At 48.9% G+C, this 64,772-nt stretch overlaps 3 protein-coding genes across 6 annotated transcripts in view; all 3 read left to right on the forward strand.

The window, feature by feature from the left end:
* SLC35C1 (solute carrier family 35 member C1) overlaps positions 1-2,566 on the forward strand; it is a 7,568-nt gene extending 5,002 nt beyond the window's left edge. For all 4 annotated transcript variants that reach the window (XM_019656306.1, XM_019656307.1, XM_019656308.1 and 1 more), the window contains one exon: positions 1,827-2,566. In XM_019656306.1, the coding sequence (XP_019511851.1) occupies positions 1,827-2,386 (560 nt within the window). In that variant the 3' untranslated portion in view covers positions 2,387-2,566. The remainder of the gene's footprint in view (positions 1-1,826) is intronic.
* A 22,748-nt stretch (positions 2,567-25,314) lies between these two features.
* CRY2 (cryptochrome circadian regulator 2) lies at positions 25,315-59,418 on the forward strand. The gene is made up of 12 exons (XM_019656480.1): positions 25,315-25,614; positions 33,528-33,636; positions 35,909-36,051; positions 37,662-37,846; positions 39,478-39,566; positions 45,460-45,600; positions 46,693-47,004; positions 47,268-47,419; positions 47,542-47,744; positions 48,081-48,173; positions 49,307-49,448; positions 57,155-59,418. The coding sequence occupies exons 1-11, from the start codon at positions 25,400-25,402 to the stop codon at positions 49,444-49,446; spliced, it is 1,782 nt and encodes a 593-aa protein (XP_019512025.1). The 5' UTR covers positions 25,315-25,399; the 3' UTR covers positions 49,447-49,448; positions 57,155-59,418.
* A 2,447-nt stretch (positions 59,419-61,865) lies between these two features.
* MAPK8IP1 (mitogen-activated protein kinase 8 interacting protein 1) overlaps positions 61,866-64,772 on the forward strand; it is a 35,663-nt gene continuing 32,756 nt past the window's right edge. The window contains exon 1 of the mRNA XM_019656319.1: positions 61,866-62,204. Coding sequence (XP_019511864.1) covers positions 62,104-62,204 — 101 coding nt within the window. The 5' untranslated portion in view covers positions 61,866-62,103. The remainder of the gene's footprint in view (positions 62,205-64,772) is intronic.

Below are 64,772 nucleotides of genomic sequence, written 5' to 3' on the forward strand. Positions count from 1 at the left end.
CCTTCCTTCCTTCCTTCCTTCCTTCCTCCCTCCCTCCCTCCCTCCCTTCCTTCCTCTCTCTCTCTCTTTCTTTCTTTCTTCTCTTTCTTTTCTTTCCTTCTTTCTTTCCTTCCTTCCTTCCTTCCTTTCCTTCCTTTCCTTCCTTTCCTTTCTTTCTTTCTTTCTTTCTTTCTTTCTTCAAACATTAATTGGGCCAAGCGCATGTCAGGGGCTGTGCCAAGCTTTAGGGATACAAATTTGGAAAAGGCAGACTCAGCTTCTTTGCTCCTGGAGGTCACGGTGATGACGCATGGCAGTAAATGAGCTATGATCAAGCAGTGAGAGCTGTGATGGGGACATAGAAGGTGCTGTGGCAATCCTGGCTGGTGGTTGGGGCAGGGGTCATCTAAGCAGGCCTCCTGGAGGCAGTACTAGATGGTGTAAGGAAAGAGTGAGAAGAGGATGTTCCAGGCAGAAGAAAGAGCATGTGCACTTCCTGGCTGGGCCTGAGTGGGACTCGCCAGCCAGACACAAGGCTGCCCAAGTTAAGTGAGTCTGGACTATTTCCTGAGGGCAGTGGGGCGGCACATGTGTACTTTAGGAAGAACTTTCTGGTTGCAAGATAGACAGTAGATTGGTAAGAGATGGACTCAAGAGATGACCCAGGTCCCTGCAGCTGAAGGAAATGGCAGCTCAGGAAGTTAGGTCAACTTTCCCAGGCCACCCAGCCTCTAAATGGCAGAGCCCAATTGAAGCCCAAATCTCTCTGACACTAAAACGTTTCCTACCGCCTCAGGTTTCAGATGCTGTAGCTGGCAATACAACATGTGATGACTCAGCCCTGCCTTCTGGGAAGGTGGGGTCTAGATACAGAGACTGTACTATCACCATGGGCAGGTGCCTCGCAGCCCAGGGCAGGCAGCAAGAGCTCTGGGAGTCCGGGAGGTATCAGGAAAGACTTTCCCCCTGGAGGGGTTGGCTTTGACCTTGAAGAATGAGTAGAAACTCTCTGAGAAGGATTACGGTGTTTTGGGTGCCAAGAAACAAACAAGGGCACTGAGCCCCCCAGCCTGAGAAGCAGGGAGATGAGACAGATGACGCAGGGTAATCGTGGGACAGACTGCTGACAAAGGTGCCAGGCTGAGGGGTATGGATTTGATGGTGGGCAGTGGGAAGCTGTAATCAGGAGGGGACGGACATAAGTTGAGAGTCTCAGAAAGTGTGACTGTTCCAAATGACCTCCGGCCACAAGTGATTCTAACTCGTTGCGGGCTTCCACTTTATGGACATGGAAGCCCAGCCTTTGGGACCATAAATCACTTGCCCAAGGTCACCGTAACAACTAAGCACTCATCCGTCAGAACCCAGACCAAATATTACTTTCCAGATGCCCTAGGCCATCACAGTCACCCAGTTATGGGTTCTCACAGCAGCCTGTACTGTTTTATGGACCTCTTCACAATTGTAATTAAAGAAGTAATGGGGAAATGAATCGTTTTAATGTCTTTCTCCTCTGCTAGAATGCAAGCTCCGTGAGAAGGGTTCATGTCCTAAGCCGCTCCCCCAGCCCTTGTACAGTGCTTTGCATGTCATAGACTTTGGACATATTTTTTTAATTAAATTTATTGAGGTGACAATGGTTAGTAAAATTACATAGGTTTCAAGCGTACATTTCTATACTACATCGTCTTTATATCACAGTGTGCAGACTCTGGACGTATTTATTGTAGAGAGGGTTGGGAGGGACAGGAACGGTGAGGGCAGCATTAGTCTCTGAACTTTGATGGCAAAATTCTCTGTCTTTCTCCCTCCTGTCCTCATCCCCTCGCCTTCTCTCCCCACTACAGGTGGCTTCTGGCTTGGTGTGGACCAGGAGGAGGCAGAAGGTACCCTGTCCTGGACAGGCACCCTCTTTGGCGTACTAGCCAGCCTCTGCGTCTCGCTCAACGCCATCTACACCAAGAAGGTGCTCCCAGCGGTGGACGGCAGCATCTGGCGCCTGACCTTCTACAACAACGTCAATGCCTGCGTCCTCTTCCTGCCGCTTCTCCTGCTGCTGGGGGAGCTGCAGGCCCTTCGCCACTTTGCCCACCTGGGCAGTGGCCACTTCTGGGGCATGATGACGCTGGGGGGCCTGTTTGGCTTTGCCATCGGCTACGTGACAGGACTGCAGATCAAGTTCACCAGTCCCCTGACCCACAACGTGTCCGGCACGGCCAAGTCCTGTGCCCAGACGGTGCTGGCCATCCTCTACTATGAGGAGACCAAGAGCTTTCTCTGGTGGACAAGCAACATGATGGTGCTGGGAGGCTCTTCCGCCTACACCTGGGTCAGGGGCTGGGAGATGAAGAAGGTTCAGGAGGAGCCCAGCCCCAAAGAGGATGAGAAGAGCAGCTTGAGCGTGTGAGCTCCTGCGGGGACCCTGGGAGGGCCCCGCCTGGCCCGGCGAAAATGCCCATGAACGCAGTGAAGGCGTCTCTCTGGACCCGGAGAGGGTGGCCTGGAGGGGGTATTGTTTACAGACCTGATGGGAATCTGGTGGCTGAAATGGAACCAGTGTTTTTAAGCAATGTTGGAAAGTTGCCAATCCTGTCTCTGCCCCCTTTTCCTATTTCTGGGGTTTTGTCCTCCCCTAGGGAACAGCCAGTTAGGTTCTCTGGAAGAGCACTAGCTCTCAGGGAGTAAGAGAGGGGCAGCACCCCTTCCTGCCCCCCTCCCAGGGCCTTCTACCTCCACATTACCTTTGGGGCTGGGGATAGGCCACAACCTTTAAGGGACAGTATGGCAAAGACATTAAGTCTTCACTTATACTCAGGGAGATGGGGATATGACACCACCACAGACCAACCGAAGGGATTTGGGATACCTCACATTCTGGGTCTCAGAGCAGGCAGCACAGCTTTGGCCCCACAAACCAGGCTTCCTTTGGAGGGAAGTGGGGGGCAGGGCAGAGGGAGGAAAGGGACCAGCAGGCCCTATGGAAGCGGGCAAAGGATCAGTTGTACCCATGCCTGGCCCTGGCACCCCCAGGGGCCACTGGGAAGTGGCCTGGGAATAGAGTACATCATGGGAAAGTGCCCTTTCCCCACCATCTGCACCCCATGTTTGCAGCTCTTGAACATGGGCAACCACACATCTTACAGGTTAAACAGAGCCATTCACACCCTCCCTAATTCCTAATACTGATTTTATCTGCCTCACTCCTCTGTCTCCCAGCACCTGGCACAACTGCATGGCTCAAGTAATGGCCTCCTGGAAGTGGAACCAGGAGCCACGTCTCACAACTCTGCCTCCCCCAGAGCTTCTGGTGTGGGGGGGCTGGTGGAGCAGTGTCCCTGTTCAAAGCCTTCTACCTGAGCTGTGCTGGGCCCCCCAGTTCTCTGAGGGACAGGTGTTGTAAACTGGCCTCTTAGCCTCTGCCCTGATCAGTGAATAATTGCATTCTTCCTTGAGGTCAGGGCTGAAAGAACCTGATTGTCCCCTCACCACACCCTCCTGGCCTCAGGGTAGTTTTCACCCCTGTCCCTTTTTGTTGGGCATTTTGTTTCACCTGTTATCTCCTTGGGTTAATTCTTTATGTTTTCAGTCCCCACAGGGATAATCTAGGGAGAACGGGTCTTCGCACCATCCCCTTTCAGTCCCCCCACAATCCCAGGTGGTCCCCAATGAAGTGGGTGGGGCCTGGTGCCCTGAATTGTGTGTGATTTAATTAAAATCGAGTAATACATCCTGTGTGTGGAGTGCAGGAAAGGGCTAGCCGAGCCTGAATGGGATTTATGATCAAGGCCCTGGGGAGAAACGGTGGGTCTGCCAAGGGCAGGAAGGCGTGCCCCGCCCCCACCAAGCCCAGGGCAGCCCTTCTAAGAGCCTGTTCTCTCTTGGAACAAGGCACTGACGCAAACCCAGGGCTCCTTCCTGGGAGGTGGTTGATCAGACCTCAGGTTTCATGTTAGTAATAGCTGCCGTTTACTGGGCACTTTTGGAGGCTAGACACTGTGCTGAGTGCTCTACATCCATCACTCATCTTCCCACCCCCTGCAACACACCCTGTGAGGTGGGTGCCATCACTGAGTCCCCATTTTACAGATGAAGATACTGAGGCTCAGAGAGGAGCACAGGAAGGAAGAGGCAGCTGTAGGATTCAGTCGGAGGCCTCTGCCTTCAGAACGTAGGTGCTTAACCACAGTGCCCTAACTACACCCAACATTTTTTGAGCACCTCCAGTGTGCCAGGTACTGTGGTAGGTCATATTAATATAAAGACCCCCAACCTGCTTCAAGGGGCTCACATGTAAACACATGTCCAAGACCATAACAGGTTCAATAATGGAAATAGTACCCTATTGCCCTGAGGTCTCAGAAGGTGACATAGAGACCAAGTCTCGGGGATCATCCCAGTCTTCATAAGGGCCAGAATGTTCCAACTGAGTCTTACTGGGCGATTAGGGGACTCCAGGAGGAAGGTCAGACCAGCCAAGGGAAGAAGGTTAGCCAGGCAAGGAGCACATTGGGGAGTGGTGAGAGGTTTGAGGGTGGGAGCTCGAACAGGACCATGGTGTGAAGGGCCTTGAATGCAGTGGTCAGCCTGGACTTGATGTCACCAGGTCCCTTAAACAAGAGATGTGATCATTTCTGCATCCTTTGTGTGATCAGAAAATTGAAACAACATTGTTTTTGGTTTTTTTTTAAGATTTTTACTGGGGAATTGGGGGGATGGGAACAGTGCTGGGGAATTGGGGGAAGGGGAACAGACAAGCTGCTGTCGTTTTGTTCTTCAGTCTAGTTGTGGAGGACGTTGCTTCACTGGCCCAAGTTGGCACCATCATTGCGCTCTTCCCGGGCGAGGCAGATCAGTCACCAGCTTCTGGACGGCCGCTCACTGCGGCTGCTGGCCTCTCACGCTGGCTGCTGGCTACACACGGTAGCCCATGGCAACCCACTGCAGCAGGGGCTGCAGCCTACGCCGTCGCCGGCGACTCACGGCAGCCCAGCTCCAGGTTGAGCTGTTATTCAGCATCTTAGCTGTGGAGGGCAGTGTCACTGGCCCTCATATGTGGGATCCGAACCGGGGCCCTCTGGCGTCCCAAGCCAGTTCTTAACCATCGCACCACTCAGCCAGCCCTGAAACAACATTAATGTCAGTTGCACTTTCTTGGACAAGATTCAAGAAAAAAACTATAAATCTTTACCAAAAGTTTTTTTGGTTTTTTTTTAGCTGAGCCAACCTGCCACCTGTTGGCAGCTCAGCTCAGGCCAGGACTCCAACCGCTGTTGCTTAGAGCTCGCACTCTTGAGTGAGCTCTTAACCAACTGAGCCACTTGGCTGGCCCTCCAGAAGTTTTTAAATGCAGACAAAGATGTGTGCTTCTGGCTTCATCTCAAATATCAAAGTAATTCATAAGTTAAAAAAATTCAGGGATGGGGGCAACTCTCAGAACACAATTGAACAACCCACCCGACAGAAACACACACACACACACACACACACACACACACACACACACGGTGCACACAATGACATGCAGTGTGTGTAGATGGTTTTGGATCCACACACTGCTGCTGGCCTCAATTCTGATGCAGATGAAGCCCAGGGAGCCTTCCAGGATCCCAACCTGCTCCTACAGTCAGCACCACTACTCCCAGCTCATCTCTATGGTATTTAAAGGGGCCAAGCCCACCTCCAGGAGTGTTTGCTCTGCAAAAGGCAGAAGTGGTGCTCCTTCGCCTGAGAGCCCAGACCTACCCTGTTCCCTCTCATCCCTTTCTGGAGGCAGGGATGTGGAAGTCAGGCTTCCCAGTAAAAAACTGGTGGGTAAAGTCGGAGAATTTAGGAACAGCAACCTGGCCTGACACTGCCATATGCCTCTCCTTCAGAATACATCACTCTTTACTTCTGCCGCGGAAGAGCACTTGACCAGGAGTCAGGAGACTTGGGTTCCACTTAGAAGGCTGATGGCCTCAGGCAGGTCCCCTAACATTTCCGGGCCACTTTTTCTACCTGAGGTGTGGGGGTAATCCTTGTCCCTTCTGGCACAACATGGTTGGGAATTAATGCTCAGCTTTGTTCCAGGTATTCCATGAACTATTACTATTATCAACATCAACAAACAACGTTCTCATTACTGAGCGTTAACTATGCACCAAGCACTAGGAAGACAAACGGTGGACTAGACACAAAAAGCAAGTAAACAATCAAATAAATGCAGTGTGGCAAAGACAATGACAAAAACAAACAAAAAGCCAAAATGGAGACTCTCAGAGGGGAACCTTCTCTAGTTAGGATAGTCAGAGCACAACAGTTAATCTCAGACTCAAATGATGAGAAGGAGCCAGCCATAGAAGAGCTAGAGTAAGGGCGTTCCAGGCAGAGGGTACAGGCCATGTAAAGGCTCTGAGGTGGGAAAAGAGCTGGTGTGGTCAGGGACCAGAGAGAAGGCCAGGGTGGCCGGGGTGGCAGGAACGGAGTTGGGGAACTTCTTCCCAGGGGAGGACAACATCCCAGCTGTAGGAAAGAGGGTAGAGACAGATCTGGCAGCTTTCTGACATTACTTGGAAATGCTAGTTCCTTTTGGTTTCACTCACCATGAGGAAGAGAGGAGTGAGAAGCCAAGTTCCAGCCAGGGAGCATTACACAGTCGTCCCCACTGTATTCCCGAGGGATACGTTCCAAGTCCCCCAGTGGATGCCTGAAACAGGCTGGTACTGGATTCTATATATACTATAATATGTTTCTTCCTACGCATACATACCTATGATAGTTTAATGCCTTTACCATCTTAAATATTAATTTAGAACAACACACTGTGGCTGTAACTTATGCAGTTTGAGATGTGACAGCAAAATTAGCACAAATTTCTTCTCCTTCACAATTTCATGGATGGAGGGTTTATTCTCACCATAGATCGTAGCAACTTGAGCATAGGATTTTTTTTCTTTCCTTATTAAGTTAAGAACTTTCACCTTTTCACTTAAAGGCAGCGCTTTATAACTTCTCTTTGGCATATCTGAATTGACAGTATCATTACTCTTGCACTTTGGGTCATTATCAAGTAAAATAAGCGTTACTTGAACACAAGCTCTGCAATACCGCTATAGCAGATCTGATAACAGGAATGACTACAAAGTGACTTAATGGGCAGGTAGCATATGTATCGCGTGGATATGTACTGAGTAAGGGATGATTCACAGCCCTTGGGTCAGAACGGGATGGCAGGAGATTTCATCACACTACTCAGAATGGTGCGCGATTTACAACTTATGAATTGTTTATTTCTGGAACTTTCCATTGAATATTTTTGGGCCATGGGTAACTGAAATGGCGGAAAGCGCAACCACGGGTAAGGGGAGACTGTATTGACCACAGCAAGGAAGTTAGATTTACTCTCAGTGCCATGGGCAGCCACTGGGGATGACATTTACATCTTAAGAAAATCCCTCTGGCTATATCTTAGGAAAACCCCTCTGAGGAGAATGAATTGACATGATAAGTAAGACAGGTAGGTGGCTGCAGTGCTGACCAGGCAAGAAATGATGGTGGCTTAGACCCAGGGCGGTGGAAGTACAGATTTGAGATGCATTTAGCAGGTAAAGACAACACACCTTTCAGAGGGATAAGACGTGGGGTTGAGCGAACAGAAGAATTCAAGGACAATGCCCAGAATTCTGGCTTACAAAACTGGGGAAGGAGGTGCCATTTATTGGACAGGGAAGACTAAGGGGCGAAAGGCGGGTTTGGTACCAAGAGTTTACTTCTGGACGTGTTAAGTTTGAGATGTTGGTGGGTGGGTCAGGACGAGACAGCATCCAGTGGGAATGCCAAGTAGACTGGGATTTGAGGACTCGGGAAGCCTTTGTGCAGGAGAAAGCACTGAAGAAACAGCCTATTCCACTTGCTATTGATGCCTAACATATGACCCTGAAACTTGGCAGCTGGAAGCAACCATTTGATTTTGCTCGTGATTTTGTGGGTTAGGAAGGGTGCAGCTGAGCAGTTCTTGCTTGGAGTCTCTCAAGTGGTTTCAGTCAGATGCTGGCTGGGGCTGCAGTTGTCTGAAGGTTCACCTGGGCTGAGTGTCCAAGACTGTTCACTCATGTGGCTGGCAGCTAGCTGGTGCTGGCTGTGGGCTGGAAGCTTCACAGGCCTGTCCCCTGGAACATCTGCATATGGCCTCTTCCACACGGTGGTCTCAGGGTAGTCAGACCTCTCATCTGCCGTTGGCTTCACCCAGCGTGCGTGTCCCAAGAGGAGTAGCTGGAAGCTCCTGAGCTTTTTCTGACTCCGTCTTGGCCGTCACATAATGTCGCTTCTGCCTTTCTCTATTGGTTAAAGCAATTACAAGCCCACCCAGAATCAATGGTAGGAGACGGAGTCCCCACCTCCCGTGGGCGGGGAGACAGAGAACATTAGGGACCTATATGAGAACCACCACACAGCCCTTCAATATTGTCATGGACAACAGCCCTGGGTAACCCATGACACACCGGAAATACAAATGGCACATATCTGGGTTTATTCCTGGCAACTCAGTGAGGAACCCCGTTCAATCACGCCCAAGCCCCATCCTTCTCCGAACTCCGGTGTGCTCTCTCAGCAGTAATAGCTAGTGCTGCTATTGTGCCTTTAGATTTTCAAAGCACTCTGAGCGGTGCTTATAGTCATGAACTAGCAGAACGATCGTACTTATTGAGACTATCCAGCCTAGATAGAGCTCCCTGCTTCACTTCATGGAATCATCTGTAATGTCATTTAAGCTGTCTCTAATCACGACTTTTTTAATATTAATATTATAATACCTAAAAAGCATGAAATTCATTCTTTCTTTTAGTAAATATTTACTAAGTACCTACTATGTGCCAGGCATACATCCAGACAGACCACAGTCCCTGCGTTCTCGGAGCTTAGTGAGAAAAGAACAACAGTAAACAACATATGATTCTAAATTTTTTTTTTCTTTTTTGGACCTGATACAGATTAAAAAAGAAAGGGAGAGGTCCTAAGAAAGGGGGGGAAACAAGAACAACAATAAACAAAAAGACAAAAAAATAATACATAGTATGTGCAACAAAGAAGACAAGGCCTAATTAAGGAACTGGGAGTGTTGAGGGTGTGACTTTAGTTCAAGGGATCAGAGAAGACCTCTCTGAGTAAGGAGGTGAGTCAAGATCTAAATGCGACAAAGGAACAGTCAGGAGAAGATCTGGGGTCAGAATGTGTCAGGCATAGGGATCAGCGAGTGCAAAGGCCCTGGGTTAGGAATGTGGTTGGTGTGAATGAGGAAAGGCAAGGCCTAGGTGGCTGAGAGGCGGTGAGAGGTGAGATCAGATTGTGGTAGGTGGGAGTTTGTAAATCATAAGATATGTTAGTTAAGTTTCCTTGGCTGCAACTAAGAAATCAACTGAAAGTAGCTATTGTATTTGCCTGCACATCCAGCCACCGTCCATTCCTCCCATCCCTGTATGTACAGCCTGCATCTCCCAACAAGAGGTAGAGTCTATTGCATCCTTGAATCAGGGCTGACCTTGTGACTTCCTCTGACCAATAGAATACAAAAAAAGCAACACTGGGGTTTCTGAGGCCAGATCTTAAAGGGACTTCGTTTCTCCCCCTGGCTATCCCGACCACGCTCAGGAAGCCTAAGCCAGCCATATGGAATGGCCACATGGCGGAGAACCAAGGCACCCCAGCCACCAGCCCCTGCCCACCCACCAGGTGAGTGTGACCACATGAGTGACACTACAGAAGACCAGCACAAGAACCACCCAGTCAGCCCACAGAATCTAGAAAAACAGGAAATTGGTGTTAATCCTCTAAATTATGGGGGGATTATTATGCAGCGATAGATAACCGGGACATTAGCCTAAGTAAATGGTGAGGGTATTTGAAGAAAACGGGGGTTTCTGATGGACTTTCAGGAAGACTAGAGAAGCTAAGCCTCAGAAAGGGCAGGAACAAAATCCTATGGCTATCCTAGCAGGAGTTCATGACCTTGCCACCAGAATGTCACCTTTCGTGCACCCCAGCTCTACTGCGGCTCAGTCTCACTTTCAGGTCAGCTTCCCCAATTCCTAGGAGAAGGGTGTGATTGGGTCAGGTACCTTGATCCCCATAGCAAAGTCACATCTGTCACCCAGACCACTGCTATGGGGGCCCATGAGTAGACGCCACAGAGTGCTGGGACAGCAGCCCAGACAGCACCCACTACACTGGAATATTCTCCTTAGTAGACTCAAATAGATACGAAAATGTGACCCCAAAAGTTTTGTCTTTTTCCTGACTTGATCGCTGTTCAAAAAATGCTGCTCACCAAAAAATAAACATATCTAAGCCCTTTATAATGCATTTGTGGAAAGTAAGACACAGAAAAGTCAAAGGAATTTTCTGAGGTCACAAAACAGATTAGTGGCTGAGTCCAAAGTGGAACATGAGTCTCCTGGTCCTAATCCAAAGTGTTTTCTGCATGCTTGAGATCCCATACTGATTGACAGAGGAACTATTTTATTAATTTAGCAAACATTTACATAAATTTTACTAGGTGTCAGGCACTGTTGAAAGTGCTTTACAAATATTAATTCATTTAATCCACATAACAACCTTATGTAGGTAAAATTATCATTTTTCATCTCAAAGGTGAGAAAAACTGAGGCACAGAGAGGTTAAGTAATTTGTCTGAGGTCACAGAGCTAATAAGTGGCAGAACTAGGAATTGAACCCAGGCAGCCTGGCTCTCAATCATAAACCCATGGCTTTCAGGGGTCGCCGGGTGGCTCAGTTGGTTAGAGCACATGCTCTGAACAACAAAGTTGCTGGTTTGATTCCCACATGGGATGGTGGGCTGCCCCCCCCCCCCGCAACTAGGTTGAGGATGGCCCCTAGACTTAGAGCTGATGGGTCCTGGAAAAACACCCTCCACAACTAGATTGAAACAACTACTTGACTTGGAGCTGATTGGTCCTAGAAAAACCCACTGTTCCCCAATAAAGTTTTTTAAAAACAACAAGAACAAAAAGCCATGGTTTTTACCTTTTGTCTACCATTGAAAGGAGACTAAGTTTTAAGGTAAAAGATGACTCAAATCACTCGCTAGCTGTGTGGGCTTAGCTAAATCACTTAACCTCTCTGATCCTTTTCCTCATATGAAAGAAAAGAACGTTGCTATAATTTAAGAAATAACATGACAATTTAAGAAGTCGAGACGTGTGAAAGTTAATTGCTAGATGAGAAAACTGAGGCCCCAAAGGGCCAAATGACTTGCCCAGTACACTAATGACAAAATATAGTATGGTGCTCAGCTCTCCTGGCCCTCCTGTCTGATTTCCTTTCCACAGTACCACTTGGGTGGGGAAGCTGCCTCATCAGATGCAGCCCTCACCCAGCCCCTGCCCCCACCACAAACACTGGTTCCTGTGAAAGGGCTAAATTTAGGACCTGAAACCAGCTGAAATGGGGACAGCAGAACCTGCTGCACTGGAACACTTGGTGCAGGTGTGCTAGGAGCCTAGATGGAGGAAGGCTGTGTGTGGGTGTGGGTGTGGGGGAGGACAGGATGGGGGTACTGGTGTTGGGGCAACAGCAGGCTATCACTGAGCACCCAGTGGGGCAGTTTCTAACGTGAGAGCTGGGAATGAGTTTGGAGATCAGAGTCCAGCCCATATTCCACAGACAAGCCTGAGGCTCAGCGAGAGCATGATTGACATGCCCAAGGTTACAGTGTGATGGGGCAGAACCCAGAACTCTCCTCCCAGGCAATGCCCTTTCCACTGAGCATCATCATCATTTTAAAAATAATAATTACTGTTATTATTAAATATTTTATTATAATAGATTATATGTAATTATAAATATATTTATATTATTAAATGTTAAATAATACTATTATCGCTAACGTTTTTTGGATACTCACTACAGAACAGGTGCTATTCTAAATGCATGACATGTATTAACATCTGAGACAGGTACTTTTTTTTTTTTTTTTTATTGGGAAACAGTGTGTTTTTCCAGGATCCATCAGCTCCAAGTCAAGTAGTTGTTTCAATCTAGCTGTGGAGGGCGCAACTCAGTGATTCATGTGGGGGTCGAACTGGCAACCTTGGTGTTATGAGCACTGCACCCTAACCACCTGAGCTAACCCGCTGCCCCTGAGACAGGTACTATTAACATCCTCATTTCATGGATGAGGAGACCAAGGCCTAGAGAAGTTAGCAATGTACCCAAATTGCATAGCTGGGTTTCTTCTCTGCACACTGAGAGACTGAATATACAAATGGACATTGGCCAAACCATATGTGACAACAGAACTCTGACCCACAACCTCTGCAGCAATCAGCCCTAAAAGCCAAACAACAACCTCCTCAGCAACGAACCCAGAACAGTCAGGGTTTGTTCAATGACTGCCAGTTACCCTATTTTTTGCTCCCATCCCCCACTTCTAACTAAGGACCAACCAATCACATGACTGCATCCTTGCAGCCAAAACATCTTAGCTGGCTTAGCGCTCCATTTCTCTTCTGTGGTTAACCTGGTCCTATTCTAAGCCTTAAGAACCCATGACGAGAACAATGAGATAGAGTAGCCCAGCTGGGGCTTGAATTGAAGCTGTCATCCAATAGTGTCTGTCAGAGCAAGCTCCTGCCGGTTTCCAAACTCCAACCAATATCCTTTTTTTTCTATCCCGCACTCTGCTTCCTGACTGCTCCCAGCCTTTCACCTCGCCTGCGGCTTCCCTCCTTCTCCTTGTATTAACCCAGGCTTCTCTCCTGGACTTCCATCCACCCCTGCCTCCCAGACTTCCTGGTTACCCTGGGTAACAACCTAGCCCCATTCAGCCTGATCCCAAACCCCAGCCCTAATGCCCACTCATGTAGCCCCAGAAAAGGAGACACTGAGAACCCATACCTGACATAAACGACCTTTATTTAATAAATCCTGATTTCAAGCATGATCACTTTGGATTGAATCTCAAATGGAAAGAAATGATTTAAAACAGTAAAATCGATTCAACCACTACCCCAGTGAACCAGTGGATCCTGGAACCAATCCAATCTATCCTCTAACAACACTTGGGCCCTGGACTAGCATCATGGTCATGAAGCTGAACCTGAGCCTGAACCATATGTCATTGATCTCTGCTCTCAGTTCCTATAAAACCTGGTAGGGTGGGATCAACAGAGACAAACGCAGACCTCCAGCTCTCCTGGAACCAAGAGCTCAGACTTATTAGAGTTGGGCTCTGTGAGAAGGCAAGAGGACATGAAAAGGACATGACAATTGTCACCTTCTCCAGAGTCCAGGAAGTAACATTCATGAGGGAATAGGCCGGGGTGCAAGTAAACAGGTTATCAGTGGAGCCCATAGCAAACTGGAGACCAGTGAGCCCAGCAAAAGGCCCAAATTACTGGTGGCCAAACTAGTAATTGCCACTCTGGCCACCGGCTTCCAACTTCTAGTCTTGGAGTCAGTGGGACCTGAGTTGGAATCCTAGCTCTGCCATCTGTTGGGTGGGGTCTTTGTGTGAGTGAGATAACATCTCAGCAACCTGTTTCCTGCTCGTTTCATAGATGCATGGCCATAGGCAAATGACTTGATGCCTAATATATAGAGTGAGGGTGATAATAGTTCCTACTCCAGAGGGCAGTGTAATGATTGGATGAGATAACACATTGTATGCTTATCACACTGTCCAGGTACATAAACAGCAGGTGTGATTATTAGATGGAAGCTCACAGCAGAAAAAATGATGGGACTTTGTCCCCTCTGCCACATGAGCCTATGGATTCAGCTCTGAGGCCTGCCCAGAGCAGACTTCCAGCCAGCTGGGTGCAGAGAGCTGCCCTGACAGGAGCTGGCGATGGCAGAGCCCTGCTGCCACCTCCGTTCATGCTGCACGTATCCGCTAGATGGATCTCTGCTCCTTCCCTCCTGCTACAATCATGGGGAAGATGGAAATTTATTTATCACAGGAGTGAACTCCTCATGAAAACATCAAAGGGGACAACCAGTAACATGAGAAAGGGGACTTTGGTAAACTGGATAGTTCTAAACAGAGGAGCCATGACTCAGATCCCTCCCATCACTTTTTGCCATTTGAGAGTGTGGGCCTATATTGCTATAATAGAACTTCTAATTTTGTAACAGAAGCTGGAAATCCAAACCTTTATGTGCAGTCTCCTGATTTTTAAACAACGGCTCAAATTTATAAAATCCTATATGGGCTGTGTGGCACCTATCCCAGTCAGAGTCAGCCTCCTCAGGCCACCGTTTCACAACCTCTTCCTTAGCACATTTTGGCAGCTCGAGCACATCTGTGAGAGGTTGAGTAGGACACAGGACCCCTGGGACAAAGATGGCGGCATCTCTAAGAACCAGAGCTAATGGGGTTGCCCTTGTTGCCTGTCCGAGTTAAAGCGCCCTTCTTTTCCCACCTCGCCAAAAGAGAAGCTTCTGGTAGGGGATCACCCTGGCTGTTTCCACCATTTTTCAGCAGCAATGTTCTTTTATGTTTTTTTTAAGCTGAGCCATCCTGCCACCTGTTGGCAGCTCAGCGGCAGCTCAGCTCGGGCCGGGACTCGAACTGCTGTTGCTCAGAGCTCACACTATTGAGCGAGCTCTTAACCAACTGAGTCACTCAGCCGGCCCTCAGCAGCAATGTTTACAGTGCACTTACAGGCCCTGAGAGTGAAAGGCTGTGCTACCCTTCTTTGCCGTGTGCTTGCCGATGGGCAGGGCAACAGGTCAGGACAGGCTCCTGTGGTGGTTGTCGCTACTGTGGATTATAAGAATAGTTAACAGAACAGTAACAATAATAACAGAGCCCTGGATGCAAAGGCCCTCGCCATGGAGGGGAGCATGTAAGCTCTGAATAATGACTAATGTCCTTGTCCTTGGCATTTTTTAAAGTTAGTTTGTTAAACTAATATCTTTTGAAAAAATGTATTAATTTGAACAATTAATAAATTAATTTGCATGTTTTCAACATATTGTTTATTTTCAACAATTGAACAATACGTATTTTAAAAATTCAAAGGGTACAGAAACATATATATCCATTTTTCCTCTACCCCATCCTTCCCACTCGCCAGCAACCCGTCCCTGAAAATACAATTATATTACCCTCTTATTACTTTGGATGTGTTTCTGAATCATTATTTTTTTTGTTGTTTTTATAAATTTAGAGACACATGTAAACTTTTTCATATATATATATATATATTTATATTTATGATGGAATTATCCTATACATATTTTATTTTATGGCTGGCTTTTTTTTACAATTTAAATTTTTTTTTTAAGATTTTTATTGGGGAATTGGGGGGATGGGAACAGTGCTGGGGAATTGGGGGAAGGGGAACAGACAAGTTGCTGTCATTTTGTTCTTCAGTCTAGTTGTGGAGGATGTTGCTTCACTGGCCCAAGTTGGCACCATCATTGCGCTCTTCCCGGGCGAGGCAGATCAGTCGCCGGCTTCTGGACGGCCGCTCACAGCAGCTGCTGGCCGCTCACGCTGGCTGCTGGCTCCGTTCGGTAGCCCATGGCAACCCACTGCCAAAAGGGCTGCAGCCTACGCCATCACTGGCAACTCACAGCAGCCCAGCTCCAGGTCGAGCTGTTGTTCAGCATCTTAGCTGTGGAGGGCAGTGTCACTGGCCCTCATATGTGGGATCCGAACCGGGGCCCTCTGGCGTCCCAAGCCAGTTCTTAACCATCGCGCCACTTGTCCAACCCTACAATTTAAATTTAAATTAGTTTTATTCTATTTGTTTTTTATTGAGATTTAATTGAAATACAAATCCTTGGCATTTTGTAAAATCTCTGTTGATACAGTGGGAAAACCTTAGCTTTGGACTCAGACCTGCATTTGAATCCATTTCTCACTTTCTAGGCAGGTTGAAACCTGGGGCCAAGCGAGTCCAGGCTTGTGCTGCCTGCGCCGCTCAGCCAATAGATCGACACAGGAGTTGGGTCATAGAATAAGCGTTTATTATCAGAGCACCAGTGGTCTGAGAAGGCAGCGGGTTGACATCTCCAAAAACTGCCTTCACATTCTCACGCCAGCTTGGGATATTTAAAGGAAAATCTGGGCGTTCCTCCAGAGGTTATGTGAGGGTTCCAGGGGTCTGCACGGAGCCTTCCCTCTGGCCACATGATTCTCTGGTGAAGTCAGCAACCCAAGAACAATGATGGGATTAGCCTGGAAGACCACTGAGATTGTGATCAATAAGCCTAAGGGTATTAATCATAAGTTTCAGGGTAATTTTCTAAAACAGGGAACTGGGTGGGACAGGGGACATTCGAAGCTCAAGCCGCAGGGGGATGATCTATTGTTAAGCTATAGGTAGATCAAGGAAAGGAGAGGCCAGGGACGTGAAGAGGCCTCTACTATGGGGATGCCAACCGCACCCTGTTTCAAGGTCACTTAGCAGGGCACTCAGCCTCTCTGAGCCTCAGTTTCCCCATATGCAAATGGAGAAAACTACTAAAATAGGGATGACAATGATAGTCTCTACTTCATAGGGTTAAGTGAACAGTGCCTGGCACACAGCAAAGCTCAACAAATGTTCATTATTAGTAGTATTCCTCTGAGCTTATGATCTTTGCACAAAACTATTATTGTACTTCTCATGAAGCATATAACAAGAATAAAATGTTAATATGCTTGTTTCCTTCACTATGAGCTTCTCAAAGGACAAGAATCGTGTCTTACTCAACTCTGTATGCCCAAGAGCCTCCTTAGAGCCTGGCCCCAGCAGGATCTTGTTTGGCCAGTGAATGATTAAAACCCTCGTAAGCAAGTGCAATGTTTCCAAATCTTTATTAACATCTGCTCAGCACACAAGGCTCCATCTCTAAGAGCCCCCTCACTTATGGGGGGGTGTCCGGGTTCCATGTTTGAAACGTAGACTCTTCCCCCTGCCCACTGCTAACTGGACCATGTCCTAAGCCAACCACCATTCCCAAATCGGGATTCAAAAGCCACTGGTCAGTCCTATCCTAATAGGAGCCAGAAGTTATGAAGTAGCCACGTTTGGCCTTCTTTGACCAAGCAGAGAAAACTGGTCTGGAGAGAAAGAAAAGAGAGAAAAATCCAAGGAGAAGCAAACAGGAGACCATGGAATCTCCAAAAAATAAGGAAACAGACAGGATGGCTGTCCTGTACCCAGTGGCTTTAGGATTCCTGGTTTCAGATCTGGTAAAGTAGGATTGGTGTTATATCTGTTGACGTAAGAAACGTCCAAATCTGTGAAGAATTTTTATATGTTTATCTCAAATGCTCCTGAGAATAATAACCGTTTTGCAGTTTCTTTTATGCATTTGAAATTAGAGTGAAAGTAAGGAAAACGACAAGGAGGTGGGAGGAAGCAAAACAGGGATTGAATTGCAAGATAGTTAACAAGATTATGTGCTCTCTAGAGGGTTAATAACCCTTCAAGGGATATTACTTCTGGTATTTCAGAGGTGTGTTAACCTAGACACACAAAAACAATGGACAGGGCTGGCCTAAAACCTTTCACTAAAGAAGTTATAGGCCTGGGGCATGACTACCCACCATGACCTGCCCAGTTAGGAATTTATTTTTATTTTTTATTTTTTATTTATTTATTTTTGTAATTGGGAAATTAGGGAGGGGGACCAGCCAAGTTTTTGTTCTTCAACCTTAGTTGTGAAGGGCGCCAGTCGCCATCTGGCTGCCCGTCAGCAACTCGTGGCCTCTAAGCTCAAGGTGCTGTGTTACTATCTTAGTTGCAGGTGGGCGTAGCCACCATCCCATGCGGGAGTCGAACCAGCAGCCTTGTTAAGAGCATGCACTCTATCCACTGAGCCATCCGGGTGGCTGCTCAGCTCAAGGTGCCAAGTTCAGTGTTAGTTGCCGGGGGGCATAGCCCACCATCAAACAAGCAGTCTTGTTGTTAGGAGCATGGGCTCTCAGCAGCTGAGCCATCCTGCCACCTGTTGGCAGCTCAGTGGCAGCTCAGTTCGGGCGCAGCGTCACTGGCCCATGTGGGAATCGAACCGGCGGCCCTGTTGCTCAGAGATCACGCTCTTAAGCTAACTGTTAACCAACTGAGCATCTAGGCTGGCGCCAGTTAGGAATTTATGATCAGATATCCCTATGAGGTTACTTTCCATAGAACCCCTTTTATTGTCCACATACCCTTGGGTCCCATCAGATGTTCCTGTGTCCTCCCAATGTATGCTTCTTTTTGCTTAAGCTAGGTCGAAGAAGGTTTGGTTATTTGACACCAGAAGGACCTTGACCAAGGTCATAAACATAGTTTCCAAGCTTGATTCATGGGTCTGAGGGGTCTGGAACACAGAGGTAGCAGCAGTTTGGAACTCTTTCCACCACCCTGCACCCCACCCCATTTGGAAAGTTACTCCCCCAGGCATAAGGCAAGCATTTACTGGGTGCTTCCTTCATGGAAGGGAGCTAACCTCTGTGGACAGAAAAGGGGCCACATGTTAAACCTGACAAGCTCAGGAGACTGAAAATAACCACAGAGGATGGTGTGAACATAAAAATTTCTAACTAAGGTAGGCCATGGTGGGAAGTCACATCCTTGGCCTATAGCTTCCTTGACAAAAGTCAATCTTTACCTTAAGCCTGTCTGTAGTCTTTTTTTGCATCTAAGATAACACACCCTTGTAATATCAGAGTCATCTCTTTTTCCAGACCTCCCCAGTGGGCACAACCCACCACACCAGAGCAGGAATCTACAAAATCCCTCACTGTTATCTTGTTCCCCAAATACTATCCCTATGTGCTGTAAAATGCTATTAACTATGCTGTACCCACCAATGTAAAAGAAGTGTGTGTCTCTCCATTTTTCTTTTTATCCAATCTTAGAGATTTCCCTGCTTTGCTTTCTCCCACTCCCTTAATCTACAACCAATGGATTTCATGTAACCCTCCTCCTTTGATTCTAATGTATAAAATAAGTTACAAAATGGCCATTTTCTGGAGCATTTTCTCAATCCATTGAGACTTTGCTTCCCGGCAATTGTCATTAGTTTGGCTCAAATAAACTCTTTTTAATTTTTTTTAAGCTTTTTTTTTTTATTGTTAGTTTCAGGTATACAGAACAATGCAATAGTTATCCTTTTCACCCTCACAAAGTAACAACCCCCATCCCCCATCTACTGCCCTCCCACCCCCATATCATGCTTATCTATTACAATTCCATTGACACCATTCCCGCTCTCTACTCCATGTCCCGTGACTATATGTATATATAGTTATATTTGACATACATTATTATTCAACATCAGCTTCAGATATACAGTGTGGTGGTCAAGCCTCTACACCGACTATGAAGTGGTCTCCCTAACAAGACATGAGTTCATCTGGCCCCCTAAAAAATATTTACAACATTGATTATATTCCTCAGACTGTCTTTTCTATCCCTGAGGCCATATTGTAGTTACCAATTTGTATTGTCTCATCCCTTCCCCTTCTCCTTCATCCCCACCCCTCCCAACTAGCAACCCTCAGTTTTTCCTCTGTGTCTCTGAGACTATTTCTGTTTACATTTCTCATTTATTCAGTTTTTTAGAATCCACGTATAAGTGAGATCATATGGTATTTGTCTTTCTCTGACAGACTTATCAAATAAACTTTTATAAGCTTTCTCTTAGGCTGGATATTTTTCGTCTTCGCCTCTGAAGTAGAAGGAAAGTTTCATTTTCTAGCACTTTATTCTTCTAGAATAAAATATCTGTGTACCAGAATGGAAGGGAAAGTGAAAAGAGGATAATATTGCAGAGAAGACTATGATTCTACACTAGTGGCCAAAAGCCCACTCTAGGGGGTGGCAGCGGCGGAGGCTCCACTCCTCCAACCATGGCTTGTAACTGAGGGGCAGGCCAAGGCACGTCCCTTGGCCATCTGTCACCTCAAATACATCATCTCTCCCAGGGCCCTGGATTAACAGAAAAAGGCTCAGCAATGAGGCCCTTTTACTGGTAGCTGAGAGACATATGTCATGTGCTCTCTTTGTCTCTCTCACCAGCTGGCTTCCTTCCACACATAGACCTGCAAACACACACACACAGCACACTTCCCTCCCTGAGCTTAAAGAATAGTTGCTGTCTTCTTGAGTAAGAACCTATGAAATTTCAGTTTTGAAATTAAACACATTTACACACACACACACACACACACACACACACACACACACACACACACACCATTATCTTGGTTGGAGCCCTCCCCTTGGTTTTGCTTTCATGCATTTGCTATTTGCTATTTATTACTTTAGAGGCTGGGACCTCGCCTCTCAGGGGAGAGCTGAGTGCAGCTTTCCTGAGTGATGGAAGTGACTGAGACCTCAGTCCCAGGGAGTCTGGGCACAGCTGCCCCTCTACCTCCCACCAGCCACTGTTCTCACAGTCCTATGGCCACATCTGATCTGAAAAGGAACAGCCTGTGCTCTCTTAGTCTGCTGTGGCAAAGATCAGAAATGCACTCACTTGCCCATTTTTTAGCCTTCTACTCAAGGTTACCAGAGTCTTTTGGAGGTTAGGCCCAATCCCACCCAAAGTCACCTCCTCCATTAATGTTTGATAAATGGTGTAAGCCCCAGTAGGACTGGTTACTTCCTGCCTCAGGGAAAAACTCCGGTGTGTCTATAGGAGCTCTGGTCCCACAGGTCAAGTTTCTTCAACTTCTTTGACCAGCAGAGCAGTCTGGGAAGGCCCCTAGTGCAACCCTCAGAGAACCACCATCCCTTATAGGAGCTGGGTGGCCAGGGGATGTCCCACAGGACCCTGGGTATCGCAGGGGGCACCCTTATGAGCAAACTGTTTGGGGAAAACACAGCCAGAGAGGATAGGGACAAATGGGTGGGATTCTGGGCTCACTACACCAGACCCAACTGGAACTATACCACCTTATTTTCCTAAACTTCTAAATTGAAATGTGACATGCATACAAACAAGGAGATGAATCATAAAAGTGTATAGCTCAATGAATTACCACAAAATGAACACATCTGTGTGAGCATTGCCCAAGTCAAGAAACAGAACATTACCAGCACCCCAGAAACTCCCCTAGATGCCCCCCATCACTATCTCATCCCTCTTAGTCAGTGGTCACCACTATCCTGACATCTGATGTCTAACACCATAGGTTAGTTTTTGTTGTTATTATTTTTAATTTATGAACTTAAGATCTTTTTAATATGGAGACCAGTAAATTTGTCTATTTAAAACATTGCACATAGGCCGGCCGAGTGGCACATTGGTTAGGAGTTGGCTTGGGACACCAGCTCTGAACGGCAGGGCCCCGGTTCGGATCCCACAAATGAGGGCCAGTGACACTGCTGCCTCTATAGCTAAGATGGTGAGCAACAGCTCAGCCTGGAGCTGGGCTGCAGTGAGTCACTGGCGATGGCGTGGGCTGCAGTGGGGCTGGCCAGCAGCTGGCATGCGCTTTTGCGGCTGCGGCGATCCAATGGCCAGCGAGCGACTGCCTCACCCGGGAAGAGCACAATGATAGTACCAAAATGGGCCAGTGAAGCGACGTCCTCCACAACTAGACTGAAGAACAAAAAGACAGCAACTTGTCTGTTCCCCTTCTCCGATTCCCCAACGCTGTTCCCCTCTCCTAATTCCCCAATTAAAAAAAAATTTTTTTTAATAAATAAATAAAACATTGCACATGCTAATCCCATGCACATATTCAGGTAAATAGGAGACCCATAATATCCATGAAAGACCAGTATTATATATGCAAATTTGATATGAACAATGGTTTTTTACTATGGAATTTCTTAGTAGAATATATCTGCCTTTTAAGAGTCCTGTTCTCAGGGCCAGCTGAGTGGTTCAGTTGGTTAAGAGCATGAGCTCTGAGCAACAGGGTTGCCAGTTCTATGCCCACCCACAACTAAGATTGAACGGCACCTTGAGCTGCGTGGCCATGAGCTGCCGACGGGTGGCCAGATGGCAACTGGACTTGGAGCTGAGCTAGCTGCGCCCTCCACAACTAAGATTGAAGGACAACAACTTGGCTGTTCCCCTTCCCCAACTCCCCAATAAAATCTTTTTTAAAAAAGTTAAAAAGAGTCCTGTTCTGTTGCTGAGGCTTATTTTATTTTTTTATTTACAATGCTCTATGACTTTTTTAAATAATAGCTTTATTGAGATATTATTCATTTACCATACAAGTCACCCATTAAAAGTTTATAACTCAATGGTTTTTAGTATGCTTACAGTTGTGCAACCATCATCACAATCAACTTTAGAACATTGTCATTACCCCAACAAGAAGCCCATATCCCTTAGCTGTTACTCCTTACTTCCCCCCAGCCCTAAAGAAGCAATTTCTGTCTCTATAGATTTGCCTATTCTGGACATTTCATATACATGGAATCCTACAGCATGTGGCACTTTGTCACTTAGCATAATGTTTTCAAGTTACATCACCATTGAAGCATATATCCCTTCTTTTTTATTGCCAAATGATATTCCATTGTATAGATATACCACATTTTATTTAACCATTCATCAGCTGATGGACATTTGGGTTGTTTCTATTTCTTTGGCTAACAACACCATACATTAGTTTTGCCTGGCTGTGAATGTATTACATATATAAATGTTTTCTTTTGTTTCTGGCTTCTATTGTTCAATATTAAATGTATGAGATTCATCCATGGTGTTGAATCTAACTATAGTTTGCTCATTTTTATTGTTGTATAGCATTCCTTTGTTTGAATATACCACAATTTATCCATTCTACTGGTTATGGACATTTAGGACTATTACTAACAATACTACAATGAATATTTCTGTAATGTCTTTGCTATACATGCGCACAGATTTCTGGTAGGTATGTGGTAGGAATAAAATTCCTCCATTATAGGGTGTATCATTCACAAGCCGTACGGTATGTAATTGTTCAAATTTAGTATTAACATCAGACAGTTTTCTAAAGTGGTTGTGTCAATTTACATTTCCAACAGTAGTGTATGAGTGTTTCAATTGCTCACATCTTTCCCAACACTTGGTTTTGTCTGTCCTTTAACTTTATCCATTCTGGTGGGTCTTTAGTGGTATCTCATTGTGGTTTTTATTTGTTTCCCCAAGGTGAGCACCTTTTCATGTGTTCATTGGCCACTTGCATAGCCTTTGTGGGAGAGGGCATGAAAAGCGTTAGTTCTTGTCTCTGGCCTTTAACAAGTCTCACTAGGCTGCCTGTGTTCCTTTTCTTTTTTACTTGTAAGAGTTCTTTAAATATTCTGAGTATGAGTTCTTTCAGAATTATGTGTTACAACTATCTTCTTCCATTCCAAGATTTGCCTTTGCACTCACTAAATAATGTTTTTTGATAAACGGAAGTTCATAATTTTAATGTAGTTCAATTTATCAATCTTTTCCTTTGTGGTTATCCCTTTCTATGCCTTTTTAAGAATTCTTTGTCTACCATCAAGGTCATGAGGGTAGTCTCCTATATAATCTTCTCAAAGCTTTATTGTTATATCTTTCACATTAAGCATATAATCTACTTGGAATTGATTTGTATGTTCTCAGATAGGGGTCACGATTAATATTTTTACACTGGGATATCTGATTGACCCATTTCCATTATAGGAAAAACTACCTTTACCTCACTTCTTTACACAGACGTGTTTGTCATGAATAAAATACCAGATATGTGACAGTCTATTTCTGGAGTCTCAATTCTGAAACTTTTGTCTATTTATCTTGTTCCAATCCCATGCTGTACCTGTATCATCATCATCATCATCATCATCATCATCATCATCACCATCACCATCTTTCCCATTTCACAAATGAGGAAACTGAGGCACATTAGGGCTAAGTAACTTGCCCAAGTAAGTAATCTGCTAGTTAATGGCAGAGCTGAAAATGGAACCCAAGGAGTCTCCCCTTTCAGTCCACGCTCTCAAGAAGTTTTACAGTTTCTCGCGTGAAGTCTTGGAAACAGGAATGCCACAGCTACACACTGCAGAAGTCAGCAAAACTAAAGGGCAGAGGGCGGGGCCCTGATGCTCCTGCTCAGTCGGAAACTGATCCTCCGCTTCTTTCCCAATCTCACCACCAGAGGGCGCGAATAACTTAAACTCGCCAGGGACGTCCCTCCCTCCCAGCCCTGGTTACCTTTCAACCAATCATCAAATATTTACCCAAAACGCAGTTCAAAGGGAATGTAAAAAATTGCCCAATCTAGTCTTTATGCAGGACTGTAACAAAAAGGCAAACAGGATCGATGTCTGCCTTCTTAAACATCTTCAGCAAGGAAAGAAACCTCCCACGATCTGATTAATTTGTCTTATTTCTAAACCACTTTACACCTAAATCCCTCCTTAAATCTCTTACTCTTCCCAGCACACACTAGATTCTTTTATTCTATCCTTAGTGGAAACAAGGAGCAACTGTTTGGTATCCTCATGGCACCAGTCTTCAGAGATGCTTGTAAATAACAAGGTATATAGCTATGACGTCAAACCTCAGTTTTCATTTTTCTTAAAGATATAATAGTACATGATTACATTTCACCTCCTTAGCATTTTACAGGTTTCTTTGGTCTCGCTCCAATTTCTCCATGTCCCTTTCGAAGTGTAAAGTCCAAAAGTGGACGTTGCACTCCAGTATTGTATCTAGTGCCAGATTTACTTCCTGATTCTTGAATGTTACCTTGTTAATATATCCAAGCAATACACAATCATTCAATAAAATAGTTCATCTTTATCAACTTGATGAAGAGTTATATAGTCATTAAAACAGCAAACACAAAGACAATGACGTAGCATGCTACCTGTCTGTAAAATGAGAATAACAGCTCTTTCACTGGGGTTTATTGAATGAATGAATGCAACTGGGCTGAGTTGAGAGTAATAAATGAGACAGTATATATAAGGAATTATTACCTTGTTTGGCATATAAAATGCACTCAATAAATGGTAACTGTAATAGAATGTTGTAAATGATGTAATAGATTGAGGTATATGATGATGACGATGTTAATGACTTGGTGATGTTGGACGGTCGGTTGTCAAAGTTCCGTATGTCACTAAGTGGAGTCACAGTAACCCCCGCCAGCCCAGGCAGCTTCTTCCGGCTGCAGTCCTTGAACAGGACAAATGTAAGAGATCCGCTGTCACCCGAGACTCCGTCGGTGCCCAGATCTCCGCGGGAAGCTCCGGCTTGCGTCATCCGCCCTGCCCCGGGACGCTCCCAAGCCCGCCGACACATGGTGGGAACGTGAGGGGGCGGGGCCGGACGCTGAGCCGCCGGGCCAATCGCCCGGCGGCAGGCTCCCAGCCAATGGCAAAGACGCTCCAGGGCGTGAGGGGCAGGGCCACAGGGAGGAGCGGCGTCGTCATAGGTCATTGGGCGGGATGGGGGCGTGGCCCATGGCGCTGACAGGGGCGGAGTGGCAGTGGCCGGAGCAGTCTGGACGGTGATGGCGGCAGCTGTGGTTACCGCGGCACCAGTGACCCCGGCGCCTGAGGCCGGCATGGATGGCGCCTCCTCAGTGCACTGGTTCCGCAAGGGGCTTCGGCTCCACGACAACCCTGCGCTGCTGGCGGCAGTGCGCGGGGCGCGCTGTGTGCGCTGCGTTTACATCCTCGACCCTTGGTTCGCGGCCTCCTCCTCGGTCGGGATCAACCGATGGAGGTGAGGGGGCCCGGGGCTGGGTCGCGGGCATGGGGTGGGCAGCCTGGCCTCTTGGGCGCCTGGCGAAGAGCCTGAGTCTCTCCCCACCCAAAGGAGGGAGGTCTTGCTCCCCACCCCTCACGGCCGGAAGACCCGGTCCTGAGAGAGGTGGAGCAGGAAGATGGAGCCCGGTCTCCAGAGGGGAAAGGCCGGGACCAGGGAAGCAATTAGTCATCGTACCAATGGCCCGTATGGGCCAAGCCTCAATCTCTGACAAAGTGGTTCCGCACTGTGTGTTATACCCCTTTGGGCCACAGACATTACTGTGGGACAGAAATCATTATCTCAATTGTATAGATGAGACTTTAAGCCCTGGAGACACAAAGTTGACCTGCACAAGGTCTTGGCAGCCAGTGAGTGACAGAACAGGGACTCCTGGTCTAGGGCTCTTAGAGGAGTGCTCAAGGACTGGAGGAAAGGAGATATTGTGGTGTGAGGGCAGGGTTGGATTTCGGAGCATAGCACAGAAATGCTTGCATTCTTCAAGGAAAGAGCCCATCGCTGGGCTCCTGAAGGTCATCTCAAAGCCTCTGGTTTGTTTGAATTTGTCTTTTCACCCATCCTGGTTTCCCTACCCCAAGACTGCCCTGCTTCTGGAGGTGTCTGGAGACTCTGGCTTAGCATTAGACAAGGCCAAGTGCAGTCTTCCCTTTCTTATAAAGACCCTAATGGCACATTCAGTTAAATGTACTGTGTGTGTCCTGAGCTGGAGAGCAATACTTAACCCATTTTGGAGAATTCCCTCAGCAGCTAATGAGCTTGCTAGGGAAAAAAAAAAAAAAAAAAAAGGAAGCAAACTGTCATTTCCTTCCACCTCTTCTCATGTGAATGATTTTAAAGGACAGTTGAGCCCCTATAGATTAGATTTTTATCGACTTAAGTGGTAAGATTAGGGAGCAGCGAAGCTGTGATATCAAGGGCCCCTCTTTGATGACTCGCAGGAGATGGAGTCTGCAGGATCATGGGAAAGGATTAACAGATAGGTAGTTGATGTATTTTCTCTGTAACTAGTGTTCAAAACCAAGGAGTTTTGAGATATTGTGTACCCATCTCTCTTTAAGACGTCACTCAGCAGTCATTTGGTTTGTTTGCATTATTCTGGGGGATTTTTGCTTGTGGCCTTGTTGAACTGATGGGCAGCATTTTTCTCAGGATACAGTGGCTCTCAACACACCATTCTTTTCTCTCCAGAGTGTGTGCCCTTCCAGGATAGTGAGTGCTTCTCACAGTGGGTCTATGAAATGCCCTCTCCTGCCCCATTTATATAGCGGGAATGACTAAAGATAGTCCTGTGGAGAGCCTGCCCACACAGTTTTCAGGCTGCTCTATTGCTCTGCCTCTGCTCCACTTTCCATAGATAGGAGCTTGGGTTTGACAAACATTCTCAAATGACCATACCTAGCATGGCCATTAAACCAAGCCTCAGACTTTGCCCCTCTCCTTATGGCAGTGTGCCAATCAGAGCAGAGTCAATAGAATAGGGCTACCTGCTTGTTACATTGTCACGAAGGAGTTTCTTCTTTTACTGGGTTATGGGGGACATTGCATAGGACTGCCTACTCCTTTGTGATAGTGGAGATTAAAAATCAACAACAAAAACTGTTGTTGATTAAACTCAGATTTGCTAGGAATAAGGCGTTTATGAATTTTTGTGGGTCACCCTTTTGTGATTGTGCCTTCCAGCGAGTGAAGGAGAACAGGAATGTGGCAACTGCTGCCTGAGTCAAATCCTGAAGTCAGAGGCCATGTAGGAATGCAGATATTAATTAAGCAATTATTTAATGACTGTCTAATATCTACCAGGCACTGCACTAGGTGTTGCTAGGGATATAGCAGTGGACAAGCAGAGGTGGTGTCCAGAGCTCCCGGAGCCTACATTTTAGTGGAGGAAGACAAGTAAACAACCATAATTTAGTAGAGCTAAGTGTCATGAAATAAATAAAATAGGGGGACGGACTAGAGCAGTGGTTCTCAACCTTGCTACACGTGGGAATCGCTGAAGGATCTTTCAAAGATTCCTGGACTCCCTCCTCCAATTCTGATTTAATTGTTCTGGGTTATGGTGTGGACATCAGGGCTTTTAAAGCTCTCGTGTGCCTGCAAAGCCTGAGAAGCAATGACACCTTGGGAGATACGTTGCACTGCGTTGGCAGGAAGTCTGATTAGTTTGGGCATTCAGAAGAAACAAGTGAAATAACACAAAACAGATGGAATACGATAACTGCTCCTGGGCCTGGAAAAAGACACACTCCTACCACCCCCACCTTAGTCTTTGCTCCTGTGATCAGATCCAGGGCTGAGCTGCAGACTGTTTTATGCATGCAGTTGGGGGTTGGGAGTGATGGAGCCAGCAGTTCTTCTGCATAACTACAATATTTGTAATCTTCCGGTGGCTGTTTCTGAATGTGGGAGCAATCTGGGAGAATTGTGCTGCAGCATAACATCTTAGCTTAGCAACTACTTCAGCTGCTGCCTCTGAGAAGCCTCTCTAGAAAGGGTGGGCCCTGGGCCATCTGCAAGAGATGGGGAGAAGCAAAATCTGTGATCTCTATTACCCTCCTGCACCTCCTACATTGACTCCCACACAGCATTTTTCACAGATGAATCAGATTAAAATAACCATGAATGGCACTTCTTAAGCGTAAAAGAGGACAGAGAAAGGCAACCATGAAATATTTATATTAGCATAGGAGAAGGGCTAGCATACGCCTTGCCTTGGTGGTATTGGGAAGTTTATTAGCTAATTGCAGCTATATGAGCCTCAGAACCTTTTTTTGTCAAGCACTAGTTGGCCAAGCCCTTTGCCAAAATTTTCTCCAGCCCCACCTTCCCCAAATATGCTTCATCTGGAAGGCGGTAGTGCAGTGAGAACAAAAAAGGGGTGTGGGTGTGCGGGTGTGTGGGTGTGAGCAGCTTCTAGATTCAAAAATGGGTACTCATAATAGGCCCTTGCAGTTTTTCATTACCTTTCTCTCCCTACTGCAACTTAGATAGGCGTTGGCAACAATTCACCGCACCCTTTATTTAAATCATTTTCTCCCTGGCTCTGTGCTGCACCTGCATTCAGAAGCTTCTGGGACAGAAAGTTGGTAGAAATAAAACATCAGCCCATATCACTCAGAATTACTAAATGAAGTGAACAGTGAATGGCCCAGGATGCTTGGTGAGAACAAGTGTGTCTCTCTTCCCAGGGCTAGGAGCTAACACTGTTGGACTGTTGATGATGTGAGTAGTTGGTTCTTCCCTGGAACTCAGTCAGCAAGAAGGGGGTTGAAAATCAGTCTCCTGATAGGGAAATTTGGTTTTCTCTGAGCTGTTCACAGTGGTACCCAAGCATGTCACTTTACTGTTCTGCTGCTGAGGAAATGTTTCCATTTGCTCAGAAGGGATGAAAACCTTCATCTTTCTCTTTGAAATTTGGAAAGAATTTTTTTTTTTTAAAGATTTTATTGGGGAATTGGGGGAGGGGAACAGACAAGTTGCTGTCGTTTTGTTCTTCAGTCTAGTTGTGGAGGACGTCGCCCCACTAGCCCATGTTGGTATTATCATTGTGTTCTTCCCAGGTGAGGCAGTCGCTCGCTGACCATTGGACGGCTGCCCACGGCGGCTCTTGGCCGCTCACTGTAGCTTACGGGAGCCCACTGCAGCCTACGCCGTCGCCGGCGACTCATGGCAGCCCAGCTCCAGGTGGAGCTGTTGTTCATCTTAGGTGTAGAGGGCGCAGCGTCACTGGCCCTCATGTGGGATCCGAACTGGGGCCCTGCTGCTCAGAGCTGGCGTCCCAAGCCAGCTCCTAACCAATGTACCACTCGGCCGGCCCGGAAAGAATTTATTTTTATCTGAGTGATACTTAGAGATCATTCCCTACTATGGATTGTGCGTTTGGCTTATCCTTTTTCATGGGGGCTTAATAAGCTGTGTTACTTAGGAGAAATTAATTTCTATTACTATGCTATATAGCCCGTCTGGGCCAGCCTATAATATCATCGTCATAGTTAGATAACCTTGGCTTGAAGCAGAGAAGCTTGGTCAAGGGTGATCTGGACCCAAAAAAAGAATTAATTATCATCTTCCCTCCTCCTCTTTAACAGCAAATAAACAAAATATCCCTCCACACAGACTCTGCCGTCTCTAGAGAAGCCCTTCCTGCTTGTCTTATTCTTAACCAAAGGATCTGCCTGTCTTATTCTAAAGAGCTAGCCCTATGGCATCCTGAATTACAAAGTCCTTTCTATATTTTTGGAAATCCCAATTTGGTTTTCTCCAGTGCTGTCTGCCTCTGGTCCAGAGCACTTGTATAATTCAGTTGCATGTGTTGTCTTATCCAAAAGGTGAGCTTTAACTGCTCATATAGGACCGTGTGCTCTGAATTTTGGCCATGTGAGCTCAGCTTGGAGCTGCCAAGGGTGAGCTGCCAGCCCCAAACGCTGCCTCTTCCAGTGCCCAGACCAGTTTTCTTTAGAGTCCCCCCTTGTTCGAATACAGAGAAACTGGCCTGGCGGCGAGGAGGGCTGTAAGGGAGCACAGAAGGCCCCAGGCTCTCTGCACACGCGTTCCCCAGCGAGCATTTGTTCAGTAGCAGCACTGCTTCGAGTTCTTTTGGTGTTTTGCAAAGCTGTCGCCTGGCAGACCTCAAAGCTGGTGCCATAGCAGTGGCTTCTCTGTCACTGGCTGCCTGGGGGCTGGCGCTCCTAGGGGCTTGTTGCCTCCTGTGAGGGCCACTCTGAGGCCTCCCTTCCTGGAGGAGCCTGTCAGGGCTTGACTCAGGAGGAAAGTTAGAAGTAACAGAGCATTTCTAGAATGCCAAAGAGGAGGCAGAAACCAGGATCTTAACAGAGAGGAAGTTTAGTAGAAGTTAAAAGAGAGGAAGTTTAGTTAAATTAGAAGCAAAGAAAAGCAACTTGTAAACAGATGATAGAGGTAAAGTTCAGTTTTCTAGAACAGCGCTTCTGAAACTTGAACGTGCAAAGGAATCGTCAGAGGATCTTGCTAAAATGCAGTTTCTGCTTCTGGAGATCTGGGATGGAGCCTGAGATTCTGCATTTAAACAGGTTCCTGGGTGTCACAGCTGTGAATCCTCAGAGGAGCAAGGATCAGAGAGCAAAGGTGCTGGCGTTTGAGTTGAGCTGTGGTGCTCCCTGAGTTCTGGGCAGCACAGCCTCAGTGCTCAGGCAGTGAGTCCTGATCAAGGGGCAGTGGAGCCTGGTTCTTAAGAATGCAGACGCTGCTGACCCACACTGCCTGAGTTTTAATTCTGGCCACTTATTAGATGTATGATGTTGGGCAAATTACTTAATCTCTCAGTGCCTCAGTTTCCTCATCTGTAAAATGAGAATAGTAATAGTATCTACTTCATAGAGCTGTTTTAGAATTAAATGAGGTAATGTATATAAAACAAGTAGAATAGCGCCTCATTTGTGGTAAATGTTCGTTGTTGCTGTTATTACCCCTATTCCCATCTGTTTACTGAGTTCACAGTTGGGCCTTCTGCTCCCTGCCTCAGCTATAGACATCTCTTGTCAAAGAAGAAAAGGGCGCTCATGGGGTTATCTGAACTTCAGAGATGCTGCAAGGAACCCCTCCTTTTAGTAAATGAGGTCTAGAAATAAAGTTCTATAGAAGGCAGCTGGAACCTAGCTTTCATATGCATGTCAGCCGTATTTATAGCTTCAAATCGAAGTCTTATGCAGCCTGGTGGACTGTGGGGAAGAGGCCCCCAACATGCATGGCAAGGACATTCCTGGGAGCCGCAGATAGAGGACCCTCTGTGCTGGGCTTGTGTAATTTAAGTCGCCAGTTATCTCTAGGCATTCTGCCTGGCAGGGCCCAGGTGTCAGGTGGCATGAGGCTATTTACATGGGTCTTATTTTCCTCCTGAGAGGAGTACTGAGGTTTGGGAGCGGGTCAACACAAATGTGTCACCCGCCTCTCAGCTCTCCTTTTCTGAGGGTATGAGTTTTTCAAAAGCAGAAATTCACAGAGGAGGAGCTTTTGGTTTGCATAAAGCAGCATTCAGCGAGTCTGTCTCCCATTGCAGCCCCTTGGAGAGTCTCTGCGTGTTCTTTAGCCAGCACGATGCTTTGGGCTGAGCCCAGGACTCAGCTCGCGCTGGAATGTGGGTCTGTGGCGTTCGCCGCAGTGGGAGTGTCTCGTTGTGGACGTCAGAGACAGCAGCCAGGAATGGTTCCAGTCGGCAGCCTGCGAGCAGTTGCTGCCTCTGTAAACCTCCAGTAGTCAGGGAATGAGATGTGCTGCCGAGGAGGCACAGGGTGTCACTGGGCTCAAAATAAAATCTGGTTGTTCCCATTGTTGGCAGAGATGGGTGGGAGATGCCGAAAGGTAGATAGCAGGAGGCTGACCTGTCAGGGCTTCGTTCCTGAGGGAAAAGATCAGGATATCAGTGGATTACCTGTAGTCAGGTTTGTGTTTGTCAGAGAAAGGGACTCTAAACACAGGAGGGTCTGCAGAATCTCAGCCCCGAGAGCAGTGTTTGGCGTGCCACTAAAAGGGGAACGAAGAAGAAAACAGATTCTGACTGACCTAGGTTCCTACCCCAGCTTCGTCACTTAATAACTGTGATCTTAGGCAAATTCATTATCCTCTAGCTGTGTCTCATTTTCCTCATCTATAAAATGAGGATAATTTTTCCTTTTGTAATGTATTGAGAGAATTAAGAAGAAAACACACTTAAATGCAAAGCATATATATAATAACATTGATAACACTGGTCATCTCTGGGGAGGAGAATTAAATTCCTGAGGACACAGGGTAGGAGACTTTACTTTGTACCCTTTTGTAACTTGAACTTTGAACTACATTAATAGTTATCTGTTTAAAATGTTAATTTCACTTCATTTAAAAATAAAATATATATCATAAAATGTATTGATGGAATTTCTAAGAAAGGTGATTGTGCCTAGCTGAACCGCTAATAGATTTTTGTGGTCATATAAAAAAATTTTTTAAACCATTGAAGGCACTCAGCAAATGTCACTTCTGTTCCCTTTTCTATGGTGATCCAGCTCTGCAGCTAGGTCTCTTTAAGTACCTGGAGTCCCCCCTACCCCACCCCAACCCCCACCCCCGCAAACGCATGTACGGACATCCTATAGAGAAACACCTTCTAAGGCCTTCTCCCCCTTGGGAAGAGGACCTGGTGGCCAGAGCCCTGGAGAATGAGCCACCTGCCAAACGAAGCCCTGGGAAGTGGGGGCCCGGCCCAGGCTGTGGGGCTGTGGAGCAGACATACACGCAGCACCACACATGACTGCAGAAAGGTCCAGCGTAGGTAGGAGTTTTTAGGGTTACTGTGGCCTGTTCCTCTGCTAATAGGACCCCAGGCTTCCATCCCACATGGCTGCCCTTCTTTTTCAGATGGCTTTCTCATCCGTTGTCTCATTTGATTTTCAGCAACCTTGTGATGGGCGGATATTCACACACAGGGCCCGAGACTGAGAAGGAATAAGTGACTCGCTTCTGTCACAGAGAAATAACCAGAGTATATAAGCAGCTCATATTTAACCCAGGCTTTCTTTATGCCAGGCACTGTTTGTTTTTCATGTATTACTTGATTTTTATTTCTTAGCAATTCTGCGAGATAGGTACTAGCATCAACTCCACGTTACAGATTAGGAAAAAAAGCTAAAGTGTTTAAGTAACTACCTAGTCAACAGCTAATAAGTGGCGAAACCAGGATTTCAGTTGCTCCCCTACCATACCTCTCACGCCTAGACTAGACCCCAGGCCTCTCCAGTCCTCATACTAATCATGCTACTTATTTGGCATAAACAACGGGCCAGCTTCTCCCTGCTTTGTTAGGAAGAGGGCGACTCTTTACGATGTTACCACTAACAAGACCTGTGTGGGCCCTGCAGGTTCCTGCTTCAGTCTCTGGAAGATTTGGACACAAGTTTAAGGAAACTGAACTCCCGCCTCTTCGTAGTCCGGGGACAGCCAGCTGACGTGTTTCCGAGGCTGTTCAAGGTAAGTGTGCAGAGTCTGAGAGAAGACAGTGAGATTTTGTTCCCCAGGGCTTCCCCTCAGACTATGAATGAGATAATATTCTGACCAAGGAAATGGAAACAGCCGAGGCTAGACTGACTGCTGCTGCCGGAGAAGTTGGGAGCAAACGCCGCCTGTCAGCTTGCCAGCAGAATGGAAACTGTGTTAAGGAAAAAATTCTGTAAAACCAGTGTCTTGTTGGAAAGTTCCCAGCTCAGTCCAGACCTGGGATGTGGCAAATTATTCCACCCTGGATGCCACTGGCTTCCTTAGATGTTTCCTTGGCTCAAGCCAGCAGGATTTATTAGGGCTCTTCCTACGCCAGGAGTTTGAGGGCGAGGCTTCCTGTTTGGCAAAGGGTGTTTCCTGTCTTTTTCTTTGCTTATTGGGAAAAAATTCAGCCTTTCAGAGGGCGCTTCCCTGCTTTCCCTGGGGCAAATGATTTATCAAATCTTCATGTTGGTACCACATAGATAGACCTGTTTACTATGTCAGGTAGCCAGCCCACTTCCCCCCTCACCCCCACCCTTTATAAAGCACGTTTTAAGGCCCAATCAGAGGCAGAAGTGCTCACGGACAGAGGGCACTAAGGGGAATCCCTCCTCAGTGGCACACAGGATGGTTTTTATGCCCCTCTCCACCCAGCTTCCTTTCCTCCTCTTTCTAGGGGAAAAGACAGGAGGAAAGGTCTCCCATCAAGGCAAGCAGCTTCGTAAACACTTCATCGTTCACTTCACCTCCCTGAACCCCCACACACGTACGCGCATGTACAAAGCACACAGTAGTGATAATAGCCAACATTCATTGAGGGTTGACTCTGAGTCATGCACTGTTCTAAGAAAATGGTTTACATACATTCATTCACATACTTCTCGCAGCCCTAAGAGGTGGGTGCTGCTGTCGCTACTCTACAGATGAGGAAACAAGAACTTGCCCATGGTCATAAAGCTAGGATTCACTCAGTCTGTCATTCACTGTATATTGATTGAGTTTCTGCTATGTGCTCGGCCCCATACTAGGTACCAGGGTAATGATGAATGAGACAGCATGGTTTCAGCTCTGAGAGTTCACACATGAATGGGGACATAGGCGGGTAATGGGCAACTTCATTGCCATGTACTGTGATGGGGAAAAGGCGAGGTGCAGGAAAATCATCCTGGAGGAGAAGGTCAAGGAAGGCTTCTTGGAGAAGGTGTCCTCCACTAGCATTCTGATGATAGTTCTCAGGGTTATGAGTGTTTAACAATGTAATCAATATGAACCGCTAAGCCTGGTACTTGGCTCATAGTAAGGGCTCCACAAATGTTTAGTGCTATTGTCCCTGGACCAGGGATAAGCAGCCCTGCTCAGGACCCACACTCCAAGCAGGGCTGAGTCAGGACCACACCAGCCTGTGTGTGACAGGACATTTGCCCCAAGGGGTTCGGAGTTTTAAGGGACCATGACCAGAGACTGGTTGGAATGTGGTTTTGTGGTTTTCTTCTTGCTAGCTGCGTGCTCTAGAGCTGTCTGTGGGTTATCTATACAACCTTTCTCTGGGCCAACTGTCTTCCAGCATTGCTAGGAAATCTAGAAATTTCTGTTGGAAATGACTAACAACTTGGAAAAGAATTCCCTTCCTTTTAAACATGGGGCCCCTCTGGTTTGATTTCTCCGACCTCTGGACGAAGGGTTGCTCTTCCTTCCGCAGCTCTCTGAGAGCTGGAGCTATTAGCTCTGTTTGCCACTGGCCTCAGGAGTGTTGCTGTGGAAACCATTAGGACACTTCATATAGCACAAGCCTGCCAGGAAAACTAGGCCAGAAGTTTTGTAGGGCCGTGAAGAGCTCTGGGAAAGGCCTACTGAGCAGGAGGGAGGTGGCAATCCTATCCCTCACCAGTGAATCAGTGCCTCTTTCAGGGACTGGGGGCTTCCCCAGAGCGTTGTATTTCTAGCCTCCTGATGCATTCTCCTACCTCAGGGTCACAGCAAGTCCACAGGGCTGCCCACCTCTCTCCTGACTCCACAGAGAGACCACTGGCCTTGGGCTCCCGTGTTGCCTTGCTGTTGGCCTCACCTGAAAGGCCTGCCCTCCTTAAACCTTGTGAGCCTCAAGTTGTTTGCTTTCCAGTTCAAATCATTGTCCCTGGTTTGTTCCGTAGCCCATTCTGACAGGTCTCTAGATTTGCTCTGTTCCCTCCCAGGAAGGAGCTGAGTGCTCAGCTTCCGCCTCCTCCCTAAACAGTGTTTAGAATAACAGATTCTCTCCCCGCAGGAATGGGGGGTGACCCGCTTAACCTTTGAATATGACTCTGAGCCCTTTGGGAAAGAACGGGATGCCGCCATCATGAAGATGGCCAAGGAGGCTGGAGTGGAGGTGGTGACCGAGAACTCTCATACTCTCTATGACCTGGACAGGTAAGAGGTGGGGCCCAGGGGTCAAGCTGTCAATTCTGGGAGTTGGTGATTTGGGCCCCTGCTGAGCAGAACTTGGGGAGGTTTAGCTATAGAGCCACCTGGCACATGAGATATGGCATCTTCTAGAAGCTGGAGGAGAACGGACCAGTGTCGCAGCCTGTAGAACAGGTCACAGAGAACTTGACCCGATTTGGGTGCACAGAGGCTCCTTAGGCCCAAGGGATGGAAGCAGTGAGGATCCCCACTCAAGATCTTCATAGATCTGCCCCTGATATGCTCCAGTCCACCCACTCCTCATCCTCCCACTTCCATTCCGCTCCTCAAAAGGCTGCCCGCTGACTTCATTAGACCCTAAATGTTACCTCTCAACAGATCTCTGTTCTCATAGGCCCAGTTTCTGTACCTAGTACGAGTTCCCTGGGCTCCTCGGGCTATCTGGGTTTCCAGGCCATGCATTTAGACGTTGCTCAGGAGGCTCCAGAGATCCCTGCAGGGAGCTGATAACCACAGAGTAGCCTCCTTCCCTGGAGACTGGCCTCTGCGCTTTCAGAGAGTCTAGGAGGAAACCCTCTCCTCCCCTTCCCTGGCAGAGCTGTCACCCTCCTCCTGCTGCTGCTGCTGCTGCTGCTGCCGCCAAGCCAGCAGCCACCACTTCTCCCCGCCCCCCTCTCCCCAACGCAGTGGTGGCTGCCAGGAGGCCAGGTCACACAGCTCTGCACGTGAGCTGAGCTCTCAGGAGGAGTTGCTGGGTGTGGAGCTCCTCTTCCTGCCACGTGCCAAAGGAGGGGGGAGGTGCTGCAGGGGCGGCAGCCAACCTTACATCTCCTCTAATGGAGGAGCGCGAGAGAGACAACCGAGAAATGAACTCACCCAGCCAGCCGGTCTTGCCTTGCGCAAGCTGCTGCTTGGCCAACAAGAGCCCTGGGAATCGGCCTTCAAACCAGTTCATCCTTATATAAACAGCCTCAGTTCTCCTCCTCACTCTCCTGTATCGTCTTACCTGAGTACAGCTACGTTTCCCTTGCTCATGAAAAAAATATTTTGTGAGCTACAAAATACCCTTTAAGTATTAGTTGTTGCTATTAATAACTCCAGGCCCAGCTGCTGACACAAGGAGGAGAGGCTGTTCTCCACCTCTCTGTTCTAGGAAATAGAGGCCACAAAGGGAATGATTTTCCCTCAAAGGAACACATTCGCAGCCCTCATCAAAGAACTTCAGAAGGCAGAGGAAGGCCCACAGGGATCCCCATGGCGTGGAGAGTCAGGCCCGATACCAAGAAGGCTAGTGGGATTCTTCCATGATTAGAGAGAGCTGGTCAGCCTGTGTTTAGGCAGCTCCACATCAGCACCAGGAAATTGAGTGCCATCTTTGGCCCTGCCTTGCTCCATTGCCTGAGGCACCTGCTCCAGCTCCCTGGGCTTCATTGTCCCTCTCAGCAAAACGGAGATGCAGCCTCCCTTGCCCCTCCTTTCCATTTAGGGGCGGGACCTGTGAGCAGATGAGGAAAGGTACCCTCCAAGTCTTCAGAGTCTGGGCTGTTTTCTGGGTGAGCAGGGATCCAAAATGAAGGGCCTTGTGAGTGACATTAGGTGTGCTTTGGAATCCCCAGGATCATCGAGCTAAATGGGCAGAAGCCGCCCCTTACCTACAAGCGCTTTCAGGCCATCATCAGCCGCATGGAGCTGCCCAAGAAGCCCATGGGCTCTGTGACCAGCCAGCAGATGGAGAGCTGCAGGGCCGAGATCCAAGAGAACCACGATGAAACCTATGGCGTGCCCTCCCTAGAGGAGCTGGGTGCGTACTTCCGGCCCCAAGCCTCTTACGCTGGCACCTCCTTTTTTGTAAAATAGCTTATTGGCTTTTTCTCCTTGGTCAAAGTAACGCATGTTATTATAGACAATTTAGAAAATACAGAGAAATGGAAGTGGAAATAACAACCACTATCACCCACCACCCAGAGATAACCACTGTTAATTTTGGAGTATGTCCTTCTGCTCTCTTTTCTGTTTGTACTCATGTATGTAATTTTATGTTTCTAGCTCATGCCTCCATTTTTGTGCTTTTCCCTCTCAGATGATATAGGCACAGTCTGGTGCTGGCATCCTTGGGTTTCTCAATACCAAGATAACTGGTATTGTTTCTGTCGACGGGGGGAGTTCTGTCAGCTGCTCCTCTTTCCCGTCCTCCTCCCACCCTCATTTTTTTTTGTTTTGTTTTTTTAAAGATTTTTATTGGGGAATTAGGGGATGGGAACAGTGCTGGGGAATTGGGGGAAGGGGAACAGACAAGTTGCTGTCATTTTGTTCTTCAGTCTAGTTGTGGAGGACATTGCTTTCCTGGCCCAATTTGGCACCATCATTGTGCTCTTCCTGGGCGAGGCAGATCAGTCGCCGGCTTCTGGACGGCCGCTCACGGCGGCTGCTGGCTTCTCACGCCGGCTGCTGGCTACACATGGTAGCCTATGGCAACCCACTGCCACAGGGGCTGCAGCCTACGCCGTCACCGGCGACTCATGGAAGCCCAGCTCCAGGTTGAGCTGTTGTTCAGCATCTTAGCTGTGGAGGGCAGTGTCACTGGCCCTCATATGTGGGATCCGAACCGGGGTCCTCTGACGTCCCAGGCCAGCTCTTAACCAACACACCACTTGGCCGGCCCTGTTTTTCTTTTTTGTTTGTTTGTCTTTTTAACTTTATTGGGGAACAGTGTTTTTTCAGGGAACAATGTATGTTTTTTCCAGGACCCATCCGCTCCAAGTCAAGTTATTGTCCTTCAGTCTTAGCTGTGGAGGGCGCAGCTCAGCTCTAAGTCCAGCCGCCATTTTCAATCTAGTTGTGGGAGGCACAGCCCATCATCCCATGCGGGAATCGAACTGACAACCTTATTGTTAAGAGCACGTGCTCTAACCAACTGAACCATCCGGCCGCCTCCTGGCAGCTCAGCTGCAGCTCAGCTAAAGTTGTTGTTTTCAATCTAGTTGTAGAGGGCACAACTCACTGGCTCATGTGGGAATCAAATTGGCAATCCTGTTGCTCAAAGCATGCACTCTAACCAACTGGGCCACCTGGCCACTCCCCACCCCCATTTTTTGACCTGAACAAAGTTAACTTTTCTCATCTGAAAACCACAGTTATTGCTGGCTAACCTGAAAGAGTGAGCAGCAGTCCAGGATTGTTCTCATCTGCCTGGGAGGAGAAGTGGCTGGGATGGGGAAGTGAGGGGAAAGGAGAGAAAAGTCATACTGGGAAGAGAACTGGAATAACCTAGAAAACACTGGAAGTTAAGGGTTATCTCAGCCTCAGTAGCACTAAGAACACCACGGTTCAGTTCTCACAAAGCTCAAAGAACAGACCAATGTGTCAGGACTTGCTGACTTAGCGCTGGAAAGGCCTGACCTTCAAACCTGGGATGTGCTCCTTCTCTTGCAGGGTTCCCCACTGAGGGACTTGGCCCAGCTGTTTGGCAAGGAGGAGAGACAGAAGCTCTGGCCCGCCTGGATAAGCACTTGGAACGGAAGGTATGGACCCCCTTTCTGAGACAAGAAGCTCAGATGTGGGCACCCATGCAATGGCGGATATAGGGTCAGGTTCATGTCCCTTGGTGCCTCTTAGCTCAGAGTGGTTGAAAAACGAAAAATCTTCCTGATGGCCGTAACAACAACAGCAATAATAGCAGCTGCCGTTTAGTGAGTGCTGACCACATGCTGGTCACTGGGCTGAGTGGATCTGGGTTGCATACCTGCTTGCATTAGTTCCTTTGATCTTGCCAACAGCCCTACAAAGTAGGTATTAAGCTTTCCATTTTGCAGATTAGGAAATCAAGGCTTAGAGAGGTTACTTCACTTGCCTAAGGTCACATAGTACTAGAGTGAGATCTTGCTTTATATGATTCTAAAACTTATGCTAGATTGCTTTTCTTTTATCTGTGGGCATGTTGCCCCTACTAAAAGGTTATCTGATCAGTAAAGTCCATAAGATTCATTGTTTTGTGTTTATGTGTCCCCCTACCTTTTGCTGAGTCCCCTCCAAGGCATTGATTTCCATTTGCTTGGACTCGGAGAACAAATGGCTCGCCTCCCTGTGAAGTGGGAATTGGTAAGGGGAAAGAAAGAGGCAGAGGCACACGGCACTTGGCCTTCACCACTCTGGGACTAGAGGAGCAGAGAAGGTTTTCAGGACTGAGAACAGTCAGCTCCTAGTTTCCTATGCCCTGCAGCTAGTTTATAGACTTGGTCCCTAAAATCACAACTCTTTGTATTCCTGCTCAGATGACTAGGCACTTGGCCCATCAGCTAGGTGATAACAAAGGAACAGTGGAAAAAGGAGGCTAAGGCAGGCCTGCTGCGAGGAATGCTTTCCAGCCCTGGGGGAACCGTGGGCCCAGCCTCCCTGAGGCCAGCGGCCCTGATGGCTGTTGCCATCACCAGAGCAGAAAGCAAGATCTACTGACTTAAAAGGATGAGAACTGATACCCAAAGGCTATGGGGAACCAGCTATCTCTGTCCCCATCAGGAGCTTTACCCAGAGATTCTTGGGATCAGTTTGGAGACAAAGGCAGGGCCAAGGAGGCAGAAGGGTGAAGATGACAAATGGAGTGGCAGGAATAGGTAAGACTTAAGAGCGCAGAGACATAACTTAGGGCCTGTGGGTTATTATTGCCTCAAAAGCATTTTGTAGAGGAATGCCCCTTTGGTCATCAAGTCTGGGGCTCCTTTTCCACACTTGCCTGAAGGGCCTCTTCTGTCATGGGGCCTGATGTCAGGATCTTTCAGCCTCTGGTGGCCAGAGAAAACGCTGAGTCCTACACATCTGGGAGAACAAAGGGTGCCTGATGGACAGGAGTTCAACCGGATGTCAGGAGGTTTATGTTAACTTCTTCAGCTGTCCAAATCTGCAGTGAGCATCTACTCATGTCGATGGTCTAGCCACTAGAAAGACTGCACAACAAGACAGGCATGGAGCCTGTCCCCAGAGTCTGTTGGAGATCATTGACGTGAAACAAGGAGTTACAATGTGTTAAGGGTTAGGAAAGGAGTGGCTCAGAGGATTATGGGAGCAAAAAATAAAAGGGTTTTATTAAGCAGCTCTTGTTTACAACTTGGCTTTTGAAAAAAGAATTTTTTAACTCACACAACCAAGAGTCCAAGGGGCAGCCTTTAGGTACAGCTGGATCTAGATGTCCAAATAATGCTGCTAGGAATACATTCTCCATCTCTCAGCTCTGCTTTCCTCTGTATTATTTCATTCTCAGTCCTTGAGTAGTGGCAAAGGTGGTCACCAGCAGCTTGTTTTCAACCTGTTTAGCAACACCAAAGGAAGGAAGTTGTGTGCCTCTTTACCAAAAGCTCCAGAAAATGCCCTGAGGAGTGTTTTCACTGGCCAGGCTTGGGGCATGTGACTGTTCCTGACTCAGTCACTATGGCTGGGAAAGGGGTGCTTTCCCTGACCAGACTCACATCATGAGCTCACTCCCAGAGTCAGGAGGCTGACTCAGCTCCACTTTGTCCTTTTGGTCTGAGATTAGGGAAGGCTGGGTCACCCCAAGAAAATTAGGTGCTGTTACCAAAAAGGAAAGCAAACTGCGTGATATTTACCACTGGGCTACCCAATAGTAGATAAGAACAAGCTATAATAGTATCCCTATTATCAAATGGAAAAGGAATGATGGAATTAGAACACCACCACTTTACAGCCCCACTGATGACACATTATGCATTAATGACTGCTGACCTCATAATGAGAGAAAATCAGGCATTGTGTTTCCCCTATAGTCTTGCCAAAGAGATAAACCTGAGTCCAGTCTGGTCTGGTGCCAGCCTCCACCTTGCAGGCAGTACCCAGGACAGTGGGACGTGTCGAGCCACACCATGAGTGTGCAATCAGCAAAATCCGGACTGCGGGAATCAATGCAAATCGGATGGCCTAGGTTCTTCCGCAGAAAAGCTGAAAGGAAAAGCAAGAAATAACAGTAAATGTGTAGAGTAAAATAAACTTAAATAACATCAGTTACTTAAATGGCCAAGGCTAAATTGTGATGCTGGGGGATGCACATTTGAATAAAAAAAATAATAAACACTTAAAAATACAAGAAATAACTGTGATAAAGCCCTCCCTTCCAAATAGGCTTTGCAAAAATAGAAAAATGTAAACATTTTTAAATGCAAGGAAGTGTTTATTATAGAAGTTGGGTGAGGGGACCGTGATGGGAATAAGCATTTAGATGGGCTTCTGGGGTGGCCAATGAAGCTCTGATTCTTGGTGGTGGCTGCACAGGTGTTTGCCATAGAATAAGAATAATTCTTAAAGCCACACGTCTGTGTCGTTTCTGCACCTGAATTTCACTTCAGATTTTCAAAGCAAGGTGGGTAAGATGGATAAAGCAGGCAAATACACCTCGTTTCGGTTAGAGGTACATAACCTAATACCTGAGGGCTCTCCTGCTGAGAAAGTGGCCTTTAGGTTGAGACTTGAAGGAAGAGTCCAAATTAACCAAGAGATGGTGAGTAGAAAGGAAGATAGTGTTCCAGGCCAAAGGAGCTGCATGTGCAAAGACTAGTAAAAACATGGTGCTTAGAAGAGTGATGAGAGATGAAGCCGAAAGATGGGCCCACCCAGACTGTGGGGTGCTTGTAAGCTAGGTCTAAGATTTGGGACTCTATCCTAAATCCTATCCTAATCTATCCTAAGGGACAGGCTTTTTATTTGGACATTTAAAATATACCCAAAAGTAGAGAATAGAATAATGAAGCCACTTACACTCATCACCAGTTTCAATAATTTTTTCCAGTTTTATTGAGATATAATTAACATATAGCATTTATTAGTTTAAGGTGCACAACATAATGATTTACTATATGTGTATACAGTTTACCCTTGAACAAGTGGGGGAAAGGGACCCTGATCCCTGTGCAATTGAAAATCTGCATATAATTTTTGACCCTCAAAAAGCTTAAGTTGGGAAAGGCATTATTTTATTTTATTTTTTAATTTTGTTTAAAGATTTTATTGGGGAAGGGGAACAGCCAAGTTGTTCTTCAATCTTAGTTGTGGAGGGCACAGCTAGCTCAGCTCCAAGTCCTATCACCATCCGACCGCTCACGGCCGCTCAGCTCAAGATTCCGTGTTCAATCTTAGTTGCGGGTGGGTGTAGCCCACCATCTCATGTGGGAGTCGAACCGGCAACCTTATTGTTAGGAGCATGTGCTCTCACCAGCTGAGCCATCCTGCCACCTGTTGGCAGCTCACTGGCCCATGTGGGAATCGAACTGGCGACCCTGTTGCTCAGAGCTCGCACTCTTAACCAACTGAGCCACTTGGCCAGCCCCAGGGACAGGCATTTTAAATAATCATTCTGCTCCCAGTGTGGAGACTAGATTACAGGGGGACAGGAATAGATGTCGGAAGCTGTTGGGGGCTGTGACAGGAGGCTGTCACAGTTGACCAGTCTAGATAAGATCTTAGCCTGAACCAGGTTGGTAGCAATAGAGAATGGAAAGAAAGGGACAGATTTGAGAAATATTTGGACAGTAGAATTGACAGGATTTGGCAAGGGGAAAGTCAAAGCCTTTTGGCTTGGGCACCTGGGTGGATGACAGTGCACTTTCTGAGATAGGGAATGCCAGTGGAAGAGTGGTTTAAAGAAAAGAGCCTGTTACACTTGAGGTGCCTGAAAGGCAGTCAGGCAGAGATCTCTGGCAGGGAGCTGAATGGAGTGATCTGGGAGTTCAGGTGAGCCATCTGGGCTAAGGCACAGACATGGTGATCATCTACAGAGACAGTCGTAGGAGCCACAGGACTGCTCACCCAGGAACACAGTTGAGTAGAAGACCTAGGACAGAGCCCTGGGATGCCAACATTTAAGGGGTCAGGATGGGTGTTGGAGTTGGTGAAACATCAAGAGTAGCCAGCCAGCTGGGAGCCAGCCAGGAGCATGTGAAGTCCAGAGGCTAATGGAACGGAGGACATGGATAGGGGTGCAGTCAGGAGGGTGAGGTGCTGCTGAGAGGTTCTGAGATACAAGGACAGAAAATGCCTGCAGGATTCAGTGGCATGGAAATCACAGTGACGGTGGTGGCAGCCAGCGTGTTGGGAATGGTGAAGACTGAAGCCAGAGTAGGGTAGGCTAGAAAGTGGAGGTGGGCGTGGGAAAATGGAGAGGCTGGCTCTGCAGGGAAGAAAGAGGACCCAAGGGTTAAGGGAAGCTTTTATTTTTGTTTTGTTTGCAAAGAAACGAGATCCTTTTCCCAGTGTTCTTGGAGTGGAAACTGAAGAGAGAGAGAGAGATGGAATGTGCGAGAGAAGGAAGAGGAGAGGGCTCTAGAGCCCGGTGGAGGCCTTGGCCTTGGGCAGGGTCACAGGAAGGGGAGGGAGTAGGTGTGGGTGCAGGCATCTTCATAGATTTGGTGCCTAAAAACATTTCCCACCTGATGGCTTCTGTCTCCTTATCATAAGGAAGGAAGGTCATCTGCGAAGGGTGGTGGGGAAGCGTGGAGTAGGAGGTCTAAGGAGAGTGTGACGTTTGTGAACTAGTCATCATGAAGGGACAGAGGGTGTTAGGAGTTGAGAAAGAGAACAGTTATTAGATGTGGTGGGAAAAGACTGGAATCTAAAGTCAGAAGCTAAGTTCCTCCCAGCCCTGCCTCTTACCATCTCTGTAACCCCGAGGGGTCGTATAACCCTTTGAGCTTCATTTTGTCATTTTCGAAAGGAGATAATGACAAATGCTGCCTCAGAGGATTGTTAAGATCAAATGAGAGAACATGTGTAACAGTGAGTTGTGAAGTAAAGCACAACGTTAGCGGCAAGTCATGGTAAAAACAAGACCAATAATACTATATGATAAATGGCTCCAGAAATGAATGACTTCGTGGGGCCCCAGGAATGGGTTGGGAGTCCCTCCTTTTGCAGCCACCTGAACAATGGCGCGAAGTCCCTGGGTAGCCAGGATTCGGCAGCAGCCTCAGGGGCTCTGTGATGAGAGCAGGACTGAGATAGGGATTTTTTTTTTTTCTGTGAAATAGAAGCCTTTTTCCCTTTCTTCTGTATAATCACAGACCATTCAGTGCTTACAGAATGCTTTCATGTCATTTTGTTTAATCCCCGGGAGGTGGGAAATTTTGTTCTCATTTAATAGGTAAGTAGCCAAGGGACTAAATAACTTCTTCACCATCAAACCACAAGTTCAATAGCAGAGTCAGGACAAGAATGTGGGCCTCATTGTTTGGTCTAATGGGGGTTCCATTGAAAATCTTGCTGCATGAAGGAGTGAAGTGAGCAGGGTTCGGGTCCTGGCTCCCCGGCTTTCTGTTCTGTGACCTTAGCACGTTCCTTAGCCACCTGGTGCCTCAGTTTTTTTCTCTGTGACATCCAGGCCTCTCCTTTCTTCACCTTCTGCCTTCTCTTTCGCTGCAGGCCTGGGTTGCCAACTATGAGAGACCCCGAATGAACGCCAACTCCCTGCTGGCCAGTCCCACGGGCCTCAGCCCCTACCTGCGCTTCGGCTGCCTCTCCTGCCGCCTCTTCTACTACCGCCTGTGGGACCTGTATAAAAAGGTGAGGCCACCGTGAGGGCGGCACGCCCCGCCCCCAGCTGCAGCCAAGGGGACCAGGGCCCTCTGGGCCACTCATTCACCCTGAAAGAGGCCTCCTGTCTGGCCTTGGGAGTGGGGACTAGGCCGTGGGTCCTGGAGGTACTTTAGTGGGTATATAGCCAGAGAAGGTGGGGAAGAGTCCTCATCCAGAAGCTGGCAGAGCTGAGCACAGCCCAAATGCTGATCTACATAAAATCCGGGTTATTAAGTAGAACAGGACAGGCAGAAAAGCCGACCTCAGCCTGTGCCCTGGAGGTGACAGACCTACTGGCAGCCGGTGGAAGGAGAGGAGCGCTCGGTGGGGGGCAGGGAGGGTGAGGCTGGAGAGCACAGCGGCCCTCTATGGGGCAGTGTCCACAGCATTGGAAGGGGGACTCCAGGAGTGGCTGCATGCAGGGCTGTGCCATACAGACCACGGGCAGATATCCCTGTGGTAACGCCCCCACCCCCTGACAGAGAGAGGGCGACACAATACCTCTTCCTGTATCTGTGTTGTTTCACATTTCCCTGCCCTTGCCAATATCAGGATCTGTGGCATGGGGTGGCTTTGCCAGTTTGGTGAGTAATTTTGTGATTTTAGGCAAATCAGTATTTGCCTGAAGGTCTGATCTCTTAATTCTGTCATGGCCCTAGATCCAGGCCGTTGTGTGTAACTTATGTAACCAGAATTTAAAGTGAGCATTTTTTACGTGTAATGATGGGGAAAATCCCTTTCACATTCTAGAAAGTGGAGCCAAACAAGGACCCTTGAGGAGAAGGATCATGACCCAACCTGGGGAGTTTGGTTCCCAGCAGTGACATCCCTTTCCACTGCCCACCTCCCTACAGCCACTGTCATTGCTCAGAGCAGGGCACAGCCGGGGCCTGGGGGCTCAGCCTGCAGACACGCCGTTTCCCTTCTTCTCGGGGCAGTCCCTCCACATGTCTAAGGGCTTTGGAGCCACCAGGTTCATGGCATCTCCACAGCTCCACATCCCTTTGTGGGAGGGGCCCGAGTGACATGGTCCTGAGAGTTGGGTGAGCGTTTATATCCACATGCTCCTCCCATCCCCAGGTGAAACGGAACAGCACACCTCCCCTCTCCTTGTTTGGGCAACTCCTGTGGCGAGAGTTTTTCTACACGGCAGCCACCAACAACCCCAGGTTTGACCGCATGGAGGGGAACCCCATCTGCATCCAGATCCCCTGGGACCGCAATCCCGAGGCCTTGGCCAAGTGGGCCGAGGGCAAGACAGGCTTCCCTTGGATTGACGCCATCATGACCCAGCTGAGGCAGGAGGGCTGGATCCACCATCTGGCCCGGCACGCCGTGGCCTGCTTCCTCACCCGCGGGGACCTCTGGGTCAGCTGGGAGAGCGGGGTCCGGGTGAGTGCTGTCTCAGAGGGAAGCTGGCCTGTACCCTCTTGTCAGGCCTGGCCGTGGGCAGCGCCCTCTAGGCTGGGGGGTGGGGTGGGATCCCTGGGTCCAGGAGATCCCCTCCAAATCCTCCTTGTGGGCTCAGAGGGCATAGATGGGGATTTCCAGCAGAAGAGCTTTGGCTCTTTTCTCCACAGGGAGTGTTGTGACTTGGGGGAGAGTCATGGCAGCAGGTCCCCAAGTAGGCTGATTGTCTCACCCTCCCCATCTAGGTATTTGATGAGCTGCTCCTGGATGCAGATTTCAGCGTGAATGCGGGCAGCTGGATGTGGCTGTCCTGCAGCGCTTTCTTCCAGCAGTTCTTCCATTGCTACTGCCCTGTGGGCTTTGGCCGCCGCACGGACCCCAGTGGCGACTACATCAGGTAAGTGTCCAGACCAGGCTCTGGCTTCGGGCCACTGTGGCCTCCTCCTGGGATGGTATACCCTTAGCCCTTTAAAGGAGGGTCCCAGTGTGCTGATGGGTTGTCTGTTGTGTGTGTTTCAGGCGATACCTGCCCAAATTGAAAGGGTTTCCCTCTCGATACATCTATGAGCCCTGGAATGCCCCCGAATCAATTCAGAAGGCAGCCAAGTGCATCATTGGTGTGGACTACCCACGGCCCATCGTCAACCACGCCGAGACCAGCCGGCTCAACATTGAGCGAATGAAGCAGATTTACCAGCAGCTCTCTCGATACCGGGGACTCTGTAAGAAGCTACCACTCCCCTGCCATCCCCTAGCTCACTGAAAGGAAGGGCAGCACCTGCGGGCCCAGAGGGCGTAGATGGGGACTTCCAGATACTTGCAAAGGGAGAGTGAGTGCTAACTTCCAGGCTGTTAGGTTGACCTGACCTCCCATAACACGGGACACTGCAAGCTGGGCTGGATCGGGCCTCTGAGTAGGTGTGGCCAGTGGGAAGAGATGGAACCTCACTGTCACGGCCCATCATCCCCGCACCACCACCACCTTGTCTTCACCTGCCCTGCAGCTCACTATAGTCCTGGGAGAGTAAATCCTGATTACCCCCCTGCCTTTTTCCTAGGTCTGCTGGCGTCTGTCCCTTCCTGTATGGAAGACCTCAGCAACCCGGTGGTAGAGCCCAGCTCGAGTCAGACTGGGAACATGAGCAGTGCAGGTGAGTAGCAGCTGGCCTGCCATGGCCTGTGCCCATCCCAAGGGCACAGCAGAACTACCACCACTTTTCGTCACTGAAGGCTGAGAACAAAGCCCCGATGGAGCTTATATTCCACCTGATAGAGAAAGGTAGCAAAGGAGCCCTGCAGATCTTTTCAGATAACAATGCTTTTGGGAAAACAAACTGGAGTGACCTGATAAGAGAGAGGCTGGGGAAAGGAGGTTACTTTGGATTACTTTAGGTTGCGGTAGTCAGGGAACGCCTCTCTGAGAAGGGACCCAAGGAGTGAGCAGAGCCAGCCTTCCCAAGAACTGTGGGGAGAGCACTCCCAGCAAAGGGAAAAGCAAGAAAAGCCCCAGAGACGGGCATGAGCTAAGCCCATTCAGGAAGCGCAGGGAGGGTGGCCAGTGTGTCTGGCGTGTCCGAGAGAGGAGCTAGGATGAGAGAGACGAGGACGAGATAGAGCAGGAGCAGCGTGGCGGAGGCTCGCTGTCCACGAGGATTCAGAGAAGGCACTGACGGGTGGTCAGCAGGGCGGAGGCGTGATCTGAGTCATGTTTTCCAAAGCTACTCTGCCAGCTGTGTGGAGGGGACAGTATGGGCAAGAGAGTACAGGGAGGTCAGCGGGGGGGTGACTGCAGATGGCAGGCAGGCAATGGCAGCACGGCCTGGGTGCTGGCCGGAAGGAGGGGGAAGTAGACAGATTTGCTGCATTCTCAGCCTCCTCCCTACGGCTCTGGGGTCAGTAAGGTGAGACTGGCAAGAACTCCGGGGGTTCTAGTTTTCCCAGGGAGGCCGGCTTCGCAGTTGAGGGTGCTGCTTGTTCCGACTTCAGGAGGCCCAGCCAGGGTTGCAGGAGGAATGCCTGACCTTCAGAGCTAGGACAGCAGACAGGCCCGTGGGATTTGGCGCCCAAAAGCTGGCCCTGATGCCAGCAGGCCTGGTCGTGCTCTTCTTGGACATTTCCAGGCAGGGTCACTGCTGAAAGGAAGGCGGGGGGCAGGTCTGAGGAGCTGCATGCAGGCGTGGGATTGTTGAACAGGCTCCCTGCCCCCTAAAGAGCTGCTGCTGCACCTTGCGGGTCACGCTGGCGCTCTGCAGTCTGTGTGACACTTTGTCCTGCTTCCCTACAGGCCCAAGACCACTACCCAGTGGCCCAGCGTCCCCCAAACGCAAACTGGAAGCAGCCGAGGAGCCACCTGGTGAAGAACTCAGCAAACGGGTCAGGGTGGCAGAGTTGCCCGCCCCAGAGCTGCCGAGCAGGGATGTGTGAGAGTGAGTGACAGCAGCTTCGATTCAGCTCCGGGGGGGAAGGTGGGAGAGAGGTGGGAGCAGGTTTGGAAAACTACTGCCCTTCCAGCTGGAGGTTAAAACCCAGCAAACTTGATCAAAACCTGGTGGCGACTGCATGATATTTTAGGATTTCAGCTAAAAAAATTCTACCATTCTGACTTCTATACTTTCTAAAATGTAAAAGGAAATTTAAAAGTATAGCCCTTTCTTTCTTTGCCAGTTAAGGAGAAAAAATGCAGGGGGAAGGAAGGATGCTCTTTCTACTTATCAAAGTGAGTCAAATCCAACAAAAAGAAAGCAGAGACCTGGATGAGGGAGAAAGGGCCCTGTGGAGTCAGGATGCTAGAAGAGGCCCCGCGGCCATTGCCGGGAGAGGCTGTGTTCTGTAGCCAGGCCAGCGGAGGGCAGCACTTACTTTCAGAAGAGAGGCTCACTCAGCCCAGCCCCACCTAAGGACCAGCAGACCCCAGCTCCCCATCATCTTCCTGTGCCTCTTACAACCACGCCTCCATTCTCAACTTTCTTGTGGTTGGCTCTGTGCCTCCCTGTCAGCGCTCATCTTTCTTAGCGGCGCCCTGAATGTTATTTTTAAAAAAACCAAAAAACTAGCTCCTCCTTCTCTAGGGCAAGAAGGGCCTTTTATGCGTTTCTTGGAGAAATAGAAATTACTGTCCTCATTGAGTCATCATCTCAGGCTGTTCCTCGTGTACCATGTCTGTGTCATGAGATTGGAGGGTGAGTTTCTCCACAGAGCCAATTGTTTCTTTTTCCAAACCCCCCCACTTCAGGGCGAGGCGGGCCGTCTGGTTTGAGTGTCGAGGCTAGAATGCAGGTGAGGCAGACTGTTTGTTGCTGTGTCCCTTACCCTGCTATGCTCTTTGTCTGAGACAGTGCTGATGGACAGATTTGTGCTGTCTTGTTCTAGGAGCACTGACAACCTTAGATACTGCTGTCCCAGTTATCAGTTAGCTCTGTGACACTAAGCAAAGTTCATTCTGTCTTGCAAACCTGGTACTTACCAAGCTGATATTCTGACTTTCAGGTGAGAAGACCAAAGAACAGAGAGAGGTTAAATGTCTGGGTCAAGGTTATTCAGTAAGCTAATGGCATCCAATTCAGCATGAAATTGTTGCCAACAGGTGTGTGAAGAAGGGGAACGTAAGACATATAAAATGTGATATGATGCATATCCACAAGGATTTAATAGTCTGCTTAGAAGAAAAAGACAAGTAACCTATGATTCCTAGACAGATGATGCAGACTCTACAGACTTATCCCACAGCAGCTATTGGTGGGCTGGAGCAATCAGGAAATGCAACACAGAAGTTTACATTAGGGGGCCTAAAGATGAATTGGATTTCAGCAGCAAGGAGGGCATTTCAGAGAAGAAAAATAGCGTAATGATTACTTGATGTACAAGTTACCTAACTATGAGATTCTGTTGCCTCACCTATAAATTAGGTTGTTGTTGCAAAGATTAAATGATTAAATGTAAGTGTCAGTTAGGAATGGGTGAGACTTTAGGAGTAAAAAACCTGACTACTGTATCTGAAACAAATAGGGATTTATTTTCTTATCTAACAAGATGCTCAGAACTGGGTGTTGCTGGTTTGGGTTTGGTGGCTTAACACTGTCAGCCAGTTTTCCTGAGATTCTCTTGCTTCAGAGTCTCAAGGTGGCTGCTATAGCTTCAGCCATCAATTCCTCATGCAAAGCAGGAAAGAGAAGGAATAGCAGAGACAGCTGCACGTATTCATTCAACAAACATGTAGTAAGGGGTCACAATTTGCCAGACACTGTTGTAGGTTGCGAACAAGACTGACAAAGTCCCTTTCCTCTTGGGTACATCTTAGTGGGAGGAGACAGACAATAGACAAATATATAATATGTCATGAGGCAATAAGTGGTATGAAATAAAAATAATTTTGGGTAAGAAGATAGAAAGTAAAGGTTGCAGCACAGTGGAGGTTGCACTTTTATATTATAAGGGATGTCAGGGGGGTGCCTTTCTTCCTTTTTATCAAGAAAATAAACACTTTCCCAGAATACCCCTCCCCCAGCTTTTCACATTGGTCTCATGAGCCAGAACTGAGTCATAAAGCCACACCCGAGAGTAGGGTCCGGGCTTGTCAGGATTGGTTTAGACCATTGGTTTTCCAACCTGAGTAAGCAGCAGACTCCCCTAGAGAATTTGTTAAGCCACAGATTGCTGTGCCCCACCCACAGAGTTTCTGATTCAGTAGGTCTGGGGTGGGACCTGAGAATTTGCGTTTCTAACAAGTCCCCAACAGTTGATAATGCTGCTGTCCTGGGACTGTGCTTTGAGAATCGCTGACTTAGACCAATCATGACCCATTGTCTGGACCAGGCTCATGACCCACTGAACAAAATCTAGATTGTGTTAACTAGGAAGTGTGGACATTGATAGGCAGCTAACAGTGTCTATTTAATACACAAGACACTTAGCCCAGTGCCTGACTCATAAGCTCCTAGGTACCCAAAAAATGGTAGCTGTTGTTATTATGGATAGTGTTACTATTTTAGAAGAACATAAGGTAGTTGGGTCTGACCATGGAGGGCCTTAAATATCAGACAGATGAGTCCTTGGTATACTCTCTGGCAGCTAAGGAGCCCTTTGGAACAGGAGAGTGAAATGATCAAACTATTGCATCATCGGGAAGTCATGACGCATTTTTGCATTGAAAAACATAGAAAAATACATCATGACTTTCCTGATGACCCAATAGCATTTTGGGGAGATTAGCCAGGCATTGGGCTGGGACCTGCAGAGGAAACAGTGCGGGGGAGACAGCCAGCTGAGGGGCTGCAGCAGTGGTTCCAGGTGGATATTACACGGATGCCGAGGTCAGCGCCCGTCTCTTGCCTCATAGTCCAGGAGATTGGCCATCAGCCTATTGGGACCTGAAAGAATGCCTCTCGAGGTTTACTCTGCCCTTAATCATGGCTAATTGGTTGGAATTGGGGACCAGGAGGTCAGAAGACAAGACAGACTGGGGAAAACACTTGTGTTCTCTGGATACCCTGAGAGAAAAGAGTGCACCTGTGTTTCACTGGATGCTGGTGGTGGCACCTGGCTAACGATTTTCAGCCTCCTCATCTGTAAAACAGTGATAATAGCATTTTGTCACCTGCCCTACCCATCGAACATACACATTAGGGAAAGAAAATGAGAAACCACATGTGAAAAGCCTCTGAATAAGTAAAAAGCACCATGCAGATGAAATTGCATTACCATCTTGCACATGCTTCTCAGAGTTTCTTTGTGTTGTTGTTTCTTCAGTCAGAGCCAGCACACTGGGCTAAGTGGACCACAGAGCCATGGCCGTGTGGCCGAGGCTGATACAGCATCACACGGAGAGGCAGGAGGCTTGTCCCTTTCTCCCCTCCTCCTGTCGGTTTTAGTGGTGTAACTTGGGGCAGGCTACATAACTTTCTGAGCCGCCTTAGTTATAAGGTGTGAATAATCATTCCTTACCAGATGTGAATAATTCCTTATCAGATGTGAATAATCATTTCTAGCCTGAAGGCTCCGTCCTGGACCTTTTGAGGCCCCGTTTAGCTGTGAGCTTTATAGTTTCATGACTGTTATTTCTAACGCCTCAGGCCTGTGGCAGTTCACTGGGCAGACAGTGATTTACAGTTTAAAGTGATCTTGTGGGAAACATGCCCTCATATCAGGAGGCGCCATGCTTACCTCAGCCTGTTCTGCATTTGGTTTTATTGTACAATGTTCACCAAACTGAAAAATAAGCCAGCTCCCAAACAGCTATCCTTTCAGTGGCTATCCCATGATCCCTAGAGCTGCCAACTGCTCAGGATTCCATTAGCTTCAATTGCATACAGATTTTTCTTATTGGTCCAATTATTTTACTATGGGGGAGCAGCTCATGTGATCCATTTGCCCTTCTGCTGGTACATAGTGATCTGTTGAAAGAAGCCACATTGAATACAAAAGGTTCATGGCCAAGGATCACCCCTTCCCCTCCCCCACCCACAGTTCGCCAGGGTGTGGTTAGCCCCGGGGCTTCACTGAGGAAAACCTGACGCCGGGAATCTCTGAGTTGCCTTTTTGGCACTTGTTTAGTTATAGAGCCCTCTTTATATGAAATAATGTCTGTGAAAGGCACCAGGCAGTCTGTAAACTGGTACACAGTAGAAGCAGAGAGTGTGGCGTTCTAAAAAGAGCCCGGCTTTACGCTCAAGTTGGTAAGTGGCTGCGTCCCGTCCTGCTGCTCTCGGCCTGGGAGCCTTCGCACAAGTTGCCTCACCTCTCTGGTTCTTGGTTCCTGATCTGGAAATGAGAAGTTGGGACTCGGTGTCCCCTTGCTCTTTCCCTGGCATTTACTCAGTAGCTGTTGACTGATTGAGGTCCCCTCCCCTTTGCTGTATGATTTGTATGGTACAGGAAGGGTACCGGTGGGCTTGACGTGAGGAATGAGACTGAACTTAAGAGCTAGCTTTGTACCCCATCCAGGCCCAACCGCACCGCTGTGCTTCCCTGCTCCCAACTTGGGAGCTGGTAGCAAACTCTCAAGTTCTTGGGCTTTGTGCCTCGCCCAGCATGGTGGGGAGAGTGTGACAGCTGAGACTTGGTTACAGGCTCCAAACAGTTTCCTCCAGACCTTGAGCTGGCGTGGTACCCTTTGCTGACATAAGCTCATGCGTGCACATTATCCACACACCTCACGGGCTTGGATGGGGCAAGTGCGGACTTAACGATTTGGGTTTCTTGTTAGCATCCAATAGACAGGAAGGGGCGTGAGGGCACAGGTACCCAGGGGCATCCTAACTAACAGTCACTCACTGAGGGAGGCAGTCATTCGTTTATTTTGTGTTCCATCTGCTTCTGTGTTTCTTGTATTAATGACAGCTTGAGAGAGCGGGACAATCCAGAGATTGATTTTTCAGCGCATGTTTTATGAGTTGAGTTTTCCTTTGGTGTCCCTCCCCGGGCTGTTCTTCCCTTCCCTTTCATGCTGCTCTCATCATTTTCCTGCAAGACCTCATGTGACTTCCCCAGCCCCCTTTTTCTGCAGACTTATGCCCTAGCTTGAGAACACAGGGACCGCCTAGGTGGCTGCTGATTAAGCACCTTGAGTAACTAGTTGAGCATGCCTTGAACTAGCTTTGTAGTCAAAGAAACCTGGTTATTCCAAACCTTGGTTTACTGTGCTTGTGTTTTGCACCCTTCATAGAGGGACTTGGGTCACTGGGCTTATCTGAGGCCAGGACACTGCCACCTTTTTTCATGAACCAGCCCCATAGCTAAATCGTGCTGAATCTACATAGGTCCTAATTGTTATCATAGCCACCTGAGTGCACCTCACCCTCTTATCTTCTAAGCTTAGACATCAGTTCTTCAACTCTTTTCTCGTTACCCATGCTTTGGAGAGTCTGATGAAGGATGGAGCCTCTCCCCAGAAAATTGCACCTATTCAGACAGAGAAAAATGTGCACAGAACTTCAGGGTCTTCATGAACTGCCCCTTAAGCCTCTCCTTGGACCCCTAAAGGAACCCCAGAATAAGAGCTCTTAGCCTATGAATCTTTAAGCACTCTTTATCTTCCCCCATGCCTGAGGGTAGAGAAAACACAAGAAATAGAGGTATTGGGTAGGAGCCTGTTGTGGTATACTCTCCAGTCCTCAAGTTTCCGGTTTCAGAATAGCCACCTCTTTGGCTTAATAGTAGGGGCTAGAGAGACCTGTATATAAAATACATATGACAGGACCGGCTGAGTGGCTCAGTTGGTTAAGAGCTCGCTCAAGAGTGTGAACTCTTAGCAACAGGGTCGCCGGTTCGATTCCCGGCCCGAACAGAGCTGCCACTCAGCTGCCAACAGGTGGCAGGATGGCTCAGCTAAAAAATAAAATACGTATAACAGTCAGCATGTTTCAATAAACATATATACACTTTAGTAACATGTTTATTTGTAGGGAAAATATACGGCTAGGTTATTATTGTACAAGCTTAAATGGAAAAATTATTGAAAGTAGTACACGTCTTAAAGAATGAGACACTCAGTACTGACTTGTACAGGTGCCCACTCCTACATTGCTCTTTATTTTACCCAGCTTCTAGATAAATTCTCTGATGATAAAATTGTCTCAGATTTAACATTTGTCTTAAAAGGGTTGCATGTGTCAGAAGACTGATTTTAGATTTCTGACTCCAATGTCTTTACTCTTGGCAGCATTTTCCCTTTTTTGTTAACATCTAAACTTCCAGTTATGTTGCTTGGATATTAGTCTTCATGCCACCGTGTTGAATTTCTTCTTTTTATATCCTCTTAAAAGTCTTAATGAGCAATACTATAACATAGAGATTGCTTAGTGGTAAATATACAGGTTTTGGCATCAGGCAGACCTGGCTTTCTCGTCTTGGCTCTGCCACTTCTGAATGCTGCAGTCTTGGGCAACCTATTTATCGCCTCTGGCTTCAGTTTCCTCATCTGTAAAAACTGAGGCCATATCTTCAGGATTAATAGGGTCACAAGTTATATTTGTTTGCTCAGACTGCTATAACAAAGTACCACAGACTGGGTGACTTACACAACAGAAATTTATTCTCTCATAGTTCAAGAGGCTAGAAGTCTGAGATCAAGGTGACAGCAGGGTCAGTTTCCTCTAAGGCCTCTCTCCTTGGCTTGTACATGGCCGCCTTCTCCCTGTGTCTTCACATGGCCTTCCCTCTGTGTGTATCTGTGTCCTAATCTCTTCTTCTTATAAGGACACCAGTCATGGGATCAGGGCGCACTCTAATCACCTCATTTCATATGAATGACCCCTTTTAAGGCCCTATCTACAAAAACAGTTACATTCTGAGGCACTGGGGGTTAGGGCTTCAACATGTGAATTTGGGGTTGGGGAGTGGGGCACACAATTCAGCCATCACACAAATGTGTAGCTCCTGACCCACAGTAGGCTTAGTAAGCCTCATTTTCTGCTGCACCAGCGTTTAAACTGTACAGACTTTTAAGGGAACGTTGTGTGTCCCTGTGCCCTCTCGGACACACTAGACCTATTTAAACAGGCAACCCAGCATTATGATGGGTTTACCCTGTCCTCTGTTATCAGGCTTGAGGCTATTTCTTCTCTCTGCCCCAGATTCAGGATGTTACAAATCTCTAAAATGAGTCATCCTGTGTCTCCGTTTTCCTCCCCTCAACCTCCCAGCACGGTGCCAGGGTTCTTGTATCTCTATGTGGAAATTTCTAAACTCAGTCACTGCCTTCATCTTCAGAATTTCTGGTCCCGGCTGGCATCCCTTCCAGCCATTTTTTCCTGGCTCTCTATCTCTGGCAGCAGCCGCTCTGCCTTGATTCCGAAACTGCCCTTGTCATACCTGAGCAAGCGTTCCCCAGGGCCTCATATGAGCCTCGCATGGCCCCCTCCTCCTCTGCTGCCCTCAGCCCTGGAGCGCAGGAGGCCCAGAGGGTCCGCAGGGGAGTGCTTGTTCTGCGCCAGCCCCTCAGGGGGCAGTGTTCAGTCACCCGGTGGCCTCACAGCAACAGCCTTGTCCCCAGGCACTGTGGCACAGGCGGTTGAGTCTAGGCTCATGCCGGCTCCCAGTCTGAGCATCCCCGGAGAAGCAGCCAGAGGAGCTTGCGTCCCTGGGCAGCTGAGCAGCCTCCTGAATGCTCCTTTTTGCACTTGTTTTTCTCTTTCAGCTGCAGCACTTTGGCTCCGTGAGCAAAGCCTGGATGCCCAAGCAGCCACCACGGCAGCAGAGCACAACCTGCAGAAAAGCTGATCGCCGACAGAGATGGAGCGAACGTGTGTGCGCGCGCGCGTGTGTGCAGAGGAAGGAGTGGTGTGCCTATTTGCGTGTGCATGCATCTGTTTACACTCTTGTGATTCTGAACGCTGCCCAGGCTGGAGAAGTACCTGTAGCAGCTTCACCTCCGCCTTCAGACACCAGGCTAGATGTCATGGCCATGACTTTCAGCCACAACCCCTCCCTGCAAGCCAGCTGCCCACTGAATGGAAGAGCAGTAGGGCCTTAGCTGAGATCCTGGATTCTGCCCCTCCCCCAACTCTCCCTCCCTCCCCCCTCTCATCAGACCAGGGAGCGGGAGGGCAGCATTTCTGGCTCCTGTCCAGAGGATGGGGTTCTAAAGGCAGCCAGAGCCCTACTGAGTTCCTCCTGACCCTGGAGGCTGAGCAGGCTGGAGTGGATGGATGCCTTCCAGACACAGTCACCTGGCCGGGCTTCTTTCTTATTTTTAAATTCCCTGCCATTGGGTCCTCCAGACCCTTCCTTAGGCACCTGGGACAGAACATGAGGCTGCAGACAGATCTGAAAACTTTCTACCATCATACGGAAGTACACCAGCACCTGTATGCATGGTACCATAGATGGTAGCCTAGGAAGTACATCCATCCACCTTTTTGGGCTTAAAACCTAAGGTTGGGAATAAAATCCCAGCTCTTACTGCTCTTCCGCAGAAGCTAAGAGCCAGTCCCAGAGCTGACTGTGGAGACCCAGCGCCTCCACCAACCGGAGGCAAGGTTCCTGGCTTTTCCGGCCATACTCCAGGGTGCCACAGTGCTGCCATTGAGGCCAGCTGGCACCCAGCCAGGGAAACCACTCTAGCCTGTGCTCTGTAGGCTTCCAGAGCCTGCCCAGGACTGGTCAGCATCCAAGCTACCATGTCAGCTCTGCCAGTAGCTGGACACCAAGGACCCAGGCAGGTAGACTCGGGTGAGGACTGCCAGGGACAGTTGGGAAAGGTCCAGGTAAAGATCCCACTCAGCACACCAACCCTTCCAGAGTAGCAGGTGGGAGGTTTGACCCAGAGAAGCCAAGGCCTTTCATTCCAGGAGTGGCCTGTGCCTCCCACCTCAATCCTCCCACTGTCAAAGGCCCTTGTTGAGAAAGACACAATAAAAAGAAGGACTGTGGTCAGCTGCAGCAAGTCTTCCTTCCACCCTGTGGCCTGCACTTGAGCCACAAAGTGTGTGTGTGTGTGTGTGTGTCTGTGTGTCTGTATCAGTGTGTGTCAGCTACATGCGCGCGTAGCTGAGAGGCTAGTTCCTCTTTGGATTTTTGTCCTCACATGTAACGTTAAGCTGGCCTCTGGGCCTTCTCCTCTCTACCTCCCTGTGACCTTTCCTAGCCTTATAGTCGTTAACTCCCTTGGCCCAGCCCTGTCCCTCACTGTCCTCTGTCCTCGGACCAGAACCCTGGGGTCAGGCCTCTGTCTCCGTCAGCTGTCCAGACACTGACAGGCTTCTTCCTGAGATGTCCTCAGGTGTTCTCAGCCAGAGAGCTGCCTTTAGAGTTCAACTCTTGTATGTTTGTCATCCTCACTAGAAATGTCCTGTAATTATGTGGGGGGAGCAGGGCACAGGTGATGGTGTGTATTTGAAGCATTGGGTTAGGGACTTCCCTGTTCCCTTAGCCCCAGCTAGGAGAAAGAGTACTGGGGACCATAGCCAGAAGGAGTAGAGCAAGCCTGGGAGGGCTGGTCTGAAAAACTGAGAAGGCCAGAGGGCTTCAGCCAGAGTCAGTATTTATTAGCAGCGCCTTCAGTTACCAGGATGAGTCCCTTTCCCTGCCTATTCAGTGACGATTCTCTTCCCTAAGGTAAAAGTCGGCCAGACCACCTACCCCTGCTTCACCATCCTTGGCATGCTGGCCCATTCCCAGTGGAATGGAGTGGTCCGCTCCTGGAGTTAGGAGGGGTGGGGCGAGGAGAGTGTGCATCCAGTCTCCATGATGGCCTCGTGCCGCCCCTCTCCTGGCCCAGGTGTCCCTGGGGCTGCCATAGAGCATTGCCCCAAATCCTGATCCAAGAGCCAGCATGGGGAAGAGATGGTCACAGGCAAAATGCACTTTATACAGAGATTTTCTATTGCTGGGAAGGTGTGTTTCTCCCACAGTTTGTGAATATTCACTTGTTTCATAAATGTCTGATCCTGTATGAACAAAGCTGTGCTGTCGTCAATCTTGTGGGAGGTCTGGGGAGTGGGCGTCGGTAAGGGTGAGCCTGAATGAAGCCTTAGGCCAGATCATCTTGGTTCTGCTGGAACCAGGAACCTCTTACCCCTCCTTGGAGGTCATGGGGGCGAGGGGGGTGGGGAGAGAGGGAGGAAGGGGGAGGCTCCTAGTTGAGCAACTGGAGCTCCTGATCTTTGTCAGAGTTGGAGGTCAATCAGCCAGAATGGTATAGAGCACTCCAGGCCCAGGATGAGGGTCCTGAGTGCTATTTGGCAGAGACCCAGCCTTTGGCCCACTTAAACCCCCCAGGCTAGGGATCAGTCAGTGGCAGGACCTTCTCCAGGCCTTCAATCCATCCTTTACCTCAATTCAGCCACTTACGCTGCAGCTGTGGTGCGGAAGGGGTGCAAGCCTTCTGGCTCTGGCTAGGTGGTCGAGATCTGACTTTGTCTTATGCCATCTGTCCAGAGAGTGACCCTTCTCTGTGCACAGTGCATGGGCTTTCCTGTGAAGGTTTCTAGCCTCAAACCACTGGAAGTTAGAGCACTGTTAACCCATACCCCCAACTTCCTGTGGCCCAAGAATATCACACGCTGCCCTGCATAAAGTGAGAATGAGGAAAAGGGAGGACCTTGACCCTGGAACTCATCTCATTCTTGGCTCTGCTTTGAAGCCCCTGATGGCCCCCTTCCTACCGAGACCTGGTCCTGCCCTTCCCTCTCTCCTTTCTCCTGGCTTCTCTCTAACATGGCTTTGGCTTGGCCTTGGGAGAGCTGAGATACCTTTGTTCTTGAGCAAAAGGTTCTGGAGGATGGAGTCATCCCCCCCCCTCGCCCCCTCCACACACACACTCCTGACCTGAGGATGCTCCCTAGTTGAGACAAGCACACACTCCACACTGTAAGGAACAATTATTAGCCACTATGGCAAGACTGCTTTCCTGGGAGGAAAATCCAGGCACCATAACAGCAGGTGGTTACTGTTCCGGCCTAGTGAAAGGGGCCTGAGCCAAGATAGCAGGAAAGGTACAGCGGCCACCCATCTGGGCAGGAGAAAGAAGAAAGGCAGCCAAGGCCTTTGGCTGTAGGTATTGGGATGTCCTCAGGGCTGGAGCTGGGGGGTCTTCACTGCAGGGCTGGTGCCTGCAGCTCCTTCCATATGCTACACTGAAGGACAAGGGGGTGGCTAAACCAGTTGGCTGTCCAGCTTTGCAAATAAGGTTCCATAAGCTGTGAAACAGTTCATTCTGCTGCTTCTTCAGAGAGAGGTGAAGGACAGGACCTGTGTGATTCTCTCAGGTGGCCAGAAAAGCCAGTAATGTTTGGTCAGAGGCTCTATGACCCACCACAGCTGGGGCCCTAACCTTGGCCAGCAGCGTGCATGTACAGCAGTCCATGCTCTAAAAGAACTCACAGGCTTAGCCCTCTTAGGGGAGAGAAGGCCAGGAAGAAACCACTGCCTGAACTTAACAGTGGTGCTAGAGGAATCAGAAAAAGCACCCCAAAAAATCCCAAGAAGCAAACTGGGGGGGGGAGGGGCAGAAGGAAAGGCCCTGAGTCTCAGAATATGAGAGGCCGACTATGGAGTGTCCGGGTGCAAAAGAAGGGTGCTCTTCAGGAAATGCAATTGAGGGATAAGGGAGAAGAGGGACAAATCTGGGAAAGTCTTGACATGAAAAAGGAGAAGCTCAGAAACAGAAGCCGAGAGGAAGGAGTTCAGTTAACCATTAATAGCTGTTTGGGGCTGAAGCAGGGCTTGTGTCAATCTTTAGAGAGGAGACCCTCTAGGGATAGTCCTTGGGAGGGTCCCCTCAAGATAAGGGGCCAGGATGGGGTGAGACCTGGATCCCAGCAGGAGATGGGGTGTTCTCAGCCTCCAGTGACAATACATTTGTATTACGTTTCATCCTCACAACAGCCATGAGAGGGACCATTACTGTCTCTACTTCACAGGTGAGAAAACCAAACCTTAGGACTGTTACATCACAAACGCAAGGCCACACCACCTAGTCACTTGGAGAGCCAGGCTGTGACTTCACACCATCTGGCTCCAAACCTGCCTGCTCTAGGAGCCCACTCCCAACCCCCCCTCACCTTTCTCTGCCTGCCTCCACAACCTTCCCCTTCCTGGCCGCCTTCTTAGCCTGCTGCGGGGGGCCCAACTAGGCCCCCGGGGAGAAGGGTCCCGCTATTAGTTACCTGATACCCAGGTGCTAGGCCCACCCCAACCGGCAGAGCTCACACGGGCACGGAGTGGGGGTGGGGGGAGGGCTTTGCGGGAGGGGCAAGGGGGAGAGAGGAATCAGTGTAAGATTTAGGGTAGGGCTGGGCCAGACCCAGGGGCCGCAGGGGCCGCGACTTCAGTACCTCGGAGAGCGCCGACGGGGCGGGGCTCGCGGGTCCGGGGGCGGGGCGAGGGCGGGGCGCACGAGACCCCAGCCAGGGCCCGGGGGCGCGCGCGGTGGTGCTCGCGCCCGTCCCGAGAGCGGTGTGCGGTCCAGAGCCGCGCACTGCCCTGCGCAGGTGCGCCCGCAGCGTCCGCCCAGCAGGAGCCCCGCGGCGGCGGCGGCGGAGGCCTCTTGCTGCGCCCCCGCCTCCTTCCCCTCCGCCGCCTCCGCCGCCTTCGCCGCTGCCTCCGCACCGCGCTCCGCCCGGATGGACAGGGCTGTGCGGGAGAATGGCGGAGCGAGAGAGCGGCGGCCTGGGCGGGGGGGCCGCGTCCCCGCCTGCCGCCTCCCCGTTCCTGGGGCTGCACATAGCGTCGCCGCCCAATTTCAGGTGAGAATCCCCGGCCGCCGTGCCCCGCCCTTTAGCCCGGACTGATCGGTTCACGCTTCCCCCGACCCCCAGCCTCCAACACACACACACACGCACACGCACACCCCACCCCACCACACACCCCCAGAACCCGGGAACGACAGGGCAGCCTGGAGATGGAGTCCTTTCCCTGGACACAGCCCCCAGAATCCCCCTCAGCCTCGAGTCCAGACTGATAGCCTCTGCATATCCGTGGTGCAGTTCCCTCCGCCATTCCATGTCCTAGGCTAGGAGATTGTGAGCTGCAATTGGAGGAAGGGGCTCAGAGGCACCTTCTCCCCCACTCTGAGGACTGCAGTCGGTTGAGATCCCAAAGCAGGCAGATAGGCTGGGCTTTGCCTATGCCCAGTCCGAAGGCTGCTGAATAGAGATTGGAGCAGTCTGGGGTGTCCCACGGGTCCCAGTTTCTTGGGGCAGCCGACAACCTTGGTGCAGGAAGTAGGGAGTCATGGAGTCATGGGCCCTGCCTGGCCAGAGAGGCCTAACTCCAGGCCTGGCATGGCCAGGATCCTCTGTGGCTTTGTACAAGCCATGACCTTGTCAGGTGTGTGCAGGTGCAGAAGGCTCAGACTCAGCCCCGAGATCCTAGACCTGGCTGTGGGATAGGGAGTCTGGTTTGGACACCCAGAAGTAGCCAAGAACATTGGAGGGGTCCCTGCAGGGGTAGGTAGTACCCAGGACTCTGATCTGAGCTCCCCTTTACCCCTCTCCCTGCCCCCTATCTGGTGTTAGGCAATTGGGAGGTGAATTGCAGAGAAGTGGACAGTAGGTGTTGTGGGGGAAGGGTTGATGTCCCTTCCTCATAATCCTGGCCCCAGCTGGAGGGAAGAAAAAGGAGGTGTAACTGCTGCAGAGCCTTAGGAGAAGTAGGCCTGCATACCCCCATTGTTGCTCCATCTAATGAGCTGGCGCCTTCCCCTCTCCTGGGGCCCCCACCTCAGCCAGGCCCCAGCTGGTCTCTGGCGCCAGCCCCTCTTCTGACCAAGGGGTTGCTGGCTCTCTGGTCCTCAGGTGGGCAGGGACCCTTGTGGATCTCTAATGGCATCATCAGGACTAGAAAGCTCCCCTGAGGCCCTGAACTGAGCCCGGAAGACCAGAAGGAGGGGACCAGATGGAGGAGGCCACGCCTGAAGGCTTGAAGGCTGGGGCCTTTGTGGTTAGTGCCTCAGAGTAACCAGGCTGAGGTCTGAGACTGACTCCACCTCACATGACACACTGCCTCTGTGCAAACACTGCCTTCCTACCAGGAGGACCCTCCGCAGTGGAAGGGCACTGAGCTTAGAAGGACCTGGGTTCAAATCCTAGCTCCACCACTGTCCAGCTGCATGAGCTGGGCAGGGTTTTGTCCTCTCTGAGTGCCATATGTTAGGTGAGCTAATTAATATTGATTCCTTAATGTATGTCAAGTCAGTGCTTACCAAGTGTCAGCCCGCCCTCTATGTTAGCATGCATTTATATAGCTCCTTCCTATTCAAAGCATTTTCCCAGTGCTGGCTCACTTAGCCCTCATAACCACCCTGGGTGTGGGGAGCAGTCTGCCCATTTTGTAGATGAAGAGACTGAGATTCAGGAAGGCAGGGTGGCTTGCCCAAGGACCCAGAGGCAGTTAGAGCCTGAGGCTGGACTGGAACCCAGATCTATGTGTTCAGTCCACTCTACCTCCAGGCCCTGGCCCTGGCCCAGAGGACAACTTTACCTCCCCTCACCTATTTCCCGATCCCCAGGTGACAGTGCTCTCAGGCAGGCAGGCAGGCAGGCAGGCAGGTTATCATGGGCACTTTAGTGAGAGGAGCTGACAAGGTGGATGCCAGCCAGCGAGTGTGTCCAGTCCTGGCTCAGGTGGTCAAGGGTGGCAGCACACCAAGACTGAGGCATGGGCCAGCCGTCTAGGACACCGTGGCCTGGCTGTGGAGACAAGGCCCACTCGTGGGAATAATACAAGCAGTGTCTCCAGCCCCACGTGGCCTGCTCCCCCGCCCCCCGCCCCCAGCAGCCTCCGCTGCCCTTTCCCTTGTCCAGCCTCTCAGAGCCCTTAGCCCAGTTTAGTTTAACCCTGGGTGGTTACTGCTGTCTTGTGGCTCTTTGATGGGGTCGTGGATTCAACTGGCCTGGGTTTGATTCCTGACTTAACCTGCTTAGCTGTGTGCCCCAAGACAGAGCACTTAACCCCCTGAGCCTGTTTCTTTTCCATGATGCCAGCTTTGGCCCCTGTGCAGAGCAGTCCTAAGACTTGGATGAGACAACACATGTTGAGTGTTTCAAGGGCTGTGGAGCGCTGCATTCATGCAGGAATGTATTATTATTATTATTATTATTATGTACTTATTTATTTATTTATTATGTGTGTGCACATGCCCCCCACACTACTCAGTTTCCAGAAGGCATCAGGAGTTAATATCTAAACTTTGGTTTGCCCAATGCCTAGCACAGAGTAGGTGCTCAGTAATGCCTTATTGGTTTATTATTTAATTAAGGATAACATTGGGTACCGCCCTCCCAGAGTACAGAGAATACTGGTGCCTTGTCAGG

Source organism: Hipposideros armiger, unplaced genomic scaffold (assembly GCF_001890085.2).
Source record: "Hipposideros armiger isolate ML-2016 unplaced genomic scaffold, ASM189008v1 scaffold_258, whole genome shotgun sequence".
Classification (NCBI taxonomy): Eukaryota; Metazoa; Chordata; class Mammalia; order Chiroptera; family Hipposideridae; genus Hipposideros; species Hipposideros armiger.

What these genes read in the sequence shown, in the direction of transcription:
- CRY2 (XM_019656480.1), top strand. Translation starts at nt 25,400, where the DNA reads ATGGCGGCAGCTGTGGTTACCGCGGCACCAGTGACCCCGGCGCCTGAG. An exon ending in ACTCTCTATGACCTGGACAG is followed by an intron (nt 36,052 to 37,661) that starts GTAAGAGGTGGG and finishes TGGAATCCCCAG; the next exon opens with GATCATCGAGCTAAATGGGC. An exon ending in TGTGGGACCTGTATAAAAAG is followed by an intron (nt 45,601 to 46,692) that starts GTGAGGCCACCG and finishes TCCCATCCCCAG; the next exon opens with GTGAAACGGAACAGCACACC.